Below are 72,089 nucleotides of genomic sequence, written 5' to 3' on the forward strand. Positions count from 1 at the left end.
ATTTAATTATGATGGATTTTTGAAGTATATTTTGTTTGTATATGGAAGGATGTATGTGTTCTTACATGTACATGTTGATCAGTAGAAGAATAATTATTTCCCGTTTGCATACCTTTACATTTATTAGTGCTTTGTTGTTGTTTTTGTTTTGAAATTGTCCTGAACCTGACACGCTGCCTTAAAAAAATTGTGAGTACATGTTTCTAAATTTCTCCTAAACAGCATCACCCAGTTGCGTCATAACCTGCCTGGAAATATGATTTAAGAAAGAGGTTACAACATACACGAAAAAAATTTACATATAGGATGACTTGTTAAAAGAGAGCCTCGTACGTGTGTCTGAATCTGCGCTACCTGATACGTGTTCTATCGGTGTACATCCGTGGTTACTCAGTGCTGCCAGATGTATGACACACGTCTTTTCACACACGTGTACCAAAACGCTTTATTTTTGAGGTGAGTTAAAATGGTTTATTGATGTGTATTAGAGGAAGCAGATTTCCTGATTATAAGTACATGTATTTCTGAGATCAAACTCCATTTAAATATTGGCATTTATTATGTGACTTCCACATTTAAGCACATTTTATGAATATGCCTGTGGCTCCGTAAAGTAATAAAGGCAAACGCTTCATCTACACGTATGCACTCGGTTTAATGTCATCAATGATGTTTATGCGGAGTAGGGTCATACCTACATTTAAAGATCTTGGCTTAGTGGGAGCGGGACGTGGCAGAGAGGTTAAGATGCTCGTCTTTCAATTGGACATACGAGGTGTAGGATAAAACCCGCCCTTGGACGGGAAATCTCTAAATGTAAAATAAACGATTAACTTTTCTCGAGTGGTTGTTTGCGCAGTCTAACCTCCGCTGAAAGCCACTTGTCTTCCGCCAGTATGGTGTATATCTGTACTTTATATGCACGTTGAAACGTTATTCGTTAACTTGCCAAAGGCTGACGGTTTACGACGGGCACTCCGCTTTCTTCCAGCTATAAAATTTCTTGCGATTGTCTGAGTGAAAACTTTTTGAGCATGGGTTCACAAGAAAACAACAACCATTGAATTCAAATCTGTGCTTGGTGTTCAGCATAGCGGGATATTACTGCGCGACTCAAGAGTATTAGGCCTAGGCTTTGTTTCAGTAAATCAGCACTATAAAGATATCAGCATTGGGACCGTCTTCTACAACACACGCTGTAATGTCGAATGCCACGTTGAAACCCAAGGTTTACAGTATTAGATTTTGTCTCGGAACAAACAGTCAGTGCAGGCGCTCTTGTGGCCGGTGTAAAATCGCAATTCTGGCCGCTTTCCTCTAAACGATCATTGCAGATTGTTGATTGCAATTACCGTGATAAGATATGGTAAAAACAAGTTTAGATTATAGTAGCATTAAACTTTACCTGTGTGGTTTTAATTGTGGGACGGAACCAAAATTTTTCGCTCCCCGTGTAAGAATATCCAAAATACATTTCCTTTGCAACCTGTACATTTTAACCGCGCACGAAAACAATTTCGTGGATATTGTAGCCCGAGTGTGTGCGGTGCTGTCTGGGCATAAACCATTTACAGGCTCGAAATTGATATATACGTATATGTATCTCAGAACGTAGCGGCATCGCAGCCACAGCACAATATATGTCTAAAGCAGGTTGGTAGTTTTCTGAGCTTGTCAGAGAATGCTCAAGAATAACAAATATTACAAATAAGCTTGACACTGTGATAGACGTTTAGGGGAAACTGTACAAGAAACGGCCTAAGCCAAGTGTAACTTACATTCGTAAGCTCCTCCCGCAACGTGTCTCTCCAACCTTTTCATACAATCGCATTGACTCGCGATTGCATGCCCGGTTTACATAGGTATACACATTTTACCTGGCAATTCATCCATCAGTTTCACAAAATTAAAATGATACCAAGGTCAAAGATTTAAGCGAGTAATTACCTCCGATTTTCACCATACATATAAAGACCTCTAATCTGAAAATTGTGATTATTACGTTTAAAGGTGAACTTGACTGAAATTCTACTTGTTCGAGAGTAGAATTCTACAAAATACTCACAATATCACACGTCCGTGACGTGTAGAGTATCATGATCTCTAACGAAAAGTTGTGGCACGTTGACATCAAGGTTGTGTCAGAGATTCTCTAATTAAGATCTTTAGATTGTGACAGCTTCTTTTTGCAAGCACAGCCTACATGTGTTACACATCCCCTGTTTTTCTAACGATATAATGTGTTTCGACACCAACACAGACCTCTGACATCATGACGCCTGTCAATCACCTTCGTGCGCAAATCTATCGTCTGCTCCTTTCAATAATTTACCATCCAGGTATGGATCATCTGTAGACAAAGTTTGCATTTTTTTTAAAATCACAGAAAAGTGCGCAGTTCATCACTTGTCTTTTGTTGTGAGGATATATGGGAACATTCCGGTATATAATTAGCATATTCCTCGTAATTTTAGGTTGTAGCGTGCATCATTCATTAGAATGGAAACGCCATTAAACAAACTACCAACTACCACCACCAGGATCCAGTAGAGACTGGCGTATACAGTTGCCATGGAATAAGACAGCAGAAAACTTAAGACCCCTGAGGTAATTGTTAAACGAGATCCTAGTAGACCTATGGTACACTGGTTCTGTTCGTAAGTTTGATCTCCTTGTTCAAACTTACATCTATACCAAACTGTTATCAGTAGACCTATGTCCTGATGACTCCAGATGTGCAGAAAGTTTACAAATTGCTCAGAAACATACCACCTCTACTGTTAAAGGACTAGTTTCTGGTACCAGAATAGGGCTAGTTTCTGGTACCAGAATAGGGCAGGACTACCTGTTATATCCACCAAGAACAACGGCATTGTGGCCATCTGCCCTTGACAAGACAGGAGGTTGCATGTGTGTATATGCATGTAGATATACCAGAGCTGACCAGGACTATGCCATTAGTTCGTATATATGTCCAAAATGTTTACAAGCCATAATAATTGAAGTACAGACTCGATTCTTTCCGATTAAGTCTGATATCCCGGCTCCTTCTGGCTACTGTTTAATATCAATCGCATGTGCTTCGGTAATGCCCCTCCTTTATGATTACAGGAACTACCGAGGACTACTTCCATGTGCTACTCATAAACTGTGCATCTGGGTTCGGTTTTTCCCATTTAAAATGTACGAGGCAACCCGTAGCCGATGACGTAGTACCTCGAGTAGAATGAACTGACAACATGCACGCTGTTCTCCGTGCGCTTAAGAGGTCCTGTAAGGGATAACGCGAGAGCTGATAAGAATGCGTGGCACTTGAAAGGAAAGAAAGTACAGATGCCTTGTCGATAAAACTTCCTTACATGAAACATTGGTTCTGTTGGCGTTACAGAGCTGTATTTACAATAAATGTCCGGTTTCTGTTTCACCAGTAGTACGTGGGAAGATCTGAAGTGATGTGTGGATGGTCGGGGGTCTCCCGCGAACTCTGCCCAGCTTCCTCCCACCATAATGCTGGCTGCTGTTGTATAAATGAAATATTCTTGAGTATGCCGTAAAATACAAGTCAAATAAATAAATGAATCTATTTTCACCAGAAGAATCAATGTACAATTAAATATTCTTAATCAAAAGCGAATGTTGTTTCTTAACTGCTTGTCTTTTGGACAGAATGGTAAATGAAAGTAGGCGACTGCACTATCTTATGATTAATTTTCTTGATTAACTTATGTGTTTCTATAGAACACTATATCATTTATAAAACGAACATAGTAAAGCAAAGTTGCGATACATTTATTTCTTCGTAATTCACCGAGCTTTTAATGAATAGGCCTACATTGTGTGTTTAATAAAATCTGTGCGATTGATTCCATTGTTTGATCAATGATGGCAGAGTATATCGCTGTTGATATGTCCGTATATACTGAAACAACGTGCGACTAACTTGATTGTTTGATCAATGATGGCAGAGAATACCGCTGTTGATATGTCAATTTATGCTGAAACAAGGTGCGACTGATTCGATTGTTTGATCAATGATGGCAGAGTATACCGCTGTTGATATGTCCGTATATACTGAAACAACGTGCGACTAATTTGATCAATGATGGCAGAGTATACCCCTGTTGATATGTCTGTATATACTGAAACAACGTGCGACTAATTTGATTGTTTGATCAATGATGGCAGAGTATACCGCTGTTGATATCTCCGTATATACTGAAACAACGTGCGACTAATTTGATTGTTTGATCAATGATGGCAGAGTATACCGCTGTTGATATGTCCGTTTATACTGAAACAACGTGCGACTAATTTGATTGTTTGATCAATGATGGCAGAGTATACCGCTGTTGATATGTCAATTTATGCTGAAACAACGTGCGACTGATTTGATTGTTTGATCAATGATGGCAGAGAATACCGCTATTGATGTGTCTGTTTATGCTGAAACAACGCGGGACTGATTCGATTGTTTGATCAATGATGGCAGAGAATACCACTATTGATGTGTCTGTTTATGCTGAAACAACGTGCGACTGATTCGATTGTTTGATCAATGATGGCAGAGAATACCGCTATTGATGTGTCTGTTTATGCTGAAACAAATTGCGACTAATTTGATTGTTTGATCAACGATGGCAGAGTATACCACTATTGATGTGTCTGTTTATGCTGAAACAACGTGTGACTGATTCGATTGTTTGATCAACGATGGCAGAGAATACCACTATTGATGTGTCCATTTATGCTGAAACAACGTGCGACTGATTCGATTGTTTGATCAACGATGGCAGAGTATACCACTATTGATGTGTCCATTTATACTGAAACAACGTGAGATAATATATTATGTGTAAACATTATGCTGTGGAACATACCAACATCTTCATCGTCATTATTTCGATTTAGATATGTTTGAATTATTTCAATTTGAAATGTTTGAACTTTGCTTGGGCTAAGTTTAAAATGTGTCTAAATCTATTGTGTATAGGCCAGATCATCGTGTTATTGGCATAACGATGTGTCTGTATCAGTTTCCATTTTCTTTGATGACCAGTAGCCATCATGTTCTGTGAGTAACCGTACCAGTTTAGAAGTCTGACCTACTAGCAACAAGTTCACCTGAACATATTTAACTCATTAATTATATTGACATGTCTGAAGAAGTTGTATAGGCCATATATCTAGGGTAAGCTAGTAAACATCGTTTGTCTTCGGATTGGCGAGAGCAGTCGAAGCCATATGTATATATAGAAACCCCCGAAGAAGTGTTTCCATGATTTGCGCAGTGGGCCACTGGAAGGCGATGGTATTTCTGGCCTGATGAGGTGTGGATATTGGATGGCCACGACAGTCGGAGAAGAGAGTACAACAGACGGTTGGCCGCTGGACTAGTTCACTGTGCCTTTTCACCTGGTTCTGAGAGAAAACGCCGGCGGTGAATGCTCTGGAGTAAAACACACCCCGTTGCTACTGCTGCTGCTGCTGGGATAATCTAGATGTGGATTGTTATCACGCGGATAGTGTTCGCTGGACGCTTTTTCACTGAAGACGAACACAGTTTTGTGGTAGGCCCGTATATGCAGGCATTCACCTGTGCGTTTTACAATACGTGGTAAATGATGATATCGGGACCAAATTAATGGGAAAACCTACAGTGCGTCTTTAACAGTGTTTCATGTTCGCGCATACTTTCTATCGTTTTTGTTGAGACATCTGTTTTCCTTTAGATTTCATTTTATACCGTATAAAAATGAGCGGACCAGGTACAGAATCAGGTACGGGAACAACTCTCCGGCCCTACCTACGGAGAAAGAAATCGTCCTTAGGGGAGACCAAAGTGGCCATGGTTGGAATGGACGGAGTTGGCAAAAGTGGTGAGTAATTTGAAATTGCCTATTAGTGTTGTAAAGATGGATGTGTTCTATCAGGCAGTAGCCATTGCCTAAGACACTGACAGATTTCTACCGGGAAGGTTATTACCTGCAGATGTGTAGAGATGCTTAACTCCGTAGGTCGTCTCACTCACGCTATGGCTACTTCGCTAATTGCTGGGTCAAAGGTCGCTCTTGCATTCGTCTCAGATAGTGGTAGTTCCAACAGACACCGATCTGCACATGGACTTTGGAAAGTAACACAAATCCGCATTTAGTAAGATCGCTAATGCCTGAATGTTCAGCCACTGGCTGAAAAGAATGTAAAAAAGTACATAGAAATAATACATTCGTACAATATTAATAGAAAATATATGTGGACATGCCATCCTCCGCTCATTTAATTATATCATTTTAAGTAATATCCAGTCATGCCAGTTAGCGGAATGGCACCCTATAACTTTGCTAGCGTTTAGAGCTTGACGAATTAAGTGTGATTGTTGGCACACGTGTGTATGTATACCACGCGGTTATTATATAACTCTCCCAGTCGACGACTACAGCGAAATAATGGGCATCCTGCATTTCTGTTACAATAGCAAATGCTTATACACATGTACATGTATATATACTTGATCATCTGGGCCGAGTTGTTCGAAAGTTTATTTGCATATACTTGTCATATTTTATATTTAAAATTTGAGCCAAACTCAGCAGTCAATGCAGTTCTCCACAGTCAAAATATAACAGCAGCGATTTTAGTTCATAGTTAATATACTGGTGCGCAATTCTTTAGGCTAAGTACAGTATTGAAGGCTTGGCAGAAAGTTAAATCTGATATTAAGTCTAAAACAAGCTTTGGACGAACCGTGCCCTGTGGTATGCGCATGTACATATATTAGCTTAGAAATCATAAATGCTCAATCAGCACGGAACACAGTGGACGCAACGTTTATTTGTTTTAATAAGTGTATGCCGAATTTCGAAGTATACTTTGATCCATTTTATAAATAGCACTTATTATCCTTATCTTAGCCTGAGTTAAACCTTGAACATTTGGCAATGAACAATTAACGGTGTATGAAACTTATTCAATCTTCTTGGATGAAGTTTTCTGTAACTCTATTCTGTTGGTTCATGTAAACAAGTGGCATCGCGAAAATGAGGCCACATTTGTTATGAATCTGTTAGCAGGCTGCTGGGTTCTACTTGTTCCTTTTCCTTGGCTACTGCCTCTTGGGATATTATTTCCTGACAGTTTCCGTCATAAGAAAATAAGTTCGATAACGAGAACCCTGCCATCTTGACAAGCTTACAGAAACAAGGCCATTACGCAAGAAACGTGGTGTAAACTCGATACATGATCCAAGCTCTATGTACGCGTTTGCTTCAGATATAGTACATCTATACATGTATGATTTGCGTTGCAGCAGGTTCACATATAAACCTGTTGGACTATTACTGACAATTTGGGGCTTTTGGGGGGTTTTCTGTTGTTTTAGTGTTAAAGGTATATATGCAAACTAGGTTTTGAAACAGTAACAACAGTTAAGCTAATTACTGCTCAATAATGTAATACACAACTCATAAAATTGCGAAAATAAGATAAGTCTATTATGAACATATTTTGAAAAAGAGGTTATTTATTGCTTGAGTACCTAATTAATATACTTGCACTTCTTATATCAAATATATGTATAACGTTTTCTTATACACAGTATATCACTAATCTTAAAAAATTAATGCTATATAGGATACAATCATTTATGTACAAATCTGTGTACTTTATGGCTGCGCTTAGATTACCGGTATCTCATTTCTAATGAATACTGTATAGAGTATATATATGAACACAACGCTGTACCTCTCCTGTACTTCTTGAAGGTATCTTTGAACTTGAAACGGGTGAGGTACAAACACATCTTATATAGATAGCGAATACTTTCCACATAACATCGCGAGGCTATTGACTAGTCCCACATATTCTTTATGGCTACGCGTAGAATATATCATTTCTAAATAAACAATTTTTCAGTCAGGTGTGTGTGCATATTCTGTGCCTTCTTGCCAGAGAGCGAGTCCATGCCACCAGACTTGACACCTCACCCAGTCACATTATACTGACACCGGGCTAAACAGTCCTGTTTCCTTGCTATAATCTCTTAGTGCGAGGCAGCAGCAAGTACCAGTTTTAAAGTCTTTAGTATGAAGGCGATCCGGGTTTGATCCAGGGTCTCCCGATTTCGAGACGGACACTCTGACTATTTGGCCACTATGGCGGTCATCTCTTACTTAGAACTTGAAGCGGGTGTGTTACTAACACAGCTTACATAGCTAGCGATTGGTTTCTGTACAACAATGTGAAGCCGTTTGCGAGTCACATAGATTACAATCTTTATGCATGGCTACGCTTAGATTATCTCATTTTTAACCTGAAGTCACCTTTGAACTTGTAAAAGGTGTGTACAAACTCAGCTTAGATAGCCAGCTGACCGGTTGGGTGGCCTTATGGTTAAAGTGTCCCCCTCGAAGTTGGGAAACTGGGGATCAACCCCTGTCGGGTCATACGAAAAACTCTCAAAATGGTACAAGCTGTTTTTCTTGGAACCCAGGGCTGAGAAGTTAGAGGAAGGAAACAGGACTGGTTGGCCAGGTGTCAGTATAGTGGGACTGGGTGGGGTGTCATGTCTGCTGTCTTCGGCGTGATACTTCTGTGGCGATAGCACTTTAGTGGCATGGACTCGCCGTGCCACAAGAAGACACAGTGTATATGCACACACAAATAATGATCCCTCTTCGTCATGTGACTGGCAAATTGTTAAAGTACGACGTTAAACCCTAAAATACATACATACATACATACATACATACATACATAGTCAGCAATAGGCTTCTATACATGTATATAGAACCGTTAAGCTATATTGGCCAGTTACACACATTCTGATGTACCACAGAGTTTGAGAAGCCTGCAAAACAAAATACCCCAAGGGAGTGGACTGCGGAAGTTTACCAAACACCTCAAAATTCCTTGAACCTTAGATTTATTCCATATAGTATGGCCTATACGTGCCCTGAAATGCATCATAACACACTGGACCAGAGACCAGTATAGGGTTATCAGGCCGTTCATGGGGCCCTCACTTCCGCTCTCTTGTGCCCTGTCCGCATTCTGTTTGGTCTTTGTTTACAGGAACTCTACCTCTAAATATACAACAAATGTACTTTGTTAGAGCCCGCGGTATGGAAACAGCCCTCTCTGGATACCGGAATCTGGTTACCATATGACCGTTAATTTCAGCCTAAACCCCCTGCTAAGGTGTCCGTTGTACTTCCCCTTTTGTGAAAATCGTGTATATACATGTGCACCCAGCATGCACGCTGACACTATAAGTCAAAGACATTTTTGAGTTAATCGAATTTTTGTAGGTTGCGGAAACATGTGATTCCTTGAAAATCTCAGCGCGAGAGCTTTTACAGGAACCAATTCTGTTACATTCATTTTACGTATAGGCCTACATACCTTTCTTTACGGTCATTTAATTATCGACAGGCTTCTTAAATTAGCCCTGGTAATACCATATTATCTCTTGTAATTACCAAGTTCCAAATGTGATGTTGCAAGGGTAAAGAGGACCATAGACACGAACTACAGTTTACATGTACACGTAAGAATGAAGCCACAATAGGGCTTTCAACACGGTGCATTTTGTATGTATATTGTACATGCACAATTTCAACGTCGTCACTTTCAGATGTCGCCTTTGCAGTGTTTTACGTTGATTCTACTCATGTACATAGGCATAGACGTGTATATCATCACAAACGTCACTGCACGTGAAAGCTTATCCTCTGTATATAATTAACATGATCACAATTTGATGCGCTCAAAACGATATTTTTTGACCACAAAAATATGCGGTGACAATTCAAATTCTAAAATCTGCTTAATTTCAGTAGTGCTGAATTCTACAATACCATTGCGTGTCGTATTCGACAAATATTGGTCTACTTTTTACATATATGTTTACGTTGGCGTACGACCATAGTATACGGTGTATGGTTTCTCTCAAGCAGTGCAAACCTAAGTGGTGGTTGAATGGCCCTATAACGTTACATCATCGGGAAACTTTGTTTATGTTCTGGGTAAATGCATGTATGTGGCTTTTACCTGGAAGGCTTTCACCGAAGTGGTCCATTAATGTCTGAGAATTTGTGATGACTGGTGAGATTGGTAACTGTGGTGAACCTTATTTTCAACCAACTACGGTAAATGACCTAAAAATTTGCGCCTCAAAAGTGAATTTTTAGAATGAAATAAATTTTTCCTTGCCATGCATAGTGCTGAAACTTACACTGTTCTAGTTGGGTATCATCTTACACCCCAATTACACCGTAAAAACATCTTTTTCAAATCTGCTAAAATTCAAGATGCAGACAAAATGTGCTACTATCATGGACGAATTTGTAGGTCATTTAACGTATATACGCAGTATACAGTACGTTTTTTGGGATTAATTCTTCAGCGCACTCGGTACAAACATATGATGATCGCAATATTGTTGCTCCTGGTCTAATAAATGTACGGTTTATAGTCAAAGCAAGAGTCCTTCGTTTTATACTGGTTGCTAACGGACAGTGCTTCCTTGGAACACTTGAAAAAAAGGCTCACGAGCGCAATCTCTTTCATGCATCTCCAAGCTACTTTATAAAATTTCAAAGAGAAAAGAAAGAATTTCGCGATGAAAAAGATCTTTCATCGATGGCTGCGTCTGTGTTGTCGCGCCAACAAACTGTTGCAAGTGAAATTTCTCTGAAGCTAAACATCTTTGATTTTCACGTTTCCACTACCATTGTGTATAAGAAGAGCCCATGCTTACATGAGCTGATCAAAGAAACCAATTTAAACTGCATCAATTCCGCGTAGATGGTTGAGGTACTATACAAAGGGGTTGCATTTTGTACCATTACAGATCCGTCGGTGACTATTTATAGATACACGCATACCTTTAAAGAAACTACTGTAGTGGTTAATTGCACACAATCACAGAGGAGCCGAGTTAAACGCACAGCTTTTCAAGTACGTGTACAGCTTCTTAAAACGTTCGTTAAAGTTAAAGACTAGTGCATATATAGTTTAATTCTCATTCACCATGTTTGGTAGGATATGTACGAAAAGAAACACCACTAATGTTTTATTTTTATTTTAGCAAGAATTAACATTACATCAGAAGAAGACTTATGAATTATGGATATGTTTAAATCCTGTAGAGTAAGGATATTTGAAACTTGTACAGTATGGGTGACAAAAAGTACTTGTACTGCGATATTCCAAACAGGTGTTTATTGTTTTATTTCTGGGACTATTTTGACGTACATGTACTTGCCTCTGGTCGCTTTCCTGAATTCAATTGTACTTTAAACCAGCTGACTTCATGGTGTTCATATAGAATGTGTTTGCTTTGTCGTGAATTGGAAACCCAAGGCAAAAAAACCCCCCAAAACTTGTTAACTATATATTTGTTTTACTTTCAAATGTTAAAATAATATACACAGCTGTTGACAACAAGGGTAAATTAACCATTTTATAGTTGTAGTGGTGCTGAAGTCAAGGATAAGATACAACGTCTCAGAGATAACGTTTCACCGACTGTTGACTCAGTTGTCTGGGATATCACCTTTCATTGAATATACCCACCTTTTTAACTTTTCCCCGTGGAGACCACAGCATGCGGCTAGACCAAACGCTATATAGGCAGTCATGTGCCTACTGTTATGTCAAGAGGGTACTTCGTCTGTGCTCTGTGGGTTACAAAGTTCTGCAGGCTCGAAAATTTACTGCATGTGCACCATTTCCTATATCTGCAGCTGCACTTCTCAACGCCCAAGGGAAGCAAATGTTAAGTTTATGTTCAAGAAACGTTAAATGGCTATCAAGTACACAAGGAACGTGATAAGTGTGGACTGAGCTGTTATCGCTTGCCATTTATTCTACACATATATCCTTCACACCTTTCATCGCCAATCACATCTGTATACTCTCCTGCTAGTTGGAATGCTATTTCATGCATTTTGGAACTAAGACACAAATCGGTGCAAACGTTATTCATGTGTGTTTTAAATTAGCATTAAGAAATTGTCGATAGCTGAATACATATCACTGCATAATTAACATTTGAAGTATAGAGTAAGCCTGTAAGCCATGGGATACTATCCCAAAGACTTCTCAAGTGTTTTTTCTCTTCATGTGGCACCTCTCAGTTCTTCTGTTATATTTATAAATAGACCTCAGTTGCCCTACAGCAGGTTTTGGACACAGGTCCAAAGCCTTCAGACCACTTTTTGGAGCATGTGTATATTGGATGTGAAACACACCCACGCCATTGCACATTCCAATTTTCCAAAAGGTGTTGAATGAGTTAAACTTAACCGCAACCTATATTCTGAAAAGAGAGCTAAGCTTGACCCAAAACTTTCTTAAACCTGGCTGGCAAAGCACTTCTGTGTAAATTAACACTGACAACTCGACCTCGATTCTTGCCATTCTTTTACACTTATGATGGTTACATTGACTAAACTCAAATATTCAAATTGATTATGGCCACTAATGAAAGGAACTTACAAACTGACAATCTTTTAAACAAAAATGCTATTTTATGCAGATTTAACTAAAAATATAAATTTTCTACCTAATGTGAACTTAGTTTTAGCGTTTATATATTTGTTCATTTCCTTTAACAGGAGCCTATAACCTTTCTCATTAATAAATATTAGCAAAATTATGACGAGAAACGATGTACAAGCTAAATGTAGGAACTTTGTCGAATAGAGTCAGGGCACTTTAGAGTTTTAGCAAATAGAACAGTGTTTTATTATTCGTGAATTTTTATGGCATATTAGGGTATTGCCAGACAGTTATAATAACTAGAACTGTTTGTTAGCACTGTTAATTCCACATTCAGACAAACCGGTACTCATTTTTACGATTCACACAGTATTACCAGCGTTTGATGATGAATGTTCGAAACTTAAAGGAAACAGTTAGCTCCAAATTATATTCAGATAGACTGCTAAAAGTTATATCTTAGACTACTTTTACTCATATTTTAAAATGGGCTTGATGGGCTCTATGACTAGTTCCAACGTACGGTGACGTCACATTACCTATTTTTGGGTTTGTATCCACGAGGACAATTCTGTGTGAACATTATTTATCCTTGGACAGTATGAGCTATTCCAACATTAAACGTTGTGTTGAGAATAGGACAAATTTCTTGTAGAGTCAGAATGCCTAAACATCGGCTTTAAGGTTGATAAAAAAAAACTTTCGTAAGAAAATCTTAGACAAATCTAAAGACAAGTTTACGGTAAAAATGTACAATGCACTCCATTACATTATATACCTTGAATTGGTTATTCGACTGTTCTTTGAGTATGAAGGAGAAAACCCAGAAGTCAGACTTAAGCATGTCAGTAAGACCTGACGGGCTGATATATTGGGCAGGTGATAAATGGTAGTCCTGACCCACAGAACAGCGGCATACCTCGCCCAGGGCATGAACCAAATCTGTCCCGGGGTCAGTCTCACGCCGGTGAACTCTGTATACATGTGAGTTCTTTGAGCTATACTGTACCTCGACTGGGAGGTTCAAGCAGTAGAACACTATTGACTATGACCTTGTTAAAATGTCAGGTTTTGTTATTGGTGCTAATGTGAAATGTTTCATTTTTGGGGGAAAATATATATGGAAAAGTGTTAGTAAATTAATGCGTTTTTAGAAAAAAAAGCATAACATCGTGTTTTGCAAAGAGATAAACAAGTTGTGGAAAAGGGGCCACCATGTTAAAACGTTTGAATGCTACATTTATCCTTGTAATCAAATTAAGTGATTGTACTTCGAAAGTGACGCCATATTGGTAAAACCTTTACACAGATATATTGTATACAATACACCCAATAAATATATATATATATATATATATATATATATATATATATATATATATATATATATATATATATATATATATATATATATATATATTGTATATATATGTATATTGGTACATTTGATGGACGTTAATTTTATGTTGAAGTAAAATCCGCCTTAATGACTCAGATGGTTCTTTCTGGTTCAGGCTACACCGCTGCATATATGCCTACACGCAGGTAATTTTGGAGGCGATGTATTCCAGCAGCCCAAGGCCGACGACTAGGCCATTTTACAAAATCGTCTGTAATTAGCATAAAACTTGCCCAACAACTTTGTAGTACTAATATGAGACGAACTTGACCAACTCGCATCGTTCAGATTGGCTGTTGCCATGGTGTCCGAGACCATATTAGATTTTTTCCTGGATTTTGTATTTTAGCAAATGTACGCAAGGTGGTGCAAATTAGCCTATCAGAAATATATCCACTGAGAAGATAACTTCTGTAAGTATCTTGTTTGATTTGTCAACAGAAAATTTAATCCTGTTTGCATTTCTTAAAATTTAATTAATTTAGAAATTTTAGAAAATTTTTAGAACAATGGTTTAAAAATGTGATGGCCAGGCCAGCCTCCGCCTGCCTTGAGCTACTGGAGTAGTCTTAATTCAACCAAATAGCTTTATCCGAGGCCTACCACAATACGGGACGGCGTCGTATAAGTGAAATATTCTTGAGTACTGCGTAAATCACCAATCAAATAAGTAAATAAGTAACTTTATTTTTTATTATTCCATACACCGTCGTCTCACAACTTATGATTAGTTTTTTTTTCTTTCGTCAAAGATGTATTTAAATACGTGTGTTGCAATGTTTGAAACCTTAGTAAGTCAAGCATGTGGTAATGCTGTTTGAGTGAGTGAGTGCTTGGGGTTTAATGTTGTACTTAACAATTTTTCAGTCACATGACGACGAAGGAATCCTTAGAGTTCATGTAATGTGCCTCCTTGTTGTAGGACGGATTTCCACGGCTCTTTTATCTAGACCTGCTTCACTGAGACGCCTTACCAAAGACAAGTAAGCCGACCCGAACGAGCCACTATACTGATATGTCAACCTGTCGTTTCACTGTCCCCTAATGCGGTTTAAGCATGATGCTTTGCGTCAATCTATCTTATTTGATGAACCATGCACAACAATGATTGCTTTTTAATTTAAAAGCAACAGCTGACTCCTGAGTATACGATTTGCGTACGGAGAGCATATAAAGATCATTGATGGCCTTGTTTTGTTGTATCCGCTACCGGTGATAAATTCGACCGAAGGTTTCTTTATAACGTACCAGTAGAACAGCACAGTGACACGAGCACCTTAAAGCAATGCGGTCGCTGTGCATCAGTCCATGTTCTGCTCACGCTGACTTCCTTTCCGGTAGTGTATGTTGGCTTCTCCGCCTGGTTTCCTTCCACCATATAATGCTGGCCGCCGTCGTATAAATAAACTATTCTTTATTTAGTACGACGTAGAACATCAACTAAATAGATAAATAAATTGTTAAGGATATACTGCCTGGTGTTTAGTCCAGAGAAAATTGTTTCAGTTTCGACTGGAAATGAGTTGAGGCTATATGGTATATTATGCTATTCCCTGACGCCTAGCACTATGGGTGAGGGCATAAGAATGACTTAAACTTGTAATACCGGAACTAAAAAGATGAAAGCATCGGAAATCATAAGACTATGATGTTTATTTTTAAGCTCTGTTTTATTGAGAAACTTTAATACATGCGTCGAATTAAGCTAAACTAAAATCGTTTTATTCTGTATGGTTTCGTGCATGACTTTCTTGTTAAAGCGATTAACTTATGCAAAGACAGTATATTATCATGCACTCAGTATCTATGCCCGTCTTCGTCGCTTTAGACTTTCCCACTTCCTCATGGGCTGTTGTAAAAGCAGAATATTGTTCACACAATATCAATATCTGGTTCAGTTAACCTCATCAGGCACTCATCACACAGTTTGCTTGTTGTATTATTGGCCTTGTAAATCCTTTGTTACAAAGGCGAAATATACACAGATATATACAATATATTATTGTACGTTGAAACATGAGTTTTCTATTACTACAAATCTGGTCACCACATGTTTTCCCTGACATTTGAAGCAGCTCCTGTGGGGAGACCAGTGCTCTACTTCTTGAGGGCAACCGCCGGTCAAGGCTGTATATTAGCTCGTTTTCTACTGGGGTGTCAAAGGTAGCATTATACACGTTCACTCCGCCTTTCTTACCATGAAAATATAGAGTGTGTGGCTGTGGATAAAATACTGTAATAAAAATGACAATACCCTGGCTTTGGCCGGCATGAACACAAGCGTATTTTGATTCAGTTAATATATTCAGTACGGCTAAGGATATACTTAAAAAACATTCTTGGAGATCTATTGTCACATGGTAACTATTTTATCGGCTTGAGACAAGAACAGCTAGATTTCATCGCCAAAGGACAAGGCATAATAACTGTATTGCTTTAACACGGAGTCTCTTGTTTTTATCTCGTTATCGGTAACATAGTAAATGTCGTCTTTTTATAGGAGAGTTTTCATGAAACTGCCAATTTTGTGATCCTTTTATATATGGATTGGTGATACTTGTGCTCATGATAATGTATGAAGTGGTGCTATAATAAACTTAACCGTGCCCATACCAAATTGTGGATCGGGAAGCAGTAATGGAGATATATCTTGACAGTCAATCAGATAAGCCTTATTTTTACGCTGTGAAAAACTTAAACGCTTTCTGGATCCATGTTCTTTAGCATTAAGATTGAAGCATCTGCCAAAGTGCTTAGCAAAGATGAGAATTTACTGTGTGCAGTTAAAGAAGACAGGGTTTTCACGGTAATTGTGTTTTTCTGCTACACTTAATTTCAACTGCTGGCAGGTACCTAATGTTCCGTGAACGCCAGCTCAACGAGGGTTTCCCAACTGCATACCAAGAGTCGAGAAGACGACTATGAGAGGAGGATAAAATACATATATTCTAACGTAGACATATACACTCACCTAAACGTGTCTGACGGGATTCTAATGGAACACTGATTGTTTTACAAATTACAATGTCACTTTCATTCTGAGAACAATTGTTGATGTTTTCCTTGCGTCTGCAATGATTCAAATGGTAGTTTATGAATTTCGTTGAAACTGTAGTTTTTCTTATTTGTTGTAGCTATTGCTGTTCGTTTCTTAACACGGAGGTTTATTGGAGAATACGACCAAACTTCAGGTAATGGTTTTTGATATATACACACGTTTTCTAAAATTAAACATATACAGTCATGAAGGCCATACTCAAGACTTTTCACCTGTGTGATAGGATAGGAATTTTGTGGGGGATTTTAGAATCAGAACATTTATTACCATCAAGACCAAAGGAACAATGAAATAGCTATATCAGATTGCTACACAAAAGCAATCAGAGCTTTCCGACTAACGTGAACCAGTGTAGGTATGTGCCTATGTATATTTTCGTTTTCCATGCAGCTGGACATTATTCTGTGAATATCAGAACGAATAGCCTGTACATGTATTGTCTTTATTTCAGAATCTAAATACAAGTACACAACGGTTGTCGATGGTGAATCCGTCTCGTTTGAAATACTGGACACCCGATCTACGGTAGGTGTTTAATTTTTAGTAATTCTATACTAGTCATGTCTTATAAATTGCAAGTAACATCATTTTGTATTTCTTTTACCTAATTCTGCTTACGCCATAGTGCTAGGGGACGTGTAATTTACTACTATTTAAGAATTTGCCTAAAGAGTTAGAATAATAAGCCTACCCTAATTTTGTTTAATCGAGCATACAGGCAATATTTTACTGGTTATGTTTGAGCATTTGCCAACTATCACACAGTCGTTGCTGCTCTGGTTTTACTCTCTATAAGCTGTATGTTTGGAAGGTAGATAAGGCCATCATCGTACCATCGTCCCATCGCCCGGCCATGGCACCGTTAGCACCATTCTCAAAAAGTTATCACTTATACGAGGGGGGGGGGAGGGGGCGGGCAGCTTTATGACTGGATGAAACCGGAGTTATCGTCTGGACTCTGCAGCAATAGGGTTATTGAGTGCCACAAAGAATGTAAATATAACCAAACTATAGACACTGCGACAAAGCTACCAAATCCACCTATTGCATACCCCGGTTTGTTGCATAATCTTATCCTACAAAACGCTGTATATAGGTGAAACACGTAAGACATCGAAACCTAAAGCCGTGGCGAAATGTCCTGATCTGTTTTCAATAACAACAATACAGTGGTAAATGCTCAAGCAGAGATACTTTAAATAAGACTGTGCGGTCTATCTGAATGAACCTACATCATTTCTCCGTCTTAGCTCGGAATGTCTGGTGTTCGGCAGAGGCAGTACATATGTAACACACATAACTGTAAGCACTTTGTCCTGACATATACTCATTTTCCTTTGGCAACCTCTGGATACCTGATGTAAAAACAAAGAGAGATATGATTTATCGTGTTGTCTTCTACACACTTCATGTTTATCTACATAGATCATTTCAAGCATTGAGCTGCATGTTAGGTATGTAATGATCTGGTGAAAGTCCAAATGGCTCGTTATTTTTCCTCTTTCACATCTATAGTTTACTTTCGTTTGGTTTTTACGTTGATGGATTCGGTAATAATAACACGGTGTTTTCTTACTGCGTCAATTTAATTAGGTTGGCATGTGTGTGGTGCAGCGATATTAATGTTCAGCTGTTTCAACACCGACTTGACGCCTCGTCAACTCATTATTTACTGACACCAGGATGGCGTACGTTGTGTGTTCATTTAAGGTGTGGTAACAATAGTAATATTGCGCTGACAATGTGATGACACAGTTCATCCCAAAAATTTAGAGTAAATGAAGAGTAAAAATTTAGCTTGTTAAGTGATGTGAGATTGACTTATTATGCTCGTATAATTCAGCATATATTTTACAACCGGAAACGCTTGTTACATTATTCAAAATTGTGTGCATGGCTGCAAGTTAATCAAAAAGATTTTGCAGGGATGCTGCGTTTACTACCAACCCTCTTTATTCCAATATTCTTATTTTCTCTCAAGCATACTTGTTTTTATCCTTCTTTCATGTAAGCAAGCTGCGAGCCTCCTCGGCTCAGTTGGTTGGCGCGCTAGATCAGTGTAAAGACCCAGAAGCCTGTCACCATTGCGGCCGTTGTGAGTTCAAGTCCAGCTCATGCTGGCTTCCTTTCGGGCCGTACGTGGGAAGGTCAGCGAGCAGCCTGTGGATGGTCGTGGGTTTCCCCCGATCCCTGCTCGGTTTCCTCCCACCAAAATGCCGTCGTATAAGTGAAATATTCTTGAGTATGGCGTATAACATCAAGCAAATGAATAAATAAATAAATTTAAGCAAGCTTATATGTTGTCAGTGGCTATAGGTGCTTTTTGTCCTGTATGTGTAGAATGAAGATTTACCTTAGGTACTTTTAATTTTCATATTCAACCACTGGAACCTGTGGTATCGTATGGGCTAATTTGATTGTAAATAAAGTGGAAATACATGATATACATGACATTCGGAAAATAACAGTAGTACAGTCAAGCTCAACCGACGTCCTTAAAATAAATTATGAGTCATGAGATAAGCAATTGATTTCAATATCGACTTATGTCTAAACTTTTGGTTGAGAAATTTCTTGACACTACTGCATGTAGATAATTATCCATCGGTATCATAAAATGTTTGCTGTCTCAAAATAATTAGGAAAAAGAACAAAATAAAATTATAAACAGCAACATGCATTAAAAGTCTCTATAAGTGTCTGTAAAAAAGAAACATCTCTCCCGAGCAAATGGAAGGTTTAACTTCAAATCGTTCTTTTCAATAACCATCCTGCAATGAAAGAGTACACATTTTAGGCAAAATGAAGTACATATCAATTTACAGCTGTATATTCAGGTACAAAGTCTACATAAGTACAAGACTTCTGAGCCCAGTTATTCGAAAGTGTACAGCCTTAGTTAATATTGGTATTAAGCCATCTTTTATATTAAAAATTTTAGCCAAACTTAGCAGCCAATGCAGTTCTCCAAAGTCAGATTATAACAGCTGCAGATTTAGTTCATATTTAATGTTATGTTACACCATTTTTAGGCTACAAACTTGAAGACGTGGCTTAAAGTTATGTCTGGCTATTAAATCTTGAACCTGTTTTGAACAATTGGGCCCTTGGCATCAGATAAATGGCGTGTGGCACTATTAGAGCGTCTCTGTGCATACTATGTACCCGTAAATACAAACAACTAGAACTAATGATGTTGACTGTTGAACCTTTTAACTCCGGGTATTTAGTAAACCACTCCAGTGATTGGCTAACGTTTCTAGTCTCGCGGGAACAAATTAATCTTACGTCGCACCTGTTGTTTCTAGTTTATGCTGTAACGATTTTTGGCGTGCTAACATTCCGCTCTCTGTTCTTGCCGTAACTCAAACCAACGCTTTGTTGTTTTCCCGGATACAAGTCACAAGTGCTTTGCCAACTCCTGTAGGCCTCCATCACAAGGTTAGCTCTCTGGGGAAGACAGCACACCAGCGTTGCATCCCAGTAGACTGCTGAAGGACTTTATCTTATATTCTAGATGAAGGAGAACGCATAGGCCTAAGTGTCGCCCAAAAAAGTACCAAATGATTATAGACAAAATGTTTTTACTATGACAAACGTTTAAATCTTCATCCGGAAGCCTAATTTGTCTTCATCTTTCCAATGAAAGCATCAAAGATTGATCTTCATGCGTGAATTTGACGTGACATGTCACTCCTCCCACTGGGCTAAAACACAAGCATTTGCGTGATCTGTCCCAGAATTAAAAGCATACAATAAAAACTAAATTTTTGTGCATATTTTGCATACTCGTGGAATTTTAATGTGTAGCATTGCAATCTTGTAGCGAAACGTTAATTAATTACACAACCGTGCTACAACTATATGTACATGTATTAATTATAAAAACACAATTACCTGTAACAGACAGGTGCAACGACTCACGTCAGGTTCAACGCTTTTGTTCAACGCCTTGAGCAAGAGTCGCCGCTTCAGTACCCAATCAAAGTTCATTAGAGCCATTTACTTAAGCCAGGCTCCATTACTAAAGGATGCTCGAATATTTCTAGGATCTGTTTGTCTCCAGTCATTTGTTTGGTTTAAAACGTGTCTAATATATTCGGTTGCAGGACGGGGACCATGGTGCTCGTGATGACGTCATACGGTGGGCGGACGGATTTATGTTAATATACTCTGTGACGAGCCGAAAGAGTTTCGACGCTCTTCACGACATCAAACGTCGGATAGAAGAGGGTAAGAAGGCTACCCACGTCCCCATGGTGGTTCTAGGCAACAAATCCGATATGACACACGTGCGACAGGTTACCAACGACGAAGGTACGACCGTTATAAATGTGGATGAATTAAGTGAGAAATGTTTAAAAGTATACTTATGCTATCACACTTATTTCAGTCAGGCATGCATAGACAGTATAGACAATGTGCTCGAGAGATGCTCAAGAATAGTTTACTTATATTGTCAAGTTCATGTGTAACCTAATACAAGAGAGTGAAATATCTCACCTGGCTTCCCATGCGAAAGTGTGTATTGAACACCCAACCTGCATGGTCAAGACATAAAGGTCTGGGAGGGTCTAGACGGCAGATCTTAATAATGTTACTGTTGACGTCGTTGAGAGGCATTTGGAAGTGGAAGCGGAAAACATTACAAAGTTGTAGTTATGTGCCGAATAACGGTATTAGTATCCACACCGAAACGTCTCTGACAAGAGAGATGTACTTTACAGTTATAAAACTCTATAATAATTTAACGTTCATTTTTATGTGTGTATGAAGTCCTTGTTATGGTACAGTGCCGTCTTGTAGACTGTTTGCTGTTACATCGAATTCCACTGAAATTATTTGGATTAAATACCAATTAAAGTTTTTCTGTAGTTGCGTAAATGGCTGACCATGCAGTATATAGTGGTGTTTTTTATGCCAACCCTTAGCTGCATCTTTAAGCGTTTCCTCGACCCTGGTTATCCTGAACCCACAAACCTGGCCACTGTAGCATAAACATAGTGTATATGTAAGCAATATGTAAAACCCGATTATGCACGTGCATAAAAGAACAGTTAAGACTGACTGCGAAATTTACGTCGATTTCCTAAGAGTAAGTTGAAATGCTGACGTATACAGGTAATCGTAGCGTGAATATTCTGGAGTCGGGTATATAACACCTCCCCTGGTTCTTTCCTTATCGATGACAGGCAAATGAAAAGTCACGAAATACTGAGATAGCCATTTGATTGTGAATGAAAATTGTTGATTATCTGATTATTTATGTAGGAAGTATATAGGCTTTATCTCCCCCCTTCTCTCTTTGATTCAATAACATCTCCACTTGCCGACTTATGCATACAGCATTTGTTATGGCCATTAGGAAACTAATACTGTTACCTGCTAGATAACGGTGGTAAGAGCTGTCGAGCAAAGTTGGCTTTTCTGGCAGATATTTGTTTTTGTTTTCACGGTACAGTAATACACACAGAATGGTGGACTGACAGCTGAAAGACTTCGGTTTAAGATTTTTTTAGGATGTTTCCCCTATATCTAAATATAAGTAAGTGTTGATGGTGCACATGATGGAAAATATACTGAAGCACCTAGTCCTCTCCTATAGTGTTAAATATGTTTCCCTGTGATCAGTAAGTGCATGGTAGTCATCAAAGCATTTCCTAAGCTGAGATATAGTTAGGTCTGTTACAACACCTTTAAGCTCCAGTCACTCTAAAAGTACCGTTAAACACCAAGCACTCTAAAAGTACCGACAGGATGTATATAAATAAAAGGTTACCGGGTTGTACATGTACTTCAGACAAGGGTGTAATGGTGCGAGTTTACGAACTGGGTTTCTAAAGGCTGAAACATGTTATCTTCTAACAGGTGCTCGGCTGGGTGCTGATTTTGCCTGCCCATTTCTGGAACTCTCAGCATCAGAGGATGTGGTTAAAGTGGTGGAAGCCTTTCACAGTCTTTGTCGCGAAGTGGTAGAATACAAACGCCGTTCACGGACATTCTTGGACCGGGTGTTTGGCCTCAAGAAATCTTGATGACACCATGATACTTAATTCCTGGACGAAGCAGATGCAGCCTCACCAGATGACGTGAGTAAGCGATTCTGGGCGGAGCAACGGCATTCGAGCTTCCGGAAAATCGGCATACATGTGTGAGAACTCAGACAACTGGAGCTTTACAGTGCTTAACTGCTTCGGGCTCGGCATTTGCTTTTTTCGGACACCGTGTCCATCCGTCCTAAAACGTTACATGGGTACCTTTACATAAGTGGAATTGCATTCTTGTTCTATGACCGATTGGGTCTGTATGACACATTATATCATTGGAAATGCTCCTTGTCAATGCTGGACGGCATATGTAAACGTTCACCACGTTCTACACGTTCTACTGATTCTGTAACCTAAAAGTACACCAGGTAGTATAGAGAGATATGGTTTTCTCCACCAATCCCCCTTCTACGCAATGGATCCCTTTTGCTGTGATACGTGAAATGTGTACAGAAATGTTCGCCGGTTGTCAACAAAGAAATTAAGCAGAACTAGCTGTTATCCCAAGGTCCAAATATTGTCCCATATGTTTTCTTGAAATATAGTCTTGATAGTAATTTAAGACATCAGTGATATAGAGACGCCTTCTAAAGTGAAAATGTTCAGCATTGCTTATTTGTATATATTGTTTTATCTAAGTATGCAAAATACATATTTAATTTATGCTTTGAACAATTTGCCGTTTTTCAAATGCGTCCATTGTTGTTACGCAGAGAATCTAGAGCGTATCTTACTTGTTTCTTTCCAGTTTGTAGTTTCCTGTCATGACAAAGGGAATTAAGTAACCCTGATTACACTGTTAAAAGTGAATGAAACATAAAAAATTACATGAAGTTCAGACGAAATAATGCGAAAAGTTAGTTGTAAATGTCGTCTTATGTGGTTAGTATTTTTTCGAGTTTTCTTTAAAAAGAAGAAGACATTTGAAAATAATATTTAGATGGTGAGTATTCGGAGCCATTTGCGTAATAATGTTATAAATAAGCATGCAACACATGTTCAATAAATATATTCGCCCAAGAATTTTGTCTTTTCAGCTAACAAATGCGCTCAACCTGGATTTTGATCATATTTATATTTTTAATATATTCAAAAGTATTATCATAATTCAGATTAACTCCATGTGTTTGGATATAAACACCAATTTACATTCAAATAAATTTATCAGATATGTATCACATCCTTATTTTTTGAACATTATTATGCATAGACTGTATATTCTAAGAGGTAGTCCCAAACACTCACCATATCAAAAAAACATTTTCAAATACCCTTTTCTCCTTAAAGAAAAAAAAAACGATCATATTTTTAAAATAAGTTTTCACGCTCTTTCATCGGGTTTTGGCATCATTTTTTAAACGCGGTGAGTATTAAGAAGAAAGCATTTGACTAATGAATTCACATGTGACTTAATCTCCCAATATTCAACTGAGATGATTCGTCAGGTGAGGTGAGTTCTTCCAGATTTTCAGCTCCATTGTGCAATTGAGTTGGGTGCTGTACTTATCTCCTCAGCTCGTGGTAAAACAAAAATGAAGTCTAAACTACAGATAACCCACGTCCTTAAATGTGTGTTCATTTCCAGGTTCTTCCAAACTAATGGTACATGTATTATACCGCTAGATGGCTCTTTGTAAATAACCAAAAGTGCATATGATTAATTTGATGTCCTTATTTTATTGGAAATGGGACTGCCCCAGGTGAACCCCCGTTGGTAGTCTACCCGCGAGGAGCCGACGACGAAGTGGGGAGACCGGGTGATACCAAATATTTTAAAAATGGGTCTTGCTGCATAAGCGGGTTACCCAATAAAATCTCTCGGCACATATCTTCTTGTCATACATGTAGGCCTAAATGTAGGTTGTTTTTAGGTTACACGAGTCCATTGATTTTCCATACTGTTTTTGCAGCAGATTTGTCAATTTTAAACCATAAATTCTAAATTCCATAACTTTCGCGCGGTACCATGCCAAACCACTACATGCAGCCTACACTTTTCTCTATAACATTTTAACAAAGTCAACGTAGCATGACCACCATTTTGCCAACTCGTGTTGCTGAAAGAGAAATCATAACATTTATCACCTTCCTAACCTTCACGGCGTCGTATCAAAAGGGAGAAGTCTTCAGTTCATTCCAAAACAGACGAAATTCTGATACTTTTGACTAGGTGCAAAATAACAGAGCAGAAATGTCTACCGTATCAACAACCCAAAGTTTTTTTGTGGGAGTGTTACCCAGCAGTGCCACAGCACTCTTCAGTTCGGAAGGAGTCTTAAGTTTATTCCAAAAACAAATACAATTCTGATAAATTTTAACTACGTATAAAATAACAGAGCAGAAATATGCAAACAGGCCCCCAGTACTCTTCAGTTGGGAGGCACGTCTTTGGATCCAAGTGCATTACTTGCGCATGTGTAACCTACAAATAGATGTTGCGTGAGTATGTAATCTCAAGCCTAGTTTTCACACCTAATTAAGACGGACACTGAGACTGGTCACAACAGACAATTCACTCTGGATCTCCATTGGTTAAAATATGCATTTGATCTGATTTGATCGAACTACACACCAAAGATTATCTATATGTAACGATGGCATTTGGTATGGCTAGAATATAGTGGGTGGACTGTGCAAACGGTCAGACGAGCGTCGTGAACCAGTTATTGTCGCAAATAGTGAGCGAGAGAGGCTGAATACAAAAACTCACTGTTTATAGCCGGTCCTGAACCTGCACGTATGTCCTAACAATTCACATGATTATGAACTTTCTGACATGTACTAATGCATAATGCATATCAAGTGTGTATATATACATATATTCTCCCGTATTTAAATATCTAATTTGTCTCCCAAATGACCTGTATAGAATAACTTTTAGAATATACAATAAAGAAGATGAGATAGAGGACTTTGGTATCGGCTCCCTTAATTGACATTGAATATACACAACGCCCGTTCACTGATCAGTGAAGAAACTATAGGCTAGATCATAAAGCCCGACATCATCATAAAGTGACGTTGTACATGTCCTTTTAGGTTTGACCCACCTTTCTGTAGAGCGATAGACATAAATATACGACGAGTATAGATTGATGTAATTTGGGAAACCCACTGCTGACTAGCAATTTTCAAGGGGAGTGATGTTACATGTATGTGCTAGACATTTTTCCTGACTTACCTCCCTTCATGATGTTTAAATCCTATAGCTTTATGCATATGGGTGAAGGTGAGACAATATGACACACTTAACTTTCGACATCTTTAAGTGCTACTAATATTAAACAGCTTGGCCCAAACTGCAGTTATCACTAATATTATACTCATCAAATATAAAATAATGTTCACTATATATATATTGGCTGATTTAAATTCAGGTACAAGCACGTTAAAAAAGGAATGCGAATTTCCCATTTTGCCGCTTATATGGAGCAAATTGTTACACTGTCTGGGGCAAAATGAAAAAACACATATTCCATATTACCTCAACTACACAAGAGGACACCAAATTTCAAAATCTGAGGTAGAGTTCAAATTTATTCACTTCACAAATATGACAGGGAAATTCTTCACCTCGGAACCCATAGCTAGGAATCACTGCTTGGATGACTTCATTCGGTATGTTGGAGGAAAAGACAACAAAACAAACACGCAAACAATAGGCAAACATTCATTATAAGATAAAGAAGTGTGACGTTTACTCTTAGCAATCAGACACAAAAATCACAAGTGAAGACGACATCATCATCACTAATTTCTGCACAAGCTTGGTGCGCCCAATTTAAGTACATTCTGCATCTTCTACCACCCTTGTCACTGATCTTTGAAGTGTTGGTCTAGTCTTCGTATGTATTCTCCGATAGGCATCCAACGGCTTATCCTTCTGCTATTTGTGGTATTTCTTGAGCCACCCTTTGCGTTCAGAAGACTGTGTGTGTGGACTGATGAAGAATACCGTAGCCTTTCTACAGCTGGTTTCCGTTTTGGTCGGGCAGTTGATTTTGGTGGAGGAGAGAAGTTAAATGGGGAAATATTTGAAGATTTTGTGAGTGTGTTCGCGCTACTGAGATGGTACAGGAGCTGAGGATGGTACGTGAGCTGTGGATTGCATGGTTGCTGTACATGTTACAGCAGCAGTGGATGGTACGTGATCACTGGCTAGTAAGGGATCAGTGGATGATACGGGATCAGTGGATGGTACAGTAGCTCTGGATGGCACAGGAGCAGCGGATAGTACAGGGTCACTGGCTGGTACTGAATCATCAGATGACATGTTGGCTGTGCATAGTGTGGGAGCTGTAAACGGCTCAGGATCAGCCGATAATACTGGATCACTGGATGCTTCAAGGTCAGTGGATGTTACAAGACTAGCGGATGGTGCGGGATCAGTGGATGGTGACGGAGCAGTGGATGAGACGTAGATCTGTAAATGGACTATTGACATCAGCAAGAGGAGTGACTGGAGCAGGGAGATCTGTAAAAGGACCATTGGTATCAGCAGGAGGAGTGGCTGGAGTAGGGAGATCTGTGTACGGACCATTGGTATCAGCAGGAGGAGTGGCTGGAGCAAGGAAATCTGTGAACGGACCATTGGTATCAGCAGGAGGAGTGGCTGGAGCAGGGAAATCTGTAAACGGGCCATTGGTATCAGTAGGAGGTGCGACTGGAGCAGGGAGATCTGTGAATGGGCCATTGGTATCAGCAGGAGGTGCGACTGGAGCAGGGAGATCTGTGTACGGATCATTGGTATCAGCAGGAAGAGTCACTGGAACAGGGAAATCTATGTACGAACCATTGGTATCAGCAGGAGGTGCGACTGGAGCAGGGAAATCTGTGAACGGGCCATTGGAATCAGTAGGAGGTGCGACTGGAGCAGGGAGAGCTGTGAACGGACCATTGGTATCAGTAGGAGGTGCGATTGGAACAGGGAGATCTGTGAATGGACCATTGGTATCAGCAGGAGGTGCGACTGGAGCAGGGAGATCTGTGTACGGATCATTGGTATCAGCAGGAAGAGTCACTGGAACAGGGAAATCTATGTACGAACCATTGGTATCAGCAGGTGCGACTGGAGCAGGGAAATCTGTGAACGGGCCATTGGTATCAGTAGGAGGTGCGACTGGAGCAGGGAGATCTGTGTACGGATCATTGGTATCAGCAGGAAGAGTCACTGGAGCAGGAAGATCTGTGAACGGACCAATGGTATCAGTAGGAGGCGCGACTGGAGCAGGCGGATATGTGAACGGGCCATTGGTATCAGCATGAGGAGTGACTGGAGCAGGGAAATCTGTAGGCTCAGCAGCTGCAAATTCGTGTGCCGCATATATGTACCTATTTGTAGGGAAAATCCCCGTTCTGCGAAAACCATTAGCAGCCGTTAATGCAGTTGAGGCTTTCAAGAACTCCTTACTAAAAATCTCTGTCACTTAAAATATTGTTACATCTCTTTCAGGATTGTTTCTCAACCACTTTTCCAGCCCTTGATCATAAAATGTTGATAATGGCTTCATAAAAGACATATCAAGCGGTTGCATCTTATGGGAGCAATGTGGCGGTAAACATAGCTTCTCTTGCAAGGTCGATCGCATCGATATTCTTTGTGTGTGTGGAATGCCCATCTTATATTAAAAGGACACGATTGTCTTTGGTGGCGCCAGACGTTTTCGCGAAATGTTTAAACCATTCTTTGAAAATGAAAAGTTGCAACCATTTGCTATTGTGGCCTGCAGCTATAGAACCAGGTGGTCCCCCATTCATTACTTCAGGTTTCATTCTCACCCGTGGAAAAAATGAATAATGGCGGAATAATGAGCCTGTTGCACTCATACAAATTTCCACAGTTACTATCTGGTCTATCTCGACGGAAACCACGCTGCCCACTTATCTTCCACGTTTAACTAGAATTCTAGGCCTGGTTTGGAGTGTAGTGACTCCAGTTTCATCCATCTTGTGTATGTTGTATACAGGTGGCTTTGTTGGGCTCGTGGTTAGAGTGGCCGAGTGATCCAGGAGCCTCTCAGCAATGCGGTGGCTGTGAGTTCTAGTTCAGCTAAGGTTGGCTTCCTCTCCAACCATACGTGGTTAGGTCTTCCAGCAATCTGCTGATGGCCGTGGGTTTCCCCAGGGCTTTGTCCGGTGTCCAACGACCATAACAGTGGCCGTTGGCCGAAATATTCTTGAGTAATGCAATCAGATGTGCTAATAAGAAGTGTTTACCAGTCATTTCCCTATGGCTTCTCTTATTTTTGTTTGCTTATTTGATTGATATTTCGCGTCATTTATTTAAGAATAATTTTATTGTAAGACAATGTTTGAGTTCAACAGAAAAAACAAACCGACCAATGCCCTTCGAAACAGACATTCGTATATTAGTTAATATAAATGTTGCAAGTCAATAATCGCAATGTCAATTCCTAATACGACGTGTACCACATGCAAATCACCAAAGAAGTAAGAAAGTATATAAAGTACGAAATTAGTACGGAATCATGCAAAAACGAGCAGTCAACAGATTGAGGACTATGAAAAAAACAAGAACAAAAAAAAAGATAGGCATACAGGAGTATTGCATCGCATGTCCTACTTCCGCCTTTCAGTTCAAGGTGAGCAGACTTAGAGAAAGAAACACCGGTGCTCTTTGTTGACAAGAATACACTTTGCATGTACCAACACGATACTGCACTCAAGTAAACTATAGAGATAAAAGTATAGTGTTAGAAAGCAATTATTCTGTCATTATTTTCACATGTCAAAACTTTATGAACGGATACATGTAAATCTCTGATATTGAATTTGATCGTATTAAATAGGGCACAGTGGCTATGCAACCAACTGAACCAGTGGGTATTGTTAGGAGTATCGGAATATATATACAAACTACTGCTTGTTTTTTCTACGAATGAAACATTGTAACTTGGAGCTCGTAAACGCCAGCATAAAACGTAGATAAATTGTTATTTTATAGAATTGAGAAATGATAGACAGAATCGGTTTTGCACCTCCACATTTGTGCCTTGTATAGAACAGAGAAAATAACTTTATATAGACGTTAGGAAAATAGATCAACAAAAATACAGAACGAATATACTATTACCTGTTGTAGATTTACACTTACTGTGCCATCGAACTGCATGTATTCAGTTTAGGTGTAACGCTACATCATGTTACTGCATATCTGGGTGTTGTCTTTAGCCAACAGTACCAGATATCCTGTTTTTTTTTCAGCACTTATGTAACCATACAAATGACAGCATGTGAATTAACATTAAGATGAGAACTGTTTGTCTCGAGAAAAGTGCGCCGTATAGCCCAAACTGCAAGTATTTACTTATGTATTTGATTGGTGTCTTACGCCGTACCAATTCTCAAAAATATTCCACTCATACTGTGGAGGACAGCGTGGAGAGTAACCGGACAGTGCCCGGGGAAACCCACGATAATCCGCAGGAGAGGAAGTCAGCATGAGCTGGACTTGAACTCACAGGGACCGCATTGTTGAGGGGCTTCTGGGTCATTTTGCCGCGCCGGCACTCAAATCACCTCTGCCACGGACGCCCTCCATCACGTTATTACAGTGTATATATAAGGTCACTTGATAGTAACTTACAGAATTACACAAAACATACAGATCTATGCACGTGTAATGCTCGACTAGGGCAAACAAACAATTAACGCTTTTAACGAACTTTTTTCTATTTGAAGATAATTAACTGGCTTCAATTGTTAGAACGTCAGTTCGGTCGTCGAGCTAATTTAGCACTTGGCGAAGTGTGATAAAAATTTCAATGATAAAATTCGACCTTGTGCCTCAAATTTTAAGTATGTTTTGTATATGTACCTCAATAACTCTTTTTTTTACTTTTTTATTCTTAAAGGCATACGAAAAAAACGATGTGAACTGATCCTAAGGCAGCCGACCTATATACAGACGTACACACACACACAGACATATATATATATGTATATATTTTTATATTTTTTTTATTTTTATATAGTCACTGAGTTTGGCTATGAATTATTAAAACAAAAGATTTACAAGCTCTTAATTGCTTCATTATGCTGGTGGTAAATTTTTAATTATTTCTGTGTCTTAGCCATTGTAAAGGAAGTTCTGAATTGAAACACACCATGTTTTTTCGTTGTTTACATAATAAAAATGACTTATTTTTTAATTACATTTTTTAAAATGACTGCGTGTACGTTTTACATGTACACCGAGAGTTTAACAAAGGGATGTAAACTTGTTCTGTTCATTATACATTTTGTACATTGCATATTTCAAACCACTAGATATGTTAGAAAAAAGCTTGTCCGTGGTAAAACTGGAGCTGTGCAGTCATGAAGGATTCATTCTTACTTCACACACGCAAAAGTATATTTTACATTTAATATCTCAAAGCAGCATTTCATTTTTAACTTTATATATAGGCTAATGTCTGCATTATAGTATGCCCATATATTTTAATGCAATTATTTACTTATCTGATTGGTGTTTTACTCTGTACTCAACAATATTGCACTTTTAGCAATTAAGCGTAAAATTTACAGTGAAATTCCTGGGAGATGGGGTTGAAATGGTCTGTTAGACAATACTGTAATACTCATATAGATGTGGATTAGTACTTCGCGACTGAGATATTACAACCTAATATAAGCTAGGTTACTTTCATTTACAGGTTAATTTCCTTTTACAATGGCTGTACAGTGACACTTCGAATATTCTTTTAACGGTTTGATGTGGTCATACCGCGAGCGTTAAAATATCCTAACTAAAACGCCCAAAGTTAAAATGTTTTAAACTGTTTAGACCCTTGAAGAGGCTATAGTATCCAGGGTGATGTATTTAACACTGATACTAAATTCATATGAATTCAAGACAGAGAATCATAATATCCACATTAGTATATTTATTGTATTTAAGGTACACCATGGACCACAGGCTGTCCATAAAATAATTTCTCCCCTACATCATTTTACTTGCAATGTCATCCAAATGTTATGAATATATTTTATAGGAAAGGCTAACAGTATTGAGGTATATATTAACACGGAAAGACCATACCAAACTCACATGAAAATTTCTTCTCCTTTACAAAAGAATCTTGAATGGTATTCTTATACAAGTGCTTTGGCACATTGTTAACTTGTGCAACAAGTGCAATATGATATTGTTAAAATGAACTAGACAGATACTAGCAGCATTTTGTAGTAGGAAACTAAACACTGCATCCAATACCCGGACATTTTGACAAATTATGGGGCACATTGCCGGAAAATTTTAACTTGAATGTTAAAACCTGAATTCATGCGCACTGACAGAACAACGATTCATAAGTAATTTTGACCCAATAATTTCATATATATATATTGTGAAATACAGGTTTTTAGTTTATATATATATATTAGCTACAACTATTTTCGGCAATAGGGTGGCCAAGCTAAAAACCTTTATTTCACAATGACAGAACTAAAAGATGAACTATAGTGCATGGCCCATTCGAAGAGGCGTTATTAGTGATAGAACCTTAGGGTTGTCCTTGTTTTTGTGTTCTGTTTTCTTAGATTTCGATCCCGTCTCATCTATGAACTGAATACCTTGAAAATCTTGTAACTATTCATATCTACCAGAGTTTCTCCCTGAGTGGTTTTATTTTAATTACTGGGAATAGAATGAAATTGAATATTGTAATTTATGTTTCGTACTAACGTGAGATGTCAAAGAACTGCCTTTCTGAAATTCCAATTCACATTCATTCATTTGGCAATTAACTGTTTCACCTGTTTCAAGTGACTTCAAGTAATCTATACAGTTTTTCATGGTGTGACACTTAAAGCCACAGAACAACTTTTCACAAAGCAAAGTGGCATTACTGTTCCCATACCTTTCACTGAGCAAGGTTTGAAATATAATAAAATGTGATTATAGATTATCTTTGATATGACATCTAATTAACTGGTAAAGGGAATATGCGTAGAGTCAGCACATACGTAATATTCATGTTAATATTGCGTACTCGTTACTTGTGGTAGCTTTTTCATCAATTTCATTGATACTGGAGGAGGGGGACATTGTGACTTCAGTTTGTTATCTCCCTTGTTCAGATCTACTTACAACGTTAACAGTAGACGACCGTAAATTACGGACTTTGTACGGTAGTTGACCGTATATTTACAAAACCGCTCATCAACATAAAATTTAAGTTAAAATATCGTATAATTTACAGTATTCACTAACAGTTTGCACTTAAACGAAGGCAGCCAGCATTATCGTGGGAGGAAATCCTTAGGTCGCTGTGATACCCTCCCAAGTATGGCCGGAGACGAAGCCATCATGAGCATACTAAATTTGTAAGACAGAAAAATATTAGGCTTGTGCACCTTTTCGTATATGCTCAATGCTCCAATATAACTAACGGTAAAGAACAGGTGTACCCTGGTTAATGTATGGATGCTCATGAGCTCTGGTTGAATATCTGAAAATTTGAGTATAAAAATGATAATTTATTTTAGGTCTTCTATCGGCGTTAAATCGGCAATGATTTTGCGCTGCCTTGTGATACACTGTGTGAACTACTAAGTGCAGAGAAATATCAGCAGGGACAGGTCGAAAGAATGGAAGTAAACAGCCATGCTTATGTAGTTCACAACAATTTTTGCCCAAAACAAATGTGTAATGAGCAAACGATCGTGTTTACGTGTGGGCAATTTTATCAACATTATTACAGTCACAGATTTCAAATCCGTCCCGGCAACAAGGAGGCACATTACACCTACACGCACTCTAAGGACTCTTTTGTTGTCATATGACTGCACAATTGTTAAGTACGACGTTAAACACAAGCACTCACTCACTCACTCATTTCCAACGACAGTTGATTTATTTTATTTGATATCGTTTTAAATTTAAGCCCAGAGAGGCTGAGAAAACCTACAGTCTGATAAGCGGACTGATAAAATCTGAAATAAGAGGAAAATATAATTCAATGATGTTAATTTGTCGACGAACATACAATAGGCGAACTTTGTGTACCGGATACTCCTGAGGATTACGCTTGTGCATCTTTCGTATATAGGCAAGGCAAACACGTTAATCGGATAGACGACCAGGATGTAAACCTGCACATAGCCCTGGGCAGTTAGTGTTCGCCTCTATTCATTAAACTATGCTTCGATTAACCATGCACCTTCTTATTCCATCCGCCTTATGGTATCGACCATAACATTCGGCTAAGATATATATAGAGTACGCAGTATCCCACTATATCCTGTATCGTTACTTTGAGGTGGGTGCCATCCGTAACAAAGTGCCCGGCGCCACTGTGAGTCCAGGTTTGGTGTGGATATAGACCTGTTCTTGTAACAATATTTTGCTAACTTTCAAAATCGCTCAGGTAAAATTTATAACGTTATGAGTAGAGAATTTGTCGATTTAACTCCACACTCACTTATATTGACGATGGTTAATTTTGTAAGTGGGTGACACCCGTTTGCCTGGTCTAAACCATCTCCCACTGAGAAGTAACTAACTATCTTTCCCACATCTGACACACGATCCATTCAGTGTGTATACATGTATGTCAAATTGGCAGTATATTTTGAGCCACCTCGTGTGTCCTACTTATTAACTTGCCATTAACATAGTATGTCCCTAGAAACCACACGCGTAACGAAAAATTTACAACGAAAAAAAAGTAGTGAAGAAATGAGCATTAAATCAAAAGAAAGAGCAAGGCCTTCGATGCAAGATTATGCCGTTAAAAAGTCTTCAGAAATTCGAAAAATGTGACATTCATTCCGTTATCATGATTGATTCTATTCTTTGTTTTGCAAAAGGAAATGCCTTGTGCAGATGACATTCTGATTTCATAGCTGGTTTAAAATGGATTAAAGTAAACTCGTTATCAAACTATCTTGACGTTTTTAGGTCGGTGTACAGCCGCACAGCATAATCGCTGGTTTTTGTGATTAAACCTTTGTTATTAGTCTTTTGTCTCAGAAGACACTTTTGCTGTTACACGTAACCTACACTTAATACCAGCTCTATATCGGCACAATTTGCACCCGAGTCTCATAGATGTTTAAAACAAGGGTGCATAAACTCATTCAAGTTTTTAAAGAAAAAAAGAATGAATGACTATGGTTGGACTCCATATTGACAGTATGTCAGCCATATCCTGGCGAGAATGTGTTGAGATCAGGAAACAGGTTTTTGACATGAGAATGAAAACATTCAATGTAAACATTCAAAAAATCAAAACGAAAATGAAGATTGCTTTACAGGAGAGTATTAAGAAAACAGTTAAAACTTGAAATACACATAAAATATTTAAACAATTTTTTATATATATATATATATAACATTGTGCGTTAGACAAGAATATCCAGTTGGTTCGGGTTTCGAAATATGCTCCAAAGCGTTTTTTTGTTCGCCAACCAATTACTATTGTCTGTTATACATTTTGTGTGTCATCAGTTGTCTGCAATTGTGTTATGAATTCGACGACATTTGACAATGACCCATATACATGCATCCCAGCTATACGTATATCCTGGACCTTAAGTATATAATAAACAAGGATATGGGCGATATAAAGTTCATTGTCATTCAATTGACGCACCCATTAAAATTTAATTAGCTTTAACTTTACGTTAGTGTGACATGAAAGAGTAAACAGGGATAAACATGTCCTGAAACATGTTCCCACCCCTTCTCCATTCTTCCCACTCCAATCACACACCACGTCAGAAAAGTGCACCCTATACAGTCAGGAAAGAATGTCACACAAGTGCATCCCTTTACTTCATTGTATTCCGAACGACCTGAAGTTAGATGAAAATGTTCCTGAACAAGAATGGTGATCAAAATTAATCTGTTAATTTTAACAGAAATTATGTTGTCTGAGTGATGCTAGAATGTATTATAACACGGTATTCTGTCCTATTCAACATAATGTGTTAGTCTAATAGAATCTTTATGTTGAATTAATAGAATATGTGTGTTGCATTCAACAGAACTGCCTGCTGACGAAATGAATTCTAACAGTACTTAGACAACAGACTTTCTGTTAAAATTAACAGGTTAATTTTTGAGTGTACACAAGAGAAATGTGTTACATTACATTACATCATTACATTGTTTGTCATGAGTGAATTTTCGGATCCTTTCTATGACAAACTTATATTCATCCCCATTTATATATACCATGATGTCCCCTGTAGTGAAATTCCTAGCAGTGCCATTTGCATCCCTGCCCCCACATTGCCCGATTTATTTCCGCAATCTTATATCACATGTGAACACTGTGATTGGCTGACGACGTCCGCACTAACATGTGCATGTGAGCATACGTAGGGCATACGTAGGGAGAGAGCATGCATTAGGCGAGGTTATGCCTCAAGCTTAGCGCATTCAGGTGGAAACCAGGTATAGGTTAGTCGTGCGCTATTTCTAACTTTTTACGGCCAATGAAATATTTTTCACCTCTGCCACACAGCCAAGGTATCCAAAAGGATGATACATGTAGATGACGTGGACCGAAGTTCAAATTATGGGGCTTATAATCCGTGTATTAACGGATAGGCAGGACTGTGTTGTTCTGCTTTAGTTAACCGACACGCATGACATGCGCCACGTTCATCTCTCGCTTAAGGTTAATTGGCGATCTGAAATCTGATTCGTCCTGAAGCTGGAATCTAATTAACTTTTAGCGTAAAGCATCAACAGGTTGTCACTGGTAGGCCTGTGTATTTACCGCCAAGAGGTGACATGCGCCTGTCTTACTAAAACCGACATCTACGCGTAATTTGACGTCACGAAAACATTACGTCACGACACGTCACCAACTGCTCTCCTTTCTCATGAGCCCACGCGTTCTTTTATTTTTTTTTAATTTTTATTTATTTTATTGGTGTTTACCCCGCTCTGGGGAATATTTCACCCATACGACGGCGACCAGCATTGTGGTGAGAGGAAAACGGGCAGAGCCCGGGGAAACCCAGCTGTCTTATAAGTGACATATTCTTTAAGTAAAAATAAAACAGCGATTTTAACGTACTTTTATATTGATTTTGGTTAGATCCATGGTTGATAAATCTATTTATTTGATTGGTGCTTTACGCCATACTCAAGAATATTTTTACCTTTGGGATTAGGATGCCACAGTAGCTGGACTATGGTGGTTGCCTGGGTAAAGAAAACTGGCGTACACGGCTTTACCGACCTGCCGTTGGCAAGTGACTGACAAAATTCCCACATGTGACCTACTAAAGGAATTTGCCATATTTTACAGATTAAACTGCTGGAATGTAGCACTGAGTCTAATTCACTTATGAACTGTTGAATTTCAAAAGTACAATTTTAATTAAAAAAATATTTCAAACGAATATTTTATCGTCGATTGACTTTTTGGTATGTGATTTTGGTGCATTTTTCTTTGGGAAATCTATCATCACAGCTGATCCTGTTTAAATGGCAGTTACATGCCTATTGCACAGCGTTTGTCCCCAGTCCTTTGTATAGGCTACTGTAGGTACATCTACATGGACTAGACGCAGGTTGTTTAAACAAACAACCATCCTACAGTGAAGCCCTTCTCCATCAGGTACCAGATTTTTTAGCAATTGTATCGTATAGGCAATCCGTGACCGGAATTACAACCATACCAACAGCTTATAACGCACATCCATTAAGACAGTTGTAAATCTAATGTAAAGTATCTGATAAAAGAAGCTTAATAATCAGTTATAATAGCCTGATGCCGAAGGGAATAAAAGGAAGGTAATAAAAAGCCCTCGTTAAGCTCATATAGATTATGAGATCAATCTACAATGTTCTGTGGAAAGTTCAATAATCCACAGTCTTTTAATCATTTAGTAAACCTTTGCTTGCTGGAGACGATAGCAAATGGAGGATGTATAGCTGATGTATATTTCATTGATGCATGTGTAGTGAAATAGACAAGAAGACATTTTGAGAAACAGGGTCAAATGATCTATGCGATCGGGCCAATGTCTGGCGGTTAGAGACTCTGGCCTTTCAGTCGCTAGGACACACGAGGTACGGGTGCAAACCTGACCTTGTACTGGGAGATTGTAGATTCCAACGCTCTCATTACGATTGACGAAGCTCATGTGTCCATTTGTGAAGTTTAGCTTTCATTTAAACCACTTGCCTTCTACCAGCCTGGTGAGAATATATATGCCACATGTATGAAAGTTTGTCAGAAACTTGCCAAATGTAGGTGGTTTTCCCTCTGGGACATAAAATAATTAATTAAAATAAAAATTGATAGCTGAAGAATTTTTATGTGACATAAAAGTCTCATCGCTAAACCCAGTATCTGTTGACTAGAACCTAAGATAATCACTGAAAGAAAGACATCTGTGGTGAGAATTTCGGAGTGTTATGTTTAACACTATATAATGTCAGAAAAAAACCCATGCGTGTTTGCTTTGGCTAATTTTGCCATGGAACAAAAACAGCCAGACATAATTAAAATGAACCCCGTTAAAAATGTTCTACGCAAACGTGCAGGTCTAACAGTGGAAGGTTTCAATTCCAAGGAGTGTGCTTCATATAGAAATTTACTAGCACTTTACTACAATTACATCTAAATTGTCCTCAGTGACTAAGCCAGACTAAGCAATGATTACAAACCTGTGCATATTGGTAAGAATGTTAGAATTCTCTAAAAATATTGTTTTTGACAGAATTATGTGAGAATTGTTCATATTTACAAATCAATACATACATATGCAACAGCACTATCATCGAATTGAACCATTTCGATATGATCCTTGAATGGGAAACAAGTCTAAACGTAAGGAGGCATCAAAGGTAAACCACAAGAAACAGATCTCTTTGGTAGATCTAATCTCATCTACTTTGTGGTTTTGTGCACAGTCGTTTTACGCCCAGATAACTAACTTATCCGTATTTAACTTATCCGAATTTTCTTAAAGGGGCCTCTGTAGCTCAGTTGGTTAGCGCGCTAACACAGCGTAATGACCCAGGAGCCTCTCACCAATGCGATCGATGTGAGTTCAAGTCTGGCTCATGCTGGCTTCCTCTAAGGCCGTACGTGGGAAGGTCTTCCAGCATGGTGGTGAGTTTTCCCCACCATAATCCTGGCCGCCGTCGTATAAGTGAAATAATCTTGAGTATGGCGTAAAAAACACCAATCAAATAAAAAAATAAGTATTTACTAAAACGAACAAATATGGACTTCGATAATTTGTGAACGCTAGCTTGAGCGCAAGATTTATTGATTTGTAATACATGCAGGTAGATAGAAGATACCTTTCACTATATTACTAGCACTGTGGTAAAGTGTTTAATTTATGGCTGGCCCATTCACCATTTAAACAGTCACATACCAGGTTCACATTTAGTACTTGATCATTTTGTTCATAGCAATCATTGCTGAATGTCAACATGCTAGATCAACGTATATATATTCGTGGCATCTCTGTTTGTCTAAGATAATACAGAACTCGTTATCATGTCTGGTGTCTGTAACATCAACATTCAGCAGGACATTATGATGGAATAAAGATGATGAAGACGTTGTCGTATTTAGTAAAAACACTGGTTTTTACATGTACACATGTAGTATTCTGATTGTATTTTATTTATTTATTTCATTGGTGTTGTACGGACCCAGGAATATTTCACTTGTACGACGACGGCAAGTACTATGGTGGGGGCAAAGAGTGCGGAGCTCAGGGCATCCGCAGATTGCCGGAAGACCTTTCGAAAAGGAAGCCAGCAAGAGCTGGACTTGTACCGATTGTGTGGTACGTAATTTTTGACTCTGACCAGGGCCGGAATACTCTGTGATAATGTAGTAATTGTCTATAGAACTTTCGTTGATGATTGAGCAGGTAACAATTGTCTAACCGTTTACTACCAGTTTTAATCAATAATTACAAAAACAAATCCATAATTTAGAACCACAAAAGGTGAGAATACTACAAATAAATTATTGTACTTTTATAGCCCTACATGTACACAGCGAAAGCAATATATTAACAGTACAACACTACAGCACAGCACCGTGACCAGTTTATTCCCAACCCAAACAGGTCATCTTAACTCATTCATTTGTGGAATATAACTCTCTACATCAATCTAATTCCGTGACAACGCTTTAAGATGTTCTTTTTGTGACAGTAGTTTTGAACATGATATATTACCAGTCACTTTAACAGTGCTATGCCTTCAGGTCATGTCAATAGTTGCGCTTGACAAATAACGGAAACAGTAAAAAATACAATAACTTTTTTTCCTTAACTTCGCACTTGAGTTTTGAGTTTGAAGTAAACGATTATATAGTTTGAACATGGATGGTTTTCTGAAAAGATGTGAAAGGTCTAACTTATAAATACCTTTTCAGAAGATCCGGAGGTTCGTAGAGACAATTTTATTTTGTTCTACTCAAGTGTTTGTCTGACGTAACATCACCTTTAGAGCTTTGACACATTTCCCTGAAACAAATACACAGAATGTATTTAAGCCAGATGGAGAGGTCCGCTCTTTCCCTGAAGTCGTTCTGACCAAGTTCAATCTGCCTAGACCAGATGATGACTGAGTTGGTTGTAGTTCATTTGTTAACAATATGCAAAGAAAAGAAAGAAAGGCAAATGTGAAAAATATCACAAAGCATCTGTTAACAGATTTCTATGTCCCTACTGTACCAAAAAGTACACTCAAAACATTAATCTGTTTAATTTAACATATATCCTGTTAGTCTCACAGAACCTTTATGTTGTATTAATAGAGTTTGAGTATTATATTTAACAGAATTTGCTGCATTAAAAGGATACATTTCAGCATAACTAAGACAACTTTCTGTTTAATTTAAACAGATTACTTTTTTGAGGGTAATACTTAGCCCATATAACGTTTCATCCGTATTTACCCTTACGTGATCTATATTCTGTTTCAAATAGCAAGGCAATTATTAAAGATCTGAGCTATATTGTCCCTGCTACATATACAAACATATCCAGTAAAAAAAAGACCCCCGAAAACAAAAAGAAGCCTGGCACGATAAAGGGCTGTTTTATCAATAACAAACGATTTTTTTTTTTCAAATTAACTTTATTAATTTGAGTATCACAAGTTCAGCATGTTATCGCAATCATCTGTTATCTGACTGTCTGAAGACGGAACGCCCCCGATCAGTTGATGTAGTCTCGCCTAACATCGCATCGCTTCAGTGACTGTGTCAGCGCACCTCTTTTTCTCACTGGATTCGACACAAACAAACAAATAATCCCACAGAGCATTTCGCCCGGAGATATACTTGCATTTGCATGAGCTGAAGAAAAAGAAAGTTACTGTGACGTCACAGATTTTCCACAACCGATTGTATAAAATGAGGAGAGGAGGCAAGGGAAAGGCCAGATATAGATAAGTATTAGCTTGAGGAGGATTTAACCATGGGAAGAAAATTAAGGTAAGTAATTTTAACGGTGAATTGCATAACGGTGAATTGCCAAACTGTGAAATGTTCACTCTTTCGAGTTTACATACAAGACTGTTTTGGTGCTTCTTATACAGATATCTTCCTGATTGCCTGAACATCATATTACACAAATTTTATTGTCAAGTTATCTTTTAATGCCAACTGGAAATGGAGGAGATTTCGTGTTGATCTCGCGTTTGTTGAGCGCTGCATGTTGAGAATGATTTACACTCACCCCCTCTATTTGTAATAATAATTAGATTAACATAATAGATTTGTAAGACCAGGATAGCATTAAATAACTTTTTCTAACCGCAAGCAGGTCTTACACCACAAGCATTTGTTCTATTCACACTATAGGCACTTCGTTATAAAAACGGTGACGTGTATAGGCACTGACACAGGCCCTACTAAGGCCACAGAGAACAAATTTAACATAGCTTTAAGATATAGACAAAACAGTACAGATGGAATATCCAAGATGTTGATTTTGATGTAAGTTTTTATTTGAAATCTGAAATCTGATTTTAACGCCCTAAACCTATGGATTCGGTATACATCAGGTAAAATACACCTGTCACAGTTTCGTTCTTTTAGTACCATGTACTGGTCATTATATGCAACTATAAAAAAGCATCGCTAAGTTGAATTAGCCACCGATTTCGTTTGTTTTCTGGGTTTCTAAATTTTGCCAACTTGTGCATGACCTCATGTATAATTACACACCTACGCGTTTTCAAGTTAGAGAGAAAAAAAAATAAACGAATCATAAATATATGATAGAATATCATATTGACTATACTAATTATGTTTTTCTAATTAATCAAAGAGCAGCCCCCTGACATTCGAGATTGTTATCAGTATAACTGACATATATGAAAGCAGCTCTGATAGTCTTCACAGAGAAGTTGACGTATTTGTAGTTTAAAGCATAATGAGAAAATTGATGAAAAAAAAGAGAATTAAATTCATAGTCATATCACTCTACAAAATTATGCAGTCTTTGTGTGCATTTCTTTCTTGAATAAGTATTTCTCAGTCACCAACTGCCGCACGAGACCAAAAATATCACTAATTTTACCTGATTCTGAGAGATCTGTTGATCTTTGGAAGGTACATGATTTGTGGTCTGTTTGAAAATTAGAATAATATCCTATCCAGAAACTCGATTTTGGTTGCTAATTTAATACATTGTAATATAAGACTCACAGCATAGAGGGTAAACCCAGAGTAGCAACAACAGAGCGGTCATTGGGAAATGGGCGGTGAAATTCGCCACGAACATTTCTCTCGTTTTTCAACCTTAATTCAGAATTGTTGACTGCCCGTCTTTGTACGAATCCATCCATGGTTGTTTGTGTTGAACGCTGTTTTAGAAATAATAGGTTCTGAAATGCCCACTTTGGTATACGAATGTCTGTTAGATATTCGACGCCAAAAAGTCATATTTTTGTTTGCTTTTAGAATTGCAGAACATTTACAGCGTATGTAATTATCTGTACATTTCAGCCCAATTGTGCTGGGTCTCGTTACGCTACTTGTTATATATGCCGAAGTGATATTCGGACAAGGGGATAGGGGAACACCAAAACCCAGACGACCTCCTAACAGCCAAGGCGGTGCCCAGTCCAGCGGTAACAAACTGACACCCATTCCCACTCCTAGTCCCACAACCACAATCAACCCCCCACAGGTTCCCAGCCTTCCGGGTGCCACGTTTAACTTTGCTGGCCCTGAGCCCCACACCAGGCGCAGTAGCCCCGGGGCGAGGAGTAGCACAGTTGTACCAGAGGCTCTCATCTCGGGCCTCAGCAGAGCGGATCCTTTTTTCACCAGAGCGGCTCGAGGTTTGCCAGTGGATGTAAGCCAAGACGAACTAGCTAAACTGATCAATCGTATCAATAATGAGGTGACCAAGACTGCCATTGTGTTCGGAAAGCAGAAAGCCTTCAGCATTGCAAATGCGGCGAACAAGGGTTTTTCACCGCCAAAAGTAGGTAGGTATTAAACATGCACCAAAAGAAACATTGTTTTTTCGAATGTATTCATTGTTGGACATTAGTGTTACTTAATTACATTGCTAATTAGCACACCAAATTGTTTCGTTCTTCTTATCGTTTCTATATGTAGATTAAATGACAAAAGAAAATTCCAGTTCAAAAATTTAAAAAATGCCAATTCTTCCCTGTTTCATCTAGAGTTACCGCAGGGACAAAAGGCCATACACCCATACGTTATCTTATAAATAGTATACTTGAATGCGTTACAGGGCACTATTCAAGATATTTGCACTATTCCAGCTTTTCGTCAATCTTGTATTTCCAGGCGGCACTACCCCAAGACCCTTCCCCTTTGGGCCTCATCTGTTTACGTCCAAATCAGCTGCAACAATTGGTCGCACTGCGGATAAATTTTTAGCTGCATCGGAGCACCTCAGGGATAGGTAAGTTGTTAAATGACGTCATGTGCGCACCTTCTGTCCCTGAAGAAAAAAATACGTCTTCGTGTGGCAGGGAAATCCGTGCCGCCGAGGTGCTGGCGCCACTGAAGTACCATGCTGAAAACACTAGACATGAAACTCCACCCAGACACATTATACTGACACCTAGTCCTATTTCCTTGCTCTAACTTCCCAATGCTCAGCGCCACGAGAGACAGCAACATGCACCAAGTGTTTGGTATGACCCGACACTGGTTTGATCCCCTGTGTCTCGACTTCGAGGCGGACTCTCTAACCATTAGGCCACCGAAGAGGTCTAGATAGATATTAAAATAAATAAATAAATAAATAAATAAATACAAAGTCAGCCATTTCCTTTTCAAGAATCATTTTCTCCGTTAAATAGTATTTGCTCTTATCCGTATAAAGATACTGTTTGGACAAAAGTTAACAAAAGACAAATTCCCCCCTGTAATTATTCTGTAGGTTGAACCTGACCACTGACCAAGGTAAAGTTTTAAGGGCCGCTCCATTGACTGTGATAAAAGAGGAATTCGATTGTCCATTTGACGATGCTGTCCAGTGCGACATTTCTTCAAAGTACAGGACGTTTGATGGCAGTTGTAATAACCTGGTCAATCCTATCCTAGGTAGAGCCAATACACCGTTCGAGCGATTTCTTCCATCCCAGTACGAAGATGGTGAGTCTGTAAATTGTGACAGTTGTAATAAAAGGTTAAATTGTAATAAAAGGTTAAATTGTAATAAAAGGTTATTACGAGCCAACAATTATGCCAATGTATGCGAGATGTAATTGAATTGATTATCTTTACCAACTGACTTAATTTTGCTGCTTTTCTCAGAACTGGAATTTGTAGTCGGCAGGACGTTTTTTTTTTAAATAATAAGTCGTTTGGGAGAATATTTTGGATAAACCTTGAGTTTATGTCTCAGTGTTTTCATGTTGTTTTGGAAATAGGCCTTGCAGTTATCGGCTTGAAGCACCATTTCATGCCTATGAGTCGTATACCAGTGTCGAACTTGATGTTTAGATTTTCTGTATAAAAAGAGTGAGAGAATTACATGTAGTCGATGTCACTTCAGACTATTATGAAGTAACATCTAGTCATTTCTACATATTTTCTCTTCGGCGACTAAAACAGGTATTGGAGCTCTTCGAGTAACGGGCCAAGGTTCGAAATTACCGTTACCAAATGCCAGGGATGTCAGCGCCAACTTCCATCAAATCAGCTCAGAGGAAAACCTTCAGAGTGACGTGTCTCTCTTCACAATGATCTACGGACAACACATTAGTCATGACGTCAACATGAACACGATCTCAAGAGGTATTAACATTGCCCCTCATATAATCATAAAAACATGTGTATCAGTAGGCCTAAGTTGAGCTTTGTTATACATGATCTCTAAGTGTTTTGAGGATTTACGGACTTGGTATTTAGTTTAACTTCATAGATGTAGTTTAAAGTGACTTGACCCGTAAATTTTTTAATACACTAGTGTAATTACAATTTCTGTTAGAATATCAGGAAGCAAGTAATGCGGAATATTATATGTATGTTTTTCATTGCTGTACTCACGACTGACAGCCTACTCAAGAATTGTTTTACGCTATACCCGCTGACCAGATATCAAGTTTGCACTCTTCTCGACTGACATGTACAAGTAGGAAGTCTTGTCTTAATAAAATCTTAATTATTTCCTATACCACACAAGAAGTTAAATTAAATAGTTTACGCACACGTGTATTGGTATACATTGTTAGTATAAGAACAGCACAGAAGTAAGCAAGTATACCTACTGGAATATGTATGTATGTTTGCTTGGGGTTTAATGTCGTACTTAGCCATATGACGGCGATATACGTATTAGAGACAAAGTGTACTGGCATCAATTTTTCAGGACATTTTTTTTGTATATTTTCTAATTACCATTTATCGTGTAATTTCAGGCGAGAACGGTATATTTCTTGACTGTTGCGGTGCCGACGGTAGGGTGACAAGTGATCCACAGCTTATAGAGTGAGTACTCTGTCATAGTTACGAAGAACTTATAAGACAAAATGGGTCTATCCAGCGGATTTTCTACACCCTTGGCTACAACGCTGTTAAGTATATAACATACAGATACAAATCTGTTCATTTCACAAATGGTACAGGATTGTATAATACCTATTATTATACATCATACAGTCATTCTTTGTTTCCATTGGCCAATCCACGGTCACATGACATTCCGCAAAGCATGATGTACTACGAGCACGATCTCAAGCAAAGCAATACTCCGTAATATCCCACAATGCAACGATCTCGTGTTGAAATCCAAAGATCACGTGCGTTTATTCTACTGTAGTTGCATGTGTCTCGATTTGTGTGCCATGATTGTGTGCTTGCTTGTAACGTAAACAACAGGATGGTGTGCAAATTCAGTGATTAATAGTAGTAACTGAGCAAGTACACTGCTTTTTCGTTGTTATGGAACATATAGTGCATGCTGGGAATGAGATATCAGGAATTGTTAGCTCTCGACAAGTGATATCACTTATCTTGGACTAACAATTCCGGATACACTAAAAAAATAATCTGTCAACTTAACAGAAATTATGTTGCCTGGTTGATTCTAGACTGTGATCTGTTATTATATCATGATATTCTGTCATTTTCAGCACAATATCTTGTTTGTCTAATAAAATCTTTATGTTGATTTAATAGAATATGTGTGATATATTTAACAGAATAAGCTGTTGAAAGAAGCAGAATACATTCTAGCATCACCTAGACAACAGACTTTTTGTTAAATTTAACAGACTGTATTTTTTTTAGTGTATCCCATCCTTCAGCATGTATTAGGCCTATATGTATAGTATATCTTCTAGTTTAGCTGAAAAATTACTGAATGATCAGCTTGAATCCCTGGTAGCAATGAGAAACATCACCGACATAAACAAGTCGGTACAAGAGGAGCGCCTAGATTTTTGATCGAGTGAAATAGAGAAGTTGTACATATGCACCGCATTCTATGTAACGGTAGATAATGAAGTCATTTTACACAGCTTGGAAGCGACTTGATTTGCCAGGAAACGTTCCTATTTCTTATATGACTTGGTGACCAACAATTCAGATATCCTGGAGAACCCTCTCCCTTTAGTTTCACATATCACACAGAAAGCTTTTAACGTAACAGTTCACCCTCGCTGGGTCGTGGGTTTCCCCCGGGCTCTGTTCGTTTTCCTTCCCCTATACTGAAATATTCTTGAGAACGGCGTAAAACTCCAATCAAATAAATAAATGAACCTCACCGGCGTAAATAAATAAATGAACCTGAAGTGTAACATTTCTAGTTATGATCTTTATGTTTTGGTTCTTCATTTACAGACTTGGCTGTGCCGCGATATCAATCTCCGACAATGATCCTTTCTTCTCCCAGTTCAACCGAAAATGCTTGCGTTTTGTCAGAGCGCTAGGCGGAACAGATCTTAAATGCAGCCTGGGTAAGTGTTACTGAGAGCAAATAGAATTTCAAAGCACATTAGTTTCAATCCATTTCTTTATATTATGTGCAGCTGTATTACAACATTAATGCAACGTCTTCGAAAGCCAAGGTACAGATGTAACTAAGTACATATTAACTTTTACACGAATATTGAAAATGACATATATGTTTGATTCACGAAAAAAGTAATTGATAACTGAAAAAAGATGTAATACAAATTGTTAAATAAAATAATCTTCAGCATCATTGCGCATCTAATGGTTAATTGTGCCTTTGTTAATTATACAGCATGTGAGTTATAGCACTGTGTTGTTTTCCGTGAACAGGAAGTAGAGAGCAGACGAACCAAGTGACACATTATCTAGATGGATCAGGAGTTTATGGCAGCAACGATTTCATAGCCAATGACCTGAGACGTTTCACCGGAGGTAGGTACACGTACACCCATGCGCAGTTCACATCAGGTAAACACGTGAATACCCGAGATGACCGCATTTAGAATGGCACAATCGTCTGAGGACAATGGGGAAATTGTGGTAAAAATTAGATTAAATTATACACGTGTCGACATAATTCATACCAAGCTTAATGAACAGTTCAGCAAGATACAGGCCTCACGCAACGAGACATACATCAGAAAAGTTCAAACTATATAGTTCTCATCACAAAATTTAGACAAATCCACAACGAAACGTTGCCCCATATAAATAAATATATACAAAATATATATAAATCAAGCTGTTGGATAGGTTTGTGTCCCTGACAAATGTCACGTGTAAAGATAGCCGAAGTAGCACTACTGTGTCATAACGCAGTGACGTCATTTTGCACTAGGACGTCATTCTGTTATCGCAATGAGATAACTACAAAACTGCGTGAATTGAAAACTTCAAATCTACCACCGACATGGGGTAGAAGACAACTCTGCTTGGTCATGTACCTACATGTACTGGAGAACATAGATTCAACTGAAGATTTATCATACAGCTAAAAGATAATCATGGCTCAGACATGTGTATATTGCTGTTGTATATCCAAAACTTTTACGAGGTTATAACTACTCTTCATTCCATGACTCCATGCGGTATTAAATGTTGTTTTCCCTACAACATCTGCCTTGCTAATTTTAATGACATGGCCGGAATTAACATACGTATATCTCTATTGTAGGGCTACTCAAATCCGCCATAGCACCGGATGGACGCGAACTACTGTTACAAGATCCAAGTTTGACAGGAACCTTTGCATGTCGCTCTGCAGCTGGCAGCAATCACCATTGCTTCTCAGCTGGTAAGTCAGCTTTGGTTAATCTCTACCTCGTTTCAGAAGTCAACAAAAAATTTTCTCTCTTTTTTTATATTTAAATTTATAGTGCTTTCTATTATGACTATTGCTGGTCTATTAGCTATAGTGTGAAACATTCCGGAATACGGCGTTCCACCCAAAATCTAATAAATATATGAATACGTCGAAATAAATAAAAGTGGTCAAAGTATGCTGCCAGACGAACGAATGGACAGAAAGCCATAAACTCACAGCGATCACACTGGCAAGAGGCTTATATCTCATTATGCTAGGGTATAGACACGGAAATAAGATAAAACAGAACTACTCCGTCTTAGCATGAATTGCGTTACTGAAACAGTACTGAGCAGCTCTGAATATAAAATTAGCAGCTCTTGCACAAAGCCCAATGAAGTTGGCGGGAAAAATTGCTTGCTATCCTAATTATTAAATAAAGCACTGGATCAGCCATGGATTTGAGGCTGATACCGTACATAATTTCTTTTCTGGTCAGTGCTGAATTAAAGTCTGTATAAATACATCACAGTTCTTTTATTACCTCTGACATATATGTCCACTAGGTGATGTTCGAGTGAACCAGAACCCGAGTTTAGCCTTCATTCACACTCTTCTACTAAGGGAGCACAATAGAGTGGCAAGGGCGTTGGCGGCAATAAATCCCTTCTGGAATGACGAGAAACTGTTTCAGGAGACCCGGCGAATAGTCACGGCAATTCTCCAGCATGTAACCTACGGCGAGTATCTTCCCGTCCTCATCTCGGAAGCGCTGGCCAGCGGGTTTGGATTACTGCCTCAAGCCAATGGCTACTTCACGGGCTATTCCAACAGGACGAATCCTGCCATCAGGAACGGATTTGTGGCCGCGGCGTATCGCTGTGGACACAGCAATATCGACGACTTCCTGGCCCCAGGCTTGGCTCTGTCACCCAACTTTAACAACCCGACGGCACTCTACAGCCCTGGCATCGACAACATCACTCACGGGCTGACGGGCGGGCGACAACAAACCATGGATAGGCGTGACGCGGAAACCATCACCAATCGCCTTTTCGAAGGGGCCAGCGGAACAGGTACCGACCTACCGGCCATTAACATCCAGCGAGGACGGGATCATGGCTTACCGTCTTACAACGACTACAGAGAGTTTTGTGGATACCCACGGGCCGTTCGGTTTTCAGTAAGAGATGGAGGCCTTATTCACCACACTACAGACTCCGTTATAAGACTGTCTCGCCTTTACGAGTAAGTTTGAGTCTAGCTGAGTCTAAATATAAGCCGCTTTTATTCTTTATCTCCAGATACTATTATTTCAAGCTATTGTTGAGATAAAACAAGCACCTAGGGGTATCAACTTCTGTCAGAAACTCTTTAATGCAGCTTAATTCTATACATAATCATTTTGTGTAAAGCAGTTTTCGCTCACTTATTTATGTGTAACTGGTGAAAAACCAAATCAATATTGAATTGTCCAGACAAGTTCTTCATATATATAAAGTCTACAACAATGTTTAGGTCACACTTAAATTAACAAACTCAATCTTCAAACCGCAAAACTATGACATAACTGCCTATATATCCTGTATTATAGCATCAATGCCTGTATATCCTTGTATTAAATTATCAAAAAGAAGAGTTTCTTTTAACCCTTGGACTTCTTGCTTTTATTCCAGATCTGTCGATGACATCGATGCTTGGACAGGAATGTCGTCAGAGAAGCGTATAGAAGGTGGTGTATTTGGGCCAACAGCTGCCTGTCTCGTCGGGCTTCAGTTTAACTTTCTCAAAACTGGAGACAGATTTTTCTACGAAAATGATGTCCCTGAAACCAGGTTCTCTTTAGGTAATTATAACAAGTGAATAAATAGCCCAAATACAAGGCAAAAAAGTACAATGTTTAATAACTTTTCGAAAAACATTTTCTTCCTGTATGCTTTAGTATGTTATTTCACATAGACCGACGCCTTTGTGGCGAGAGTCAGTATTCTTGAGGATATAGAGGTATAAGCTTTCTTGATGATTTACATTACATGCATCGTTTTGGTTATACTTCTATTGTTGTTTAAATGTTTGAATATTCATTCCTTTGCCTGTACAAAGATGTGTCACACAGGAATGCAATATAACCAGTTTTCTTACGCTGATGTCTTGGTCGTATGTCATATTTTCCATGTTTGTGTTTTTTTCAGGACAACTTGACGCCATCAGAAAAGTGACCTTGTCCGGTTTGGTCTGTGTTAATACTGGGAGACAATTCATCACGAAGAATTCATTTAGGACACCGTCTAGCGAGTGAGTACACGTTTACATATACATGAACATATCAGCCAGTATTAATACGTGGCGGAAAATTGATTTTATTCTACATGACAGTACCTAGCAGGAAATTTTCGACAGCTTGAGCGAGAACTGAAGAGCTAAGATTGTATGTTATGTTTGCATACAAAAAAGACAAGTTGACATCTACCCGAGTACAATACGCAAACAAATTTAACATGAAGTGATTTTGTTTTTCTATTCGTTCTTTGCAGAAATCCTACCGTCCATTGTTCCACCATTCCGACTTTAGATCTGTCACCTTGGAAGGCGAGCAGTTGTATCGACGGGGGTTGGAGCCCTTGGCAGGCCTGGGGCAGTTGTTCACAGTTCGGTCTTTCCTTCCGATATCGTTTCTGTGACAACCCAGTGAAGAACGCATGCGGAAAAGACTGTGAGGGGCTCCCCTGGGAATACCGCGAATGCGTATTTACCGGAATTGCCAACCAGGGTCGAAAAAATGGCGCCCCGGTGAATACCAACGTACAAAAATTGAACGCCACGGATCCTGCCGACCAAAGTAAAATCTTTGAACTTGCGAAGTCACTAGCTCCGGATGGAGTATTCCCAAACTGACATTCTAAAACCAGAAAAGACTAAATCCGGTGTTGGTGGCTGAACTTAACTTTCTTAAAGTAAGAGGAATATTCGTACAGTCAGAGGAAGAATCTTTACACAATTCAATTTTATCAAATTTTGTTTATATATTTATAAATATGTCTGTGTACAGTGAATGTTATCCGTTTTATATATTAAAAACCCAAAATCATAAATGTCTTTCATTATTGGTGTTCAAGACTATCTATTGTTGACAATGTCAGCGTATTTGACAAATATTTTAGGCATGTATACATAACTCACAAATTTTAACAAGGGTATGACAAGCGTTAAATGCGTCTATTAGTAGAGGTACTTGATTTTAATTGGTAATTAATTGATTTCCGTATGGATCTGCTTCCGTATGAAGTCCCATAAAGCTAGCCTATGTTTTAATGTTTAATGTTTAATGTTTAATGTTTAGAATCACTTTCTAAGACATTTGAAGACACGTATATTTACTTTCGTTGTAACTCGTCTGCATCGGAATTAATGGCGGAGGGACAAGATTCAACTGGTGACCACTTTGAATTTTCCCCTCTATTTGCAGCCACTTATTCTCCCTTTCAGTTTTATCATTATCAGAAATTACCTCTTCTCTTCGCGATTATCATACAATAAATACATTTCAGAGATATGCAGGCGTAGAGGATTATCGATTTTGGCTCAGGTAGTCAAAGCGCTGGCTTGCTGCAAGCAAAAGGCCATTGGCCCTTGAAGATTATCAGGTATAAGTTAAAGGCTCTGGTTTCGTCTGGTTTGTGAGGGTTGTTCAAACGAATATCTTCGAAGTCCATACGAGGAAAGGGACTAAGGCAAAGGTATGGAAACTGTCTTCAGGGTGAACTACGTCAACTACGGTGTGTGTTAAATAGCAACGGTGGTAATAAATAACAATAGTGAAGGAATGTATGAAGGCAACCAATGTCTTACAATACATAAAGTACTCGTGAGATCACCGCAGTATGTATACAAGGAGGGGGCTTTTGAGACGTGATGTATTGTTTGTGAGGTTTGGTGACATTAAATGACTGACGATGGTTATATGGGGTACAGTCCTGTACGTCGCACGTGAAAATATCCAACAGTAACTTTCCAAAGGTTTATTTATAGTTAATTCTAGATATCCCGGCTTCGTCCACCCACGGTATGTGTCTGGAGACTAGAGTTTAACAGTAATCGAAAAAGTACACTTGTAGACAAACTGTCAACACTTACAATCCACAAGGACCAGGGGAAATAACTCCTAACAGACATCGTTGGAGGTGACAATTACTACGCACGTGTCTCTCGCAACTAACATCACTGTCAGTACACTTATATACACATCGTTTAGGTGTATCCAACATTTCGTCAGATCTACATTTGATGTGGTAAAGCGCATAGTTCTGCTGCAAATTTTGATTTCTACATTTTTATATACTAGTACAAGTTATAAACTTTGTGTGCCGTAATTAAAACTTTAAAACAATAAATGACACAGGGTTTGATTACTTGTTGAAGGATCGGAAACAATATAAAACAAACTAATGTATCAAAGCACATATTCTATGCAATTCCCACATGCAGGAAGAAGGCTGGACTGAAGAAGGGGAATAAACAGTGATGGGCCAGTGAACATTTTATATGAATATTTACATGCACCATTACTTCTTCATCCATAGGCCTACAAGGTCACACAAAGAACGAATTCATGAAATTGGGCTCAGGTAAATGAAGACAACTCCATACACAAGTGTCCTCACACTCCTCACAGGGCATAAACCGCCCTATAAGTTCGTCGTCACTGCCATCACTAGCAAAATTTGTGTTGTCTCGCTTTTAACTCAGCACCGAGAGGTTGGAGCAAGGAGAAGGATTGGTTGGCCTGGTATCAGTGTAATGTAATTGGGTGCGGTGTCTTCGGCGTGATACTCGCTCCCAAAAAGAAGATACAGTATATGTACACACGCCTAATGACAAATCGTCGTCATAGGACTGAAAAGTGTTAAGTACGACGTAAAACCCAAGCATGCATTTCTATTGCCTATATATATATATATATATATATACAGGTATACTAGCCACATTTGAACAGAAATCTTTAACAACGCTAAGGTCAATGGAGTCACGGCGATCAGGCAGGAAGTGAAGACTGAAAAAACAAAAACTCTGTCTCATCCTTTGTTTCATATAATACTTTATCTAGCTCTTATCCAAGCTCTTTATCTAAAGTATGCACAACATGATTCTAACACCTAAAACACTTGTATAGCTAAGTGCTGATTAATTACTTCCGCGCGAGGACATCAGCAGAGAGGCTAAGCCTAAGCAAACCTGCGTGTGTCATGGTCAAGGTTGTACAGTGGTCGCGGTGATGTGAAGCGAGCTTAAAGAGCGACACATGCGCTGTAAGGAGTATGAATGGTCCTGCGCCGACCAATATTATATTCAAGTTGCCTCCCTTTACTGCTGCGTGCCGGCAAATGACGTTACTTGGTCATTCCCGATTCCCTATTCCAAATTTTCCAACCTCTTTCTGTCACAAAAAAATAGCTTGGAATGCACTCTATATCCACTGCTCTGACTAATTCAGATTTATAGCTAGATTATTAGGGGATTTTCGGGACTAATAGGCTTCCAAACTTCACTCAAAATGTGGAAAAGATATAGCAGTAGCCAGTAAGTCATAAATTTATCTGCTGGCTATAATCCTTCTCTACTGCCTTCAGACGAGGTCCAATCAACCCTTACATTATTTTTCTTTACGAAACTGCATTAAGAAACTAAATTCTTGGGGTGTTCAGGGGTCAATAGCCACCCCAAACATCACTTATTCTGTAGAATATGTGCTCAACCAGTAATTTGCTGTCTTAAATTTTTATTCTGTCACCGTGGTCCAGATATGCTTTTGTTATTTGCAAAACAGTTCAAAAAAAGTAGATTCTTAGGGAGCCTTAAGGGGTTAATGTGCCCCCAAATATCACCCATTAGAAAAAAAAATATCCTCAACCATCAAGCTTTACGGAATTCAGCATTTACATTCTCTATCTTCCACCTTAAAACAACATTCAATGCACTCTCAGATTATCCTTCTTTGCAAAACGGATCAAAGGAACTGGATTATTAGGGGTCTTCAGGGGTAAATAGGCGACAAATTATATCACTTATTGCGTGAAAATACACAGCAATTGTGTTTATACTACCGGCAATTCATTATCTATATTCCCTCTCTGTCACCTGAAAACTAGGTACAATCAAGAGGTCTTCCGGGGTCAATATGTCCCCAAATATCATTGAACTGTCAAAAAATTTTCTCAGTCATTTAGTTTAAATTACCAGTGATTGACTTTCCAAATGCTTTTTCAGCCGCCTAAAAAAGACTCTTAAGTTATGCTTCTTTGTAGGACAGCCCAAGGAAACTAGATTCTTCGGGGTCAATAATTTGTTTGGACTGTTTTGTAAAGAAGTATAATGTCAGATCTGATTGGACCTGGTTTAGGGTTACAAAAAGAGAAAATAGAAAGTAAATTATCGTTCGTTTGGACGCGATGGCTTTTGTTTTTGCGCAGTCGGTGACGTATGGGGCCTAATGACCTCTGAAGGCCCCTATTAATCTAGTTTCTTTGAAATGTTTAGTAAAGAAGAATAATGTGAAAGTTGATTAAATCTTGTTTCAATGTGGCAGATAGAGAATGTAGACAGTAAATTATCTAAAACTTTATGGCTGAGCGTGTTTTTATGGAATATGTGATGCTACGGGCATATTGAACCCCTGAAAACTATTATTAATATAGTTTCCTTTGGTTGTTTTGTAAAGAAGCATAAGAGTTAAGGGTTGATTGGACCTTGCTTTCAGGTGGCAGAAAGAGAATTTAGATAGCAAAGTATAGTATATACATGTAGTTTAGTTTGGTAATTTATGCTAAATGACTGAGAATTTTTTAACGAGTTCAGCGATGATTAGGGGCCTTATGATCCATGAAGGCCCCTAACAATATAGTTTGCTGGACTGTTTTGTAAAGAAAAATAATCTTGATTGAATCTCGTTTTAAAGCTGCAGAAAGAGAATATAGATAGTAAATTACTTGTAGTTTATAGGCAATTGCTGTGTATTTTTACTCAATCAGTGATGTTGAGGCCTATTGACCTCTGAAGTCCCGTAATAATCTAGTTCTTTTTGGCCGTTTGGTGAAGAATAATAATCTAGGAGTTCACGGGGCCTAGTTTTAATGTGGCAGAAAGGGGATATAGATAACAAATTATCGGTAGTTTAAAAATAATGGCTGAGGATATTTTCATGCAAACCCCTGAAGATACCTAATAATTTCTAGTTTCTCTGAGTTGTTTCGCAAAGAAGAATAACGTGAGAGGTGACTGAATCGTGTTTTCAGGTGGCAGACAGAGAATATAGACAGCAAATTACCTACTGATGGTTGAGCATCATGTAAATGCCTTTTTATTCGCGGGTATAAACTTTCGCGGATTTGGTAAGAAGACAGGTTCGCGGGAATCAGCTTTCGCGGATCTTAACAGAATTTTTTGGACATCTGATCAAACGTCAATTCAGAAACGTCAGGTAATAAAACAACTCAAGCATTCAAGTAACAATGTTATTATTTAAACTTGTTTGTACCTGTAAAATGTGAGAAAAATTCTATACAATACAGTAACTTGATCAGACAAAGGAAGTTAATCCTAAACTTTTAATCTTTTGAAGACTGTTAACCTTCATAAGACGAAGCCCTTACCTGCTGTGTTAGCAAATATTCGTGTAACTCACTCCGGGAGACGACAAAGGATTAAATCTGATATAAATAAATCCCACTGTTTAATTATCATGCATCAGCAGTGTGAGTGAAACTTAGAGTGAAGTGTTACAGATTTTAGTAAATTTCTCAGAAATCATCATTATGAAAAGGAAGTTGAAGTACGGAAACCGTCGAGCGATGTAACCGCGGCAATATATCATCATCAACAACAACATCAACGTTGCATTGTGACGATACTTAGACGGAGCTAAGCCTCCCTAAAAGAAAGTCAGATTAACTGACGATCAATTAAGCTGGATTTGTGAAAGTCGGAATACATTCTAATTAGGTATTTCTAATTAATGTCTTTGAAAAAGTATTAGAACTGTAGTGCTTGTTAACGAATTTATAGCTTTACTGTAACGCATGCTATATTAATAAATTATTTACATCGGTTTTATATTCGATGGCACTTATTTTCGCGGTAACGTGTTTGCCGCGAAATCCGCGAATGTTAGTACCACGCGAATAAAAAGGCATTTACAGTATGCTCTAGCAAATAAGTGATGTTTGGGGACTTATGGGCTCCTGATGAACACTAAGAATCTGGTTTTGTTGGGTGGTTTTGCAACGAAGAACAGCCTCAGAGTTGAATGGACCTAATTTTAAGGTGGCAGAAAGCGAATATAGAAAGTAAAGTACTTAAAACGTAATGGTTGTGCATGTTTGTACCAATTCAGTGATGTTTGGAAGCATATTGACCCCTAAGAACCTAATTTCCTTGGACTGTTTTGCAAAGAAGCATAATTTAACAGTTGACTGAATCATGTTTTAAGGTGACAGAAAGTGAATTAAGATAGTAACCTACTTGAAACCTCCTGCTTGAGCACGTTTTCCTACGAAGAAGTGATGTTTGGGTCCTATTGACCCCTGAAGACCCCTAATAATCCAATTTTGTACAGTTTAGCAACGAAAAATAATGTAAGAGTTGATTGGACCTCACTTGAAGGTAGTAGAGAAGGATTATAGTCGGTAGATAAATTCATAACTTACTGACTACTGGTATATCTTTTTCACATCCTGAGTGATATTTAGGGGCCTATTGACCCCTAAACCCCGCTAGTAATCTATCTATAAATGATAAAGTGAGTCAGGGCAGTGAATTTAGAGTGCAACCCATGCCATATTTTTGTGGTAGAAAGAAACTGGAAAATCGGGAATAGGGAATCGGGAATAAGTAACTAACTTCAGCCAGGTTAAATGCATTCTCACGTAGACTTCTCTTAGAAGATTGCAAAAGGCAAAGTAAGTTGTCTCAAATATCAGTGAGTTGCTTATATCACATCGGTTGCAAAGGATTACTCTATTTACTGATTTATATATATCATATTTCTTTACTTCTTTCTGTGAGGCAAGCAACCATAAATATACAACATCTCGGGTTTTTTTTCTTTAGAACACCGCTATGTCATCGGGATCAAGGTTAGACTCACCGACGCAATGAACAGTGATGGCCAAGGATGCTGATTACAATTCCCAAAGCGCTGACCACTAGAGAGATAAAAGCTTATCACAGGCGAGATAAACGCTATTAAATCACACGTCGTTCGCTGAAAATGTTTACATATTTCCTTTTGCAACCTAGTGACTCGCGCCTGTTTCAGATAAATTATTGGTTCAGTTCAAAGTTTTCAAATTACTAGTTTTCACATTTTTGAAATTGCTTGACACTCAAACTTTTCAAACTTAGCCACACATATGAAAAGACAAAAACAGGAACAGGAGAGTAAATGATCAAATACTTCCATTACTAAAAAAATCTAGACATCCAGAAGGTGAAATAATCAGAAAAGTCTAAAAAGTTCTTTTTTTCTAACACACCTATTATTAATAAGCAATGTAGACATGTGCATCACAGGCCAACTCACAATTTTCCCTGGAGAGACTTGCATATATAGTTTGCTGTCCATGACATGAAAGCCTACAGCATAGCGTGTAAAACCAGAGCACCAATGACAGTGATATTTGAGATACATGTGCCTCTGTACGTCTTTCGCAGAGGTGATTAGGCCGCTATATACCGCGAAGATAATATAGAAACGCCGCTCTGGTAATATGTTTAACGGACTCAACAAGATAGACTGACAGAAACTGTTATAATGCCATTTTTACGTCCTTTATATCTAATACGTGTAGTGCGCAGATCTATGTTCCGGAGGAGCCCGAGCGTGTAATACCCCTGTCACGTCTGCTGAAAAATACATAGTGTGTTAAGCTGGAAACAGCCACTCTCCCTGCACATGTGATGATAGAATCGTTTTGGGGTGAATTTCCATGTCGCTTCTTGTGGGTGTCTTGGACTTTTTTTTCTTGAAGCGTGGTGTAGTGTGTAGGCCATATCGTGTTAGCCAGTAACTTCTGTAGAACCTGATGTGTTATATTTTGTGTTCGAATCTAACCATCTGAATGTGTCCAAGAGAAAGAAACGTGAGAGACAGAGTTACGGATGTTCATTCAAGACAAGTATAATACAGTCTCTAGTCTCTTCAGTGACTGATATGGGTTGAATTCTGATCAAATAACCGTATATGTTATTAATTTGAAACCAGGTAATCCTATCGGCACTTCGATCTGTATTCCTTTTTCATCGGAAATATGTTTTAGTGCAAACATACTTGCTTTATCGTGTAATTTGTTACCAGATGTAGCTAAATATAGGCCTATACATATATAGTTGTACAATATAGGCATGTGAATTTATGGTCAGAAGTCTGCAATTTTTCAAGAGTATCTGAAAATATCTTACCCTATACCTCCAAATTACATTAGCAATCACTTGTTCTGATGAAATCAGGTGTTTTTTGTGTTCCTTATTTGAAAAAAGTCTGAAATCAGTCAAATTGCAGAAATCTCTATGCGTAAGAGGAACAAACGTTTTGACATGTTATTTATTCAATTTGGAAAATGCTAAAATTAATGCTTCCAGTTGTGTGAGTATAGAGTTATGTAGGTATGTATCTACACTTTTCAGTCATGTGACGAGGATGGAGTCATTAGGTGTGTGTACATACACCATGTCTTCTTGTGGAATCCATGCCGCCAAATGCTTCCGCCACTAAAGTATCATACCGAAGGCACCAGTCATGACACCGCACCCAGTCACATTACTGATAGCGGGCCAATCAGTCCTGTTTCCTTGCTCTAAGCATTACACTTAGCCACATGTGCACTGATGACAGGGGTTTTATATGCTATGCGCTAGAACGATGAGTTTATGAACGTTCCCCATGTAGACTATAAATATACTCGCAGATACAATGACACCAAAAAGCATAAATAGACCATCGCGCCGTTTGTTTGTGTTGTGGTTTACTTTCGTCCAGGAAGTCTGGCAATCTATTTTGAGTTTATTTTCCAACACTCATAATATAGTTCGTTTCAATAATTGTCGTATTGTCAAACATTACATGTCACTGAGCCTAAGCATATGTTAATGAATGTTACGTCCAGACTGATTTGTCTGATCCAGGCCATGCGCATATTTGTTCCCTGAGCACCAAAATATGTTCTTGTTGGTTTTGCACCGGATATTCCTTTTGTTCACGACGAATTAGCACTGCCCCAGTGACCATGAAGGAATTACACGTTCTGGAAAAACCCACTATGTTGAATAGAATCGGTAATAATCGCCCGCAGGACTAGGCAATGGGCATGTTTTCATTAACATACTGTGAGTGACTTTTGATCCGTGGACAGCGTAACAAACTGGACCGGTCCTTGAGAGCGACTTCACTTTTAACCATGTTCACTCAGGGCATGTGTAGTTTGGAGGGTACACGTTATTAACAGCTTACCTATGTTGGCATAACAAGTGTTAGCTCGCTAGAACAATTTCTCCTTGAGGTTACGTATGTGCATCGTAGTAGTATACACGACACAGAAAAAAAAACCAGCCTGCCAATTGTTTCCTGAAGCAATGTTGCCAGCGAGAATTCAACTGAGACCAACACTGCATTGTTAATTTGTACCACGTGATATGTGCTAGAGTCCGTCTGCTAACTACCTACCATAGTAAAGTTAAAGGATCGCGGGGATAGAGGCTGTGAGAACACATGAACGGGCTCAGTACAAACACTCGCTCAACTGTTAAGCGCACCAGTTAGTCTACGCTTCCTCCAGCTTCTAGAGATTCGAAAGAGGGATGTAGGGAGTACTTTTTTCTGTAGAATTTTGTATAGATTGAACAATTCCATCAAATGTTTGATTCTAACACCAGGACAATGATGTCATCTCCGACACCGAATTCTAAAGTGTTCAGGAAATTTTCCATCAACTCCAAATCACGACCCTTTAAAGTGGTAATTCTGGGGCAAAATGGTGTGGGGAAATCAGGTAAGACATTTTTATTCGTTTGAAATTTTGATACAATAATGTATTATATACTTTGATAAGTGTTTTAGCCAAAGAAAACTTTTACATGAAGCATTTATGAGATGAAAGGCAATTCCACAGGAAAATAGTTTGATTTAACTTTTATTAAGAATTTTTCTAACCGAGAGGAATGGTTTAAAAACATTAGAATATACGGTAGTCCTGTAGTGACCCAGATGGTGCTAGTGACGTCACATCCACATATTTACTTCAAATAGTACCTTTCAAGGTCCATTAAGTGAAAGGATTTATAGATCTATATGCTTAGGTATTTTGAATGACGAATGATGAAATTTGAAATTAAGCAGTAAATTTGTGTTAAGTGAAAAAAACCTTATGTCATTGGTCCCAATATGGTCGGAAAAGGCCACCATAGAATCCAAAGTTTCAGTTGTATTTTACCAGGTTGAAAAAGGGAATAAATCGATGGGCAGTGTTCAATAGTCTTTCATTAGACACATACTTCACGTTTGCGTTTCCTTTTGCACTTAAAGAAACCGATGGCCGGTTGTTCGAAAAATTAGGTTTTACGCCGGGTGTTAACTTTAGTCGAGATTAAAGTGTCATTTACTTTGTATTAGGATTAGAGACAGGTATTAAGATGAAAATCGGGCATAAAATATTAAACACTTTTGAACAACTGACCCCAATTACATAGATCATTTGATTTTACCTGAATTTTAACAATCGTTTTGATCAACATTCTTTTTTATAACTGAACGCATGATAATCAAAGCTCCTAATGAAACGTTGTTTATACTATCCTGAATTTAAAGATTTCACGATATTCCGTTTGTGTTTATATACGTATTCAGTTTTTTAACTTACTTCCACTTACCCGTATTTTGCTTTGAAATGTAATGGTGGCCTATAGTGATGGCCCATCTACTTTTTATTACATTAACATTTTATATTTCTTAAGCTTATTAAGCTTATTACTCACGTTTGTTAAAGACCGTTTTATATTTGCTGTACTTGACAAGAGGAATAAAGATAGGGAGTGTGTATAACATTTTGCAGCCCTTCATATTTCCCTCCACAAGGGAGATCTTGGAACTTGCCGAATTACAACAAATCTTGAGAATTACTGACACATACCAAACAATCGTGAGTGATCTAATCTTGGTGATATTAAATAATCTGTGAGCAGACGTGACAGTCTGTTGTGTATTTGGTGAGGTTCAGACACCGTACACATAAACTCGGAAGTCTTTCGGCACTAATGAAATATTATCACACTCGCAGAAATTATAGGGAAACACATGAGTAGATTAGTAAGATTTGCTATTTCTAGAATGGACGTGGCTACATAGGATTTTGTGTTGTTTTTATTGTTGATGCATATACATGCAACAGGGAAGTTCTTGGAATGAATGCGCATTTTGCATACCTGCAACGCATTGCCCTTTGACAAATGTGATATTGGATATCCAGAACACATATTCAGCACGAAGTGGCTGAAATATTGCCCAAGCATTCATTCGTTCATTCATTTTACCTGATGATTGTTAAACTCGTACATGTGTACACGGATGTGCGGTTAGGGACATGTAGCAGGTGTGTGTCAACTGCAATATTTTCCATTATGGGTGCCAAACCTTCAGAACAGGTCGGTTGTTTAGAGATTTCAATCTTGACTAACAGATACCACTAGAATAGTACAGTTCCTTAAGAACCTCCACCCTCCTCTTTGCTATATCTGAAAATGCCTTGCTTCAGATTCACTTCCCTGTCAGGAATGGTTTCGCGGTTTACCCTGTAAAGTAGACTGGAAGTTTATCCGAGAAAACAGATCAGTGAGGGTATCTTAGTCAGTCTGGCTAGCCCTACCCCCACACGTCAGTTCACATTAGCGAGGCGGTACCCAGACGGCTGGGGGTGAGTCCATAGCAAGACATGCGGAATGACAGCACCTCCGACCATCCCGCTCTGGGTTTTTTTTTCGTGAAGAAAAGTCTGCCAAATTCTGAACCCTGTTCTCATCTGTCCTCCTGCCAAATTCTACGTTTCACCTTAACCTGACATTTGGGCTAATTGGTGTTTCTCAGAGCTGACAGATCTCAACAAACACGTTTGAAGAATGTCCATTTTGATGGCATCTCTTAGTTTACGAGCCAGAGATAGGGCTTCTGACCGGACTACTTAGACTTCCGCCGCTGCTATTCAGTGGGTCAGTCAGTTCACTGAAGGTCTGACAGCTTCAAACTTGGATACCGATGTCATCGTCACTGACATATATATCCACAGGGTAAAACATACACCTGTAAATATATACGTTGGCGGTGAATTTGCCTTTAGTAGGACACATTTTCATGACTCCTCGTTCTTTCTGGTAACAAATGTTTCAAATATATGCATACAGCATTGTGCCGGATGCTTTCTTGGATATTGCTGCAAATAATCTGTTGTTTTCAACTACATTTTCTGAGAATAATCGTACAAAAATATAAAGCTTTCATAAAGGCGATTTGATAAGTTACATTATACGGACTGGTTCCTTGGTTAGGGTACGGCCCTATTCATTTATTCAACAAATGTCAGTCCAAAGAAAACGTTCAAGACAGTATCTAGTAAATGTACATTCTGGTCTTGTATAATTTGTTCCTTGGTTAGAATATACATGGCCAGTCACACATCGATACAAATACGAAATAAACCAAATCCCCTATACCGATAATCTCGAACATATTGATTTAACCCTTAGCAGTGCAGAAATAGGTTTGATTGTTTACATCGGTCTTGTCGTAACAAGCAACATTATTTCGGTCTTCAGTGCTTATGTAATGTGTGAGAACCTAAACATGTACATCGTAGTTTAGCATTGCTCGGGGTGTGGTCTAGTCCTTGAAAATAAACCAACCGCCAAAAGACAGCAGAACGGTAGTTATAAGCAAGTTTATGACTTGCCTCAACCGAAAGGCTGATCACCACAAATTCCTCCTATATTCCTAGTGCTTAGTATGTTATATACCGTACAGATATACCACCGGCTAACTAGAACGTTTTACGACCATCTTCACTTCAAAGTGTCTAAGGCGGCAAATCTGTAAACAGCTCATATACCCGTGTCCATTACTCGCCATGTCAATTAGCCGTGTGTTTATGATCAGTACGCAATCATAAAGATTATTTATTCACAGTAAGGCCTATGCTTGCCCCTCCCACAGGTATCTTTTGGTGCCGTGTGATACACCCTTCCGCAAAACAGTGACGTATTTTTTGTCTATTTTTTGTCGGGACGATAAACACATTGCCTGGTTAGACATTATGAAATGTTGCTAGCTGTCCAACTGTAACTGAATGAGTTATGCTATATTGAGGCCATGCGGTGATGGATAAGTAAATACTGAATGACCTCTTCTCGTTTACACGAGATTCCCATTTACTTCACTACGCCGCGGGATGTCATGACGTCACGGTGGTCAAGTGTCTGGGGCTCTAATTTCACAAGTGACACCAAACTACGGACTGCTAATGGCAGACTGAGCACGTGTAGCAAATTTTACTAATTATGTCTCCCACATGCTGCTAAATTTGCCATGATTTAGATGTTCCCCGCACAAATCCCTCTGACAGGAGCAAGGCAGCTATTTACTAGGGGCTTATCGAGAACTTTCCTTCTGCAAATTTAGTCGCGTAAACAAAGTCTGGATATAATCATTAGTCTGCGAGAAGTTCACAGTTACATGTTTAAACACACTGCAGTTATATTAAAATACCTCATTCTATGCCAGTTAGGTGCTCTTTGGCTGGAAAACATTTCGCATTATTATGGTAGATATTGCTGGTCTGTCATCCGATGAGCCAACAGCTTTACTGAGCAGAGGTATCTATCCATACGGTATTATTATCATTGCAAGATTCGTTGCATACCGATACACAATTTCCACTAGATTGAAGTCTGTGATATGACATTTGTTAGTTAATATTCATACCGGTACACAATTTCCACCAGATCGGTTATTTATTTATTTATTTATTTGGTGTTTTACGCCGTACTCAACACTAGATAGGAGTCTGTGATATGACATCTATGTTAATATTCATACCGGTACACAATTTCCACCAGATTGAAGTTTATGATTATCTATTGGTTAAAGGAGAAGAAAACTTAAAAACATGACACTATAGGCTGAAAGGAGCACATGTTTTTTTTCTATCTGATGGTGCCTGCTTCATAATTTTGCGATTTCTTTCTCGCCATACACGTAAAACCTGAAAACGGCAAAGCTGCGGGATAAATCGCTGAGTCCATCGCGTCTTCCATCTTTAACACCTTGTAATTTATGCTGTGGATGTGTTGCCTCTCAGCCAATGAAAGTCCATAAAACTGCCGGCTTGTTCGTGTAAACTGGGAACCTACGCCCAACATTCCGGTTTCTCGATCGTCAAACGGAAAACGAACTGTACTGTTCGCTACCTTCTGGGAAGAAGAGCTCTACAGGAAAAGTACGAACTGCACTTCGGCGGTTTCCGACGGCAATTTTCCTTCTAGCACATAAGACTTCAGGACTAGTTCTTAGGCAAAATGGAGTCGCCCACAGCAGATTTTGGCGCTGGCTTTATTTATAATTTATCAACTTGAGGTACATATTAAAATTGTATATGGCATGCACCTGCGAGGAAATGCATACTCTTTGCAGTGGTATTTGATTGATATTTAAATTTTCTTCTCCCTTAATGTTCATACCGATACACAATTTCCACTAGAGCGGAGTTTGTGATATGAAATCTCTTGGTTAGTATTCATACCGATACACAATTTCCGATAGAGCGGAGTTTGTGATATGACATCTCTTGGTTAGTATTCATACCGATACACAATTTCCGATAGAGCAGAGTTTGTGATATGACATCTAATGGTTAATATTCATACTATTTATGAAAAATATCCTGAAGCAAACCCTAATGGATTATTCAGCCCTCATCAAAATCTTCTGTCATCACATCACCCTTACCATGTGACAGAGGCATCCTTGAAAGCGTTCTGTTATAATGTTAAAAAAGATTAAACGAAGTAAAATTTAAAACTCATAACGTAGGCTATTATAGCATGTTTGAAAACTCATACATGGAGGACTTACATCAGAAGGCGATTCAGGATTGAGTCAGCTTTGAAATGTAATTTAAATGCTTATTTTTATTGAGGTTAGAATTTTGACTTAAGTACAAAAAATTGCTTCATGGAATCGGGCACAGACTATTTTTACTATCTTGTGTAGTTTTAACAGCTATAAATTTTTATACTTTATTAAGTTATAACCCAAGCTGCATTTGTTAATAAGAGAATACGAAAAAAAAAATAAAAAGAAATTTAAATGTGCAGCGCTTTATTTTCCAGTTGACAGCAAAGTATGTGTACCTATAGGTCCATTGTTTTCTATCTGGTTCAAAAGTGACGTGCAGATTCTTAATTTGATCTATTCATAGATGTTTGTCTAGGACGCCAGATGTTAACAGTGAAATAACCCTACGCTTGGTCTGTAAATGTTGTTAAATCTGGTCTCGTATACACCAGAGAACACCAGACGCTTTAACACATGGTACTGATTCGTTCTAGTGTAAATTATGTGTTGCACATGTGACGATTACATTAATGTTTGTCTCACAGTCTATGCCTGTAGGTTTAAACAAGTCCCGCTAGACACAACTAGGGCAGGCCGCGCAATGCCTGCATTGTTATACTCATCTACTGCACCGTCAAAAACTAATAATATTAACTGTCTGAGTAAGGCGTTGACACGGCATTACACGGCCCGACGCCTTGCTAAAACCCACCAACACTGTGTGATAGAAATGAGCAGGAAACATTCATATTAACCAGTTTAACAGCTGTATAACTTAAAAGAAGAGTGTGAACTGTGTTGAACGAATATGAAGTTTGTCCGAAATTTGCATTTGAAGAAAAGATCACTACCCTCTCTATAGCAGGAATGCGTACGTTTTCATTTAACTGTTTAAAGTCGTGTGGCTTTACATGTAAGCTTTGTGTCGATTATACATGTGTATACCAGCCGTCAACCTGTACTAACATTCCCGGTCAATAATCGCAAGGTCAAAGCTAACAGAATGTCCAAATAATACCCAACCTAAATGTATTATGTAAATGTTAAGATAGTAGTATCATGGGTGGAGGATGATTTTACCGTTAAATATTAGCAAATGAAGTCAGATCGGCCTGAATGAAAATAAAATTATGGTTTTTGGTCAACAAAAAGGTGGCTGTTTATGTATGTATACTTAAAGTACGTCGTGCTTAGAACTATCATGCCGAACACACTAGACATGACACCCCGCCCAGTCACAGTATAATGTTCAGTCTCGTTTCCTTGCTCTAAATTCGCGGCGGTGAGCGCCAAGCGGGGCAGTAGCAAGGTTTAACACCTTGGGTACAGCTGAGACCGGTTTTGATCCCAGGTATCCGAACGCCGAAGCTGTCAAGGTGGTTGTAATATCGCAATATTTACACATTCGTTTGAATATAATGATAATAAAGAAATGATACTGTTCAGAATAATATAGTCAATTATATCTGCCACAAACAGTTTGAAGCCGACCTAGCTATTATGAATTGCATGTACTTCTCAGTAAGCGTTTACAATTAAACTGATACAAGAAGTCAACTTAAAATCGCTTGAAATGTATGGCAGAATGGATAGTTCATTTAATAGTTGTTCCCTGAAAATTAGAATATGTGAAACAGATGTGGCGGCACAAATTTGAATGCTTTTGAATAAGCCTCGCTTGTCAGTTACATACGGGCACGAGTACTTGTAAGTGATTAGAAAAAGCCGTTTTATTTGCAGAAGCCAATAATATTGGGTGTACTGATGGCAGTCAAGCTTTAATATTATTTCTAAAGTAAATGTACGATTGTTTTCTTTTTCAATTTCAGCGCTGACGGTCCGGTTCATAACGAGGCGTTTTATTGGAGAGTATGATCCGGATCTTGGTAAGATTATATATATGTCGATATCTTTACGTAAAGAGAGCAGTCGGTGACTGACGTTAGGCACTTCGGTTTTCGCCACCCATAAAACTGTGTGTGGTACCTAATAACGATCAAATAAATAAATAAATAAATAAATAAACAAATACATGAATAATAAGAATAAACGAGAAGCATTATTTATATTTACACTGTGAAATCCAGTATTGTTTGATTTGACACGGTAATGAATTTCATGAATTTCACGTTTACAGAAAAGGTCTACACTTGCAGCAAATGCATCGATGGAGAGACGGTCTCCTTTGAAGTCTTAGACACTGCCGCACAGGTATGCCAAACGTCACCTACCAAAACGATGCCGGTTTCACGGATTCCTGAAAACAAACGCGTAAACAATTCGTTGACTGGTTAGTTTTTCTGAGTGTACATAGTGTGGGATTTATTGCCCTTTCTACTCTCTTGGAAAGTTTTGCAAGTTCTTATTGGCCGTCAAATTTGCTCCACAACAGCAGGGCGCATATTCATGATACTGAATTGTACCATTTGCAGTGGTTTGGAAATATTGCTATATATAACAACAACCTGCGTGTTGGAGTAATTTTACATGGGCATTACTAGCAGACAAAACTCATGACAGCATTTTCTCCGCCTTGTATAACTATGTCCTTCATAATGAAAATTTTGCTTGCAACCACACAGCTTCGAACCTTGGCACGATCTCATCGAGAGCACATTGATCGCTAAAACATTGGTTCTCTCTATTATCAGACAATATTAAAGATTTGCTTCTTGTTATGACCAGACTATCATACGATCAATAAAACATTGCTTCTCTCTGATACCAAAATATATCATGGTCGATAAAACATTGCTCCTGTCTATGACCAGACTTTTCCATGATGCAAACATGTTTCTCTGTTACCAGACTATACTATTTTGCATAAAAGATTGCTCCTGTCTATCACAAGACTATACTTTTGTCAATGAAAGATAGCTCCTCTCTGATACCAGACTATACCATGATGCATAAAAGATTGCTCCTGTCTATGACCAGATTATACTGTTGTCAATGAAAGAGAGCTTCTCTCTGATACCAGACTATACCATGATCCATAAAAGATTGCTCCTGTCTTTGACAAGTCTATGCTGTTGTCAATGAAAGATAGCTCCTCTCTGATACCAGACTATACCATGATGCATAAAAGATTGCTCCTGTCTATGACAAGACTATACTGTTGTCAATGAAAGATAGCTCCTCTCTGATATCAGACTATACCATGATCCATAAAAGATTGCTTCTGTCTATGACCAGACTATACTATTGTCAGTGAAATATTGCTCCTGTCTATGACCAGACTATACTGTTATCCAGAGATTGCTTCTCTCTGATACCAGACTATACCATGATCCATAAAAGATTGCTTCTGTCTATGACCAGACTATACTATTGTCAGTGAAATATTGCTCCTGTCTATGACCAGACTATACTGTTATCCAGAGATTGCTTCTCTCTGATACCAGACTACACCATGATCCATAAAAGATTGCTTTTGTCTATGACCAGATTATACTATTTGCAGTGAAATATTGCTTCTGTCTATGCCCAGACTATGCTATTGTCAGTGAAATATTGCTCCTGTCTATGACCAGACTATACTGTTATCCAGAGATTGCTTCTCTCTGATACCAGACTATACCATGATCCATAAAAGATTGCTTCTGTCTATGACCAGACTATACTGTTATCCAGAGATTGCTTCTCTCTGATACCAGACTATACCATGGTCAATGAAACATGCAATGAAACGGCATTAAAAAGGAAGCAGATAATATAGGCTAACCGTGCCATCTATTATAGCAGGTATAACTTTTCTAATGATTGTATGGTAATCCTTTAGATTCAGTTCAGCTATTTAAAATATTTCATTTTAATGCCCGAATAACTTTAGGAATAGAAATAGAAAGGCAGACACATGAAGTCTATACATAGTAAAGAATCTGTAAGCATCTCTTCACCATGCAATCCGCCAAACCACCAAATCCTGCGTTGATTAATGGGGCGAGGTCAATTGTGCCCCCGAAACCTCACTTCTGGGAACTATTTTTACAATACGGCTGGCTAATCTATATTCATCATTTCCTAGGCTGAATTCCAACACGTTTTGATAGCTTGCCAATGCAGATGCCGTTCTTCTTTTACATTGCAGGGAGAAGCCATGCGCGTCGAGGAGAAGATCAGATGGGCGGATGCGTATATTTTAGTGTATTCCGTTACTGATCGGCTAAGTTTTAATGAATGTGGTCGCCTAAAATTCCTAATAAATTCCTACGCCAAAAGAGGTCGAAAAATTAGCATGGTACCATCCAACGAGGGACATTTATCCGCGGTACAAGCGTACCTTGTTGGTAACAAAGTGGACATGAGCAACGATCGGATGATCAGTGTGACCGAAGGAAGACAGAGGAGTGTCGAACTCGGCTGTACCGGATTTTACGAGATTTCAGTGCGAGAAGACGTGGACAGTGTCATGAACATATTTCACGAGCTCTACGTTTCGTGTCGCAAACAAAAGCGATTCCGCCATCACCACAGCAAATCTGACGTCCATCTGACGTCGAAATCTGCGGAAACGAACGCTGAGGCAAGGACAGAAGACGACTGTAACAGTTATAGACGTCGTATGCGTTTACACACAATGTATTCTATCACTTGATCTTCGTATATACATGTACCTGTGATGAAAGCCAAAGTGCAGATCATTTGTTTAGAAAATCTGACATCAAATGCTGTCTGGTCCCCGATCCAGGCGTGACTGGTACATTGTGTCAAGACAAACATATACCTTTATGGATTATGTCTTTCATACCGCAAAGGAAACGCAATGAAAATACATAAATGCAAAAGACCACAACATGGCAAGAGGTAATATGAGCCTAACTGTTATACACATTGCTAACACTATGTTAATGCTAATTCTAGTTCACAGAATTTTGTTTAAAGAGAAACTGAAATAACTTACTTTTTCCTATGAAATATTTATTTTAATATGATTTCTGGCATGATAGAAGGACAATGGAAGCTGATTTTTCCCCATTACTGCCACGCTCGGCGTCAGCAGGAAAATATCAACTTTTGTGAAAACTGTTAATCAAACCGCACACTGGGTCATCATCATAAAAGTTATTCTGAAAATTTGATTGTAATACCTACATGATGTAGGCCTACGCATGTCTGACCTAACGGAAATACAAAGCTTCTAATTGATTGCATTATTTCACATTTGTGTATTTAAGACAAAAACTAGTTTGCACACAAAGGACAAATCCGGCCTGGATAGCACAATCGCATTGCTAAACATCGCCATGCTGTTAAAAAAAACTCTCCTGATTTAGAGCCGTATCCAAGCCACCAGGACTTGAGACATGCGGTGCCATTGGTGATGGGCTTCCCGCAGTCCTCGGTAGAATTTTGGCCGAACAAGAGCACCAGTGAAGTCAGTAATATGGTTGTATACCATGCACTGTCACCCACTCTCTTCAAATATAGATGTTAAAAGGTTAAAGATGTTAAGAAGTTAAAATAGTACGTGTAAATGTTAGATTACATGACCTTTTTATGTACATTTGATAATATGAACGCATCACGAAAAACAGCACTAACATTTGATTACATTACAACTTTGTCTGCGCATTTTGCAGTTTAAACATGTTAGAAGTTGATAATCTAGCATTAGGAATGCTTTCTATGACTTTTCAACAGGTCGAGTTTGTTGTTTACAAACACGCTCTACTAGCAGGTGATTTATCCCACTTTGCACGTGTTAGCGATTAACCCGTAGTGTTTGATGCGAGAGCTGGAGCTGGACTTGAACTCAGAGCGACTGCATTGGTGAGAGGCCCCTTGGTCATTGTACCGCGTTGGCATGCTAATCCCCTTGGCTGCGGAAGTCTCCTCCTAAAAATTAAACCTATGACATGTTTACATAGTTTTCAATAAACTGCAGTAGTTAAAAAAACATGTCTGTGCATATTAAGTGTAACAAGAGAATAGCCATGCAAATATATTTATCACATCCCTTTAATAACTAAACGCATAAAGTTAACAGAAATGTGTTTATTTTTTCCATTTACAAACTAAACACTTATTTAGTGTAATTTTCAAGGAAATAGAGAACAGAGCAGACAGCTGTGGGGCGCAGAAACTTTCTAACCAGACGTCTCAACAGGTTGACGTCTTCAACCCACACATGGAACTGCTAATGATAAGAAAAGACGGAAGTGGTATGATACTGTTTCAAAACAGATCGAGAGAGAGAGAGAGCTTTTGATTAGCTGCATTCGCATT

The 72,089-nt window shown here is 38.5% G+C and overlaps 5 protein-coding genes across 5 annotated transcripts in view; 3 read left to right on the top strand and 2 right to left on the bottom strand.

The window, feature by feature from the left end:
- The first annotated feature begins 5,316 nt into the window (after positions 1-5,316).
- On the top strand, positions 5,317-23,328 carry LOC135482300 (ras-related and estrogen-regulated growth inhibitor-like). The gene is made up of 5 exons (XM_064762217.1): positions 5,317-5,876; positions 17,032-17,088; positions 17,407-17,480; positions 21,065-21,272; positions 22,824-23,328. Exons 1-5 carry the CDS (start codon positions 5,753-5,755, stop codon positions 22,988-22,990), a joined length of 630 nt encoding a protein of 209 aa, XP_064618287.1. The 5' UTR covers positions 5,317-5,752; the 3' UTR covers positions 22,991-23,328.
- A 4,059-nt stretch (positions 23,329-27,387) lies between these two features.
- LOC135462991 (resuscitation-promoting factor RpfA-like) lies at positions 27,388-33,071 on the bottom strand. Its single transcript, XM_064740318.1, has 2 exons — positions 33,016-33,071; positions 27,388-28,333 (listed from the first exon to the last, which is right to left on the bottom strand). Exons 1-2 carry the CDS (start codon positions 33,069-33,071, stop codon positions 27,388-27,390), a joined length of 1,002 nt encoding a protein of 333 aa, XP_064596388.1.
- An 8,372-nt stretch (positions 33,072-41,443) lies between these two features.
- LOC135463001 (chorion peroxidase-like) lies at positions 41,444-51,613 on the top strand. Its single transcript, XM_064740325.1, has 13 exons — positions 41,444-41,460; positions 42,979-43,466; positions 43,795-43,912; positions 44,396-44,610; positions 45,073-45,255; positions 45,879-45,948; positions 47,302-47,417; positions 47,746-47,847; positions 48,590-48,709; positions 49,285-49,966; positions 50,395-50,564; positions 50,911-51,013; positions 51,253-51,613. Exons 1-13 carry the CDS (start codon positions 41,444-41,446, stop codon positions 51,611-51,613), a joined length of 2,745 nt encoding a protein of 914 aa, XP_064596395.1.
- An 8,955-nt stretch (positions 51,614-60,568) lies between these two features.
- Positions 60,569-70,898, top strand: LOC135461694 (ras-related and estrogen-regulated growth inhibitor-like). Its single transcript, XM_064738892.1, has 4 exons — positions 60,569-60,756; positions 67,691-67,747; positions 67,999-68,072; positions 69,952-70,898. The coding sequence occupies exons 1-4, from the start codon at positions 60,621-60,623 to the stop codon at positions 70,456-70,458; spliced, it is 774 nt and encodes a 257-aa protein (XP_064594962.1). The 5' UTR covers positions 60,569-60,620; the 3' UTR covers positions 70,459-70,898.
- Positions 70,899-71,546: 648 nt separating this feature from the next.
- The window catches only part of LOC135463012 (uncharacterized), a 10,255-nt gene continuing 9,712 nt past the window's right edge, over positions 71,547-72,089 (bottom strand). Inside the window, exon 8 of the mRNA XM_064740336.1 lies at positions 71,547-71,699. Within this exon, the coding sequence (XP_064596406.1) occupies positions 71,547-71,699 (153 nt within the window). The remainder of the gene's footprint in view (positions 71,700-72,089) is intronic.

The sequence above is a fragment of the Liolophura sinensis genome, chromosome 1, assembly GCF_032854445.1.
Source record: "Liolophura sinensis isolate JHLJ2023 chromosome 1, CUHK_Ljap_v2, whole genome shotgun sequence".
In the NCBI taxonomy this organism is placed as follows: domain Eukaryota; kingdom Metazoa; phylum Mollusca; class Polyplacophora; order Chitonida; family Chitonidae; genus Liolophura; species Liolophura sinensis.

Bases quoted from the DNA above. Each gene is read 5' to 3' on its own strand.
- LOC135482300 (XM_064762217.1), top strand. From the start codon at position 5,753: ATGAGCGGACCAGGTACAGAATCAGGTACGGGAACAACTCTCCGGCCC. The intron at 17,481-21,064 runs GTAGGTGTTTAA...ATTCGGTTGCAG, and splicing joins TACTGGACACCCGATCTACG to GACGGGGACCATGGTGCTCG. The intron at 21,273-22,823 runs GTACGACCGTTA...ATCTTCTAACAG, and splicing joins ACAGGTTACCAACGACGAAG to GTGCTCGGCTGGGTGCTGAT.
- LOC135462991 (XM_064740318.1), bottom strand. From the start codon at position 33,071: ATGTCCCCCTCCTCCAGTATCAATGAAATTGATGAAAAAGCTACCACA. The intron at 28,334-33,015 runs GTACGCAATATT...CCCTACAAATAG, and splicing joins AAAGCTACCACAAGTAACGA to GTACATATATGCGGCACACG.
- LOC135463001 (XM_064740325.1), top strand. The intron at 43,467-43,794 runs GTAGGTATTAAA...TTGTATTTCCAG, and splicing joins TTTTTCACCGCCAAAAGTAG to GCGGCACTACCCCAAGACCC. The intron at 45,949-47,301 runs GTGAGTACTCTG...CTTCATTTACAG, and splicing joins AGTGATCCACAGCTTATAGA to ACTTGGCTGTGCCGCGATAT.
- LOC135461694 (XM_064738892.1), top strand. From the start codon at position 60,621: ATGTTTGATTCTAACACCAGGACAATGATGTCATCTCCGACACCGAAT. The intron at 60,757-67,690 runs GTAAGACATTTT...TTTCAATTTCAG, and splicing joins AAATGGTGTGGGGAAATCAG to CGCTGACGGTCCGGTTCATA. The intron at 68,073-69,951 runs GTATGCCAAACG...TTTACATTGCAG, and splicing joins TCTTAGACACTGCCGCACAG to GGAGAAGCCATGCGCGTCGA.